The following is a 72089-nucleotide window of genomic DNA, read 5'->3' as shown; positions in this document are numbered from 1 at the left end:
TTATCAACAGATTGGATGCAAGTAAACATTCCAGTGGGTCCCATGATCGTGTGACCCTATCATCAGGTTGGGAGAAAAATAAATGCTGTAGTGGGCCCCATGTCTGTATGACCTTATCAACAAGTTGGATGCAAATAAATATTACAGTGGGCCCTAGGCCCATGTGACCCTATGACCAGTTTGGATAAAAAAAAAAATAAACATCATGTTGGCCCCAGTTTGGATGGACAGTATGTTGGGCCCTAGGTTGGGTGGAAAGTAAACATTTTGGTGGGTCTTGCTTAAGACCCATTTATGTATGTGTTATGTCCACAATTGTGGACCTCCATCACGGAATATGTGACTTATCTATTCCTTCCATCCCTATGGGACCCACCATGATGCATGTGTTTCATCCAACCGTCCAACCATTTTTGGAAAATGATTTTTAGGTTTGGGACGAAAATAAGACAGATTTATTTATCAAGTAGACCATAGTGCACGGTGAGGATTGAATGACTATCTTTAAAATCTTTGAGATCTTATGATTAGATTGAATGAGAAATAAACGTCATGGCGGGCCTTGGAAATTTTAGTAGTGGAAATCATTATCACCATTTATTTTGAGTGTGGCTCATTTGATATACACGTGGTCATGTGGTGTGGCCCACTTACCATATTTATGGCCCATTGTTAAGGCTCACCTTGTTATATATGAGGTCCCTGTGATGCGGCTCATTAGATGTATTTGGGGCTCATGGGTCGAGGCCCAATATGATGTGTATAAGGACCTTTTCAATGTGTGATTCCGCCATGATAAATGCATTGTATACCCGCACCGTCTACCCGTCTTGATGGCGTAGGGCCCTCTTGCTGCATGTGCTGGGCCTGCCTACACTGTACAAGTCCACCATGCTGTGTGTACTTCACCCACACCGTCCACTTGTGCGGCCCGCCTAGATGTTTGTATTTTGTATCCACCCCGTCCATAATGTTGGGATAGTGCTGGACAATGTTTGGTTGGCGCCGATTTACATGGATATGTTTGTACCAGTGCTAATCATCATACGTGGGCCATGGGTGTAGTGATACACATATTATACCTACAACTATTGAAATGATTTTTGGTGCGGCCCATATAAAGAGGCCCACCTTGATGTATTAGTGCGGCCCATTGTGACGTATTTCTGGCCGTATGTCGTGGCCTATTGTGATATGTTTCCGACCCATTTATTGAGGCCGACTTGAATTGCATGAGGCCCATTGGTGCGGCCCAATGATGCGACCCACCATGATGTGTATATTAGGCTCAATGGTAAGGCCCAATGTATCGACCCACCGTGATGTGTAGGCCCACGTGCTGTATGTGTAAGGCCCACCTGTGATGACTATTTGAGGCCCACTTGTTGAATATTTGGGCCCACCTTATGTTTGACTCTATGTGGACCACTCCCTGGGAGCAATGTTGGTTAAATGTCCACATTGTTGGCAGTGATGGTTAGATGTCCACATTGTTACCCTTCCTTAGGCCTTATCAGGCCCATTCTCATCATTCTCTTAGTGGGTTAACCCAAATAAGTGGGCCCCATTTACCATGGACGGATGGCTCCATGCTACCAGATTTGATACAACCATGGCCGAGGGCTGATCTTTATATTATGATTGATCAGATGTTCATCTATGGACCCAGTCTTGTCTATATGACTGGTCGTCGGTGTTGATTATCGATGCTGATTGTCGGTGCTAATTATCGATGTAGATTATCGGTGTTGATTTGTCGAGGTCGATTGTATTGGCCGGTTCCGATTGTCGAGGCCGATTCTGAGTATCGAATTCGATTGCCAAGGCCGATTGTCGAGACCTACATGATGTATATGTGACCCGTAGTTGAGGGCCATTGTGATATGTATTAAGCCTATGATGCATGGTCCATTTGATGTATTCAAGACCCATGTGTAGGGCCCACATGTCCTGTGTTTGAGGCCTATGGGTAAGGCCCATTGTGATGTATTCATGGCCCATGGCAAGGCCCATTGTGATATGTATTAGACCCATGAGCAGGGTTCACCTGTTGTGTATATGTGGCCCTTGAGTAAGACCCATTGTGTTGTATATTAGGCCCTTGTGTGAGGCCGTGGGCCCATTATATGTTTGACTCTATGTAGGTCATTCCTTGGGGGCAATGTTGGTTAAATGTCCACATGGTCGAGGTCGATTATCGATGCTGGTTGTGGATACCGGTTATGAGTATGTGTCAGCATAGCATCATGATACATGCCCATGCGCATCATCTATATGCTTGTTATGAGAGGTGGTTGATCATTACATATGTCATTGAGCATGTTGTTATGAGACTCCCTGATAGGTGGAGGTTATCTCACATGAGCACACGGTATGTGCAGGACTGATGCATGACTGGATTGTATGATTCATGCATCTTGCATTATAATTACTGTATGCCCTAGCGACATCAGGGCCGTAGCCTCCACAGGCATATCGTGGATGGCCAAATAGGATACCAGAAATGTTTGGTTTTAGCATATGGGCGCCATAGATGTCCCTGGGTGAAAATCCCTAAACCTCCGTGGCCAGGAGACGCCCCAACGTCGAGACCGAGTGGATACATGAGCGCCTGAGTGCCGAATACCAGGAGGCCGCGTCTCCTACTGTGTCGTGGTCGGTTGGGAGGGGGTGTGGCCTTACTCGCCCGAGGGTAGGGAGCAATACTAGGCTGAGTTTGACCAGCTCGTGAATGGGTCCGCTATCGACGTGCCGGATAGGTATTGGCAGACTATTGGCAAGGCGGATAGTGAGGTTTCTTATGCTCACTTGGACTGTGCGGCTGGGAGAGCGGCAGTGCCATTTGGAGTATACTAAACCCCGGTGATGATCCTAAAGATGAACTGTACTGATATGTGGATTTAGTGAGTAGGAGTTGCATACTCATTCATGCATTCATTCATTCACTATCCACTCGGGTTGGTGGTGCGCAACTATTTGTTACGAGTGCTTTCGCAATGGACAGGATTTCGGTTGGGGTGCGCGACTAACTTGAGATCAGGAATTTACCACATTGAGTTTAACTATCCAAATTTAGGTATGGGACTGGTTTGGATAGAAGTCCCTTGTGATGGACCCCATAGCCTGCGATACTATGTACCATCATCCCGACTTCACACTTCAGTATGGTCATTCCATTCGCACCGCATATTGCAGAGCATTCGCGGCATATGACATTTTGGGCTATTGTGTCTCTGCATTTATATGGTTTAGGTTCGACTGATGCTATTTGTGTTACTCATTAGGAATGTATATTGTATTGTATCCTCTGCATCTGATATTTAGCTATCTATGATACCTCATTTGTATAGTAGTTCTATATTGCATATTCTGACATTGATTGACTAATGGACTTGTCCGTATTTTCGCTTACTCTGTTATCGTATGATCTTATCAATATTCCTGCTTACTCTGATAATTCATGATCTTATCAACATTTCTGCTTATTCCGATATTGTATGATTTATGGATTACCGGTATTTCTGGTCTTATATGATGATGTCATTATGTTAAATACTTGGCACTTACCTTGTACGCACTTACACAACCCTCTAAGCTTTCTATAAGCTTATGCACGATAGATGCGTGCAGGCGATGTTAGGTTGCAACAATGTTGAGCTTGGAGCGTGCGGCGGTCTTCCGGAGCTTGGTTTTTAATTATGTATTTCCTTTCAGCATTGTACCCAAATGATTATATTAGTGGATATGTGATGATGATGTTGCCTTTGTGAATTGGGTAATCTTGTGGTTATGCTTATTACGGGTTAAATGTATATACAAAAAATTAAAAAAAAAAACCCTCCTTGTAGGACCCCAGGATCGGAATCTGGTGTATGAACGCTAGGAGCCGAGAATGGGGTACTACGGAGGCTGTCAGCACCGGATTCGGCAATCGGGATTCCTGTGAATCCGATTTCAGGGTTTGGGGCGTGACACCTAATTCAATAGGTTGGATACAAGTTAATATCGAAACTAGGCCGGTATTTATTTCTGACCGCCTAGTTTCATCATATAAGTGCAACCCACCATGAGTGGATTGGCCTGATTTATGGAATCCTCACCTTCTGGACCAACCAAGGATCGGATTGGATCTCGTGGTCATATCTCAAGTTGACTGGTGTCCCACGACTCATCTCTTCAACCAATACTCCTGCGAAATGGTAGCGATTTTTGAAGTGAAAAAAGAAAGGAATTTTGCGCCGTATAGACCCAACGTACAACCCACGTTTTTTCATTGGACGAAAACAAACCTTAAGCACCAAAATAGACCATGTGTCGTATGAACGAATCCAGAAAGACAAAAATACCCCTATTTTCAGCTACTTTACCCTAACAGGTAGGGGTATTTTTGTCAAAAACCAATGTCCGTACCATAAAAATCGCATTTGGTCATATAAGTTTTCAGGCGGAGAAGGAAAAAAAGCGTTGTACGGACTCATCTACCGTGCTAATTTTTAAAAAAAGAAAGTACCCAACATAGTGGGCAGATGATCCGGTAGAGCCATAAGAAGCAGAATTGGGACCAACCACATTCCGCAGCATGGATGGCTTATTGTTTTGAAAGTTACACCACTTGTATTACCCTATCATGTTCACTTCATTCTATAAATATTTCTGTTAAATATTTTCATTTTCCACCGTTGCTTTGGTGGCCAACCTTCAGATGAAAGGGATGGTCTAGATATTATGATTTTTCAATAATATACCATCCATGATAGGTCCAATTACACGAATGGACTTGATTGGTATATAACCTTGTGATATGTTCTATGGGGAGTTGTTCGACCATTTTTGGGTTTTGCCAGCTTTAGGGGCCGCTCACGGTCATTTTATATGATTGAAGAGCAGCACCGATGTTTCTTGGGGGTGGAAATCTACCGATTTGCACGATTACAGGGGTTAACATGCCATTATCGGGAGCGGATTCGATGCAACCCCGACCTCACCTAAGAAGGTGCGGCCATTACCGTAGAGCCTACCTTGATGTATGTATTCTATATGCACGCCATCCATCCGTTTTTCCAGATAATTCTAGGATATAATCCTAAAAAATGAGAGATCTAAATCTCAGGCGGCCCATATTATAGAAAAGATCCTAGGGCCCACCATAATATTTATTTTCCATCCGACCTATTGATAAGGTTACATAAACTTGAATTAAGGCAAATAACAAATATCAGCTTCATCTAAAGCTATTGTGGCCTAAAAAAAGTTGTTAATGGTCTGACGCAGGGAAGGACATGAGGTTGAGCACTGTTTTCCTCAAGAGGATAACTATTCTGAATCCACGGAACTTCTCTGGACTCCTCACAGAGACTTCTTGAATCCACGAGGAAAGAAAGTAGAAAATAGAAATAAATTTTAATAAATTTGAAATTGATTAATGAATGAATAAAAACAAGTTCACAAGCCTTTAAATAGGGTACCAAACAATGAGAAAAAAATCAGAATCAAACTGCATCTAAAACTCCTAGAATTCGCGACTTACTATAAATTGTAAACTTACTATTTATAGACGATCGTGATGTCTAGCAAGGTTTTCGGCCAAAATTAGTAAGTGTCCTATTTGGTTTTACTAAGATGTTCTCCTAATTTTTCTAAGCTCTTTTCACGTTGGACGCAACTCCTAAAGCCCAACGGATGAAGAGTTATAATCAAACTAAAACTTACTATTTATAGTAAAAACCAAATTAAAATAGGGAAACGAACATCAATCTGGCAGTATTTTGCAAATCCGGCTTGAGTAACTTGGCATAGCGGGGTTAGTTGGCTAAAGTAGCTCGTTCTACCCCAAAATCATATATTTTACGTCAGAAACTCATTGCGGATTGCGAGATACGCTTGATTTAAGGTCCGATGGTCTAGATCACTTCTGTCGTCGACTAGGCCTTTTCTGATCCGTCTTGGCCATCTAACTGTCTACGACCCGCTCTACATCATGGTCACTCACCAGTGTTTCTTATGGGATAGTCCACCGTCCACCTAAGATTCAGGTCTGTATCATTTTTAAGTTCATGCCCTAAAGCAATCTAATAAAACAGATGGACAGCATGGATGTAGAATACATAAATAAAGGTGGACCCCACTATAAGGGCTACACAGTCTTCAGTGAGTCAGGGGCTGCACCTAATCTGCTCCCGCCATCACCATGCACGATAAAAGAGTTAGTGGGCTATTATTACTGGAAACAATAGATTTAACATGTGTTCCAATGATCCAAGATGGTTATAGCACAGGAAGTCATCAGGGTTTGGGGACGCGGATTACGTACTACCCTAACCCGTCCCTAGCTCCGAACGGGCAGTTCTGTGGGTGGGCCCACTGTGATGTATCTGTACATCCAAGCCGTCAATCCCTTTTCTCATATTATTTTAAGGCATCAAAACAAAATTGAAGCAGATCCAATGGTCAAATGGACCACACCATAGATGACTCTTGCATTTAATGCAACTGTCATTTAATGCTTCGTGCATTTTAATGCAACCAAACTTATTATTTGGTGTGGTCCGCTTGAGCGTTGGATCTACCTCATTTTTGTGCTCATACCTTAAAATAATCTGAGAAAAGGGATAGATGGCTTGGATGTACAGATACATCACGGTGGGCCCGCCCACAGAACTGCCCGTTCGGAGTTAGGGACGGGCTGGGGTAGTACGCAATCCGCGTCAGCCCGTCCCTAGCTCCGAACGGGCAGTTCTATGGGCGAGCCCACCGTGATGTATCTGTACATCTAAGCTGTCTATCCCTTTTCTCAGATTATTTTAAGGCATCAAAACAAAATTGAAGTAGATCCAATGGTCAAATGGACCACACCATAGATGACTCTTGCATTTAATGTAACTGACATTTAATGCTTTGTGCATTTTAATGCAACCAAGCTTGTTATTTGGTGTGGTCCACTTGAGCATTGGATCTGCCTCATTTTTGTGCTCATGCCTTAAAATAATCTGAGAAAAGGGATTGACGGCTTGGATGTATAGATACATCACGGTGGGCCCGCCCACAGAACTGCTCGTTCGGAGCTAGGGATGGGCTGGGGTAGTACGCAATCCACATCCCTCCAGGACGGTGTGGATATAAAACACATACATCACGGTGGGCCCCACAACGCTCAACACCACCTATCTTGGTCACACCACATGGAAAAGTGGAGATCAAGAAACCTCCCTAGGCTCACTCTGATATGTTTTAAGGCCATCTGACCGTTCATAAGTTGGTCCAAGAAGGTTTCAATGGTAGAAGTCACCAACAAAACTTCCCCAACTTCTCCCCATGGTGTGGTCCACTTGAGTTTTAAATCAATATTATTTTTGGAGTGACAAGCTAACATAACATAGGGCAAACAATGGATGGTTTGGATGTCATACAACACAAAATAATGGACCCCACATAGCGTTTTGTTGCAGGCCAAGCTCGCTCTCTCTCTCTCTCTCTCTCTCTCTCTCTCTCTCAAGAATAACTCCATATGCCTTTTAAGCTCTCCAAAATCCCCTCTCTCTCTCTCTCTCTCTCTCTCTCCAAGAATAACTCCATATGCCTTTTAAGCTCTCCAAAATCCCCTCTCTCTCTCTCTCTCTCTCTCAAGAATAACTCCATGTGGGGTACTAATTTTAAATCATGAGATAAAAAATTAGCAGGATATGAAACTCAAGGGGTCACACAATTGGAAACGGTGAAAACGAGTTGCATATTGTTCAAACATTTATAAGACTTCCGCTGATGTTTATATGCAATTCAAAACGTTCATAAAGTGGCTCAACCATTTGTAGGGTCATTACCACTAGGATGACTGAAAGAAAAATAAAAAAACCTGATCAAGATCTTTTATAGCTGCTAGGGTTGCACATTTAACTGGTAGAACCGTAGAACCGGACCGGAACCGACCAAACGGTCCGGTTTAGTCCGGTTCTAGAGTGCACCGGTTCCGGTTCCGGTTCCAAAAATCAAAGAACCGATAATATCGGTTCGGTTCTCGGTTTGGGGGTATGTAGAACCGAACCGATCCGTAGAACCAAACCGTGGATCCGATCCGCAGAACCGAACCGTGGAACCGAACCTTGAACCGAACCGATGTATTTTTGCATATCTTATAATTATTTTCTCTAGAATAATTATTTTCGTAAATATATTTTTGAACACCTTATACAAAATCTGAACCATTCATCAAATGGACCACAACATGGATGGACATGGGCTTGCAATTGGGTTGGATTATAAAAAGCCAAGAACCGTGGAACCGATCCGGAACCGAACCGGTTTTAACGGTTCGGTTCCGGTTCCAAATTTCCTAGAACCGTTAGGAACGGTTCGGTTCCGGTTTCACCCCAAAATCGGATCAAACCGAACCGTGTGCACCCCTAATAGCTGCACGAATGTTTTAATGGTGAGGGTACAATCTCCACTACTTTCGTTGTGTGGCCCACTTGAGTTTTGAATTTACCTCATTTTGGAGTCCCACGTAAAATAAGCAAGCAAAACATATGGCCTGGGTGGATTTCTCGCAAACACCGTGGTGGGCCCCGCTTAGCTTCAGAACACTGGATACAAAAGCCCTTCTATGGTTTAGCCTGAAATGAGGTATATTTTTTTACTTTTAAAAAATATTGGTGAAAAACCTTGTGATCCTTAGAACAGAAAATATTAATGTAATTCTTAAAAAATACTGTCATAAAACCGTATATCATCGTACCCATGTGACACACGTGGCATGGAATTTGGAAACATAAAATGCTGTGCCTTCTCAAAGGGGTGCGGATTGCGTACTACCCCCGCCTGTCCCTAGCTCCGAACGGTCAGTTCCGTGGGTTACATCCAAGCCGTCAATCCCTTTTCTTATATTATTTTAATGCATGAGCAAAAAATATGAGGCAGACCATACTAAATAATAAGCTTGGTTGCATTAAAATGCACGAAGCATTAAATGTCAGTTGCATTAAATGCTAGAGTCATCTATGGTGTGGCCCATTTGACCATTGGATCTGCTTCAATTTTGTTTTGATGCCTCAAAATAATCTGAGAAAAGGGATAGACGGCTTGGATGTACAGATACATAACGGTAGGCCTGCCCACAGAACTGCCCGTTCGGAGCTAGGGACGGGCGAGGGTAGTACGCAATCCGCGTCCTTCTCAAAGTATCATTTTCTTAAGAACAGAAAAAGAACCCATCTAAAATTACCTCAGTTGATGAATCCAATCCGACAGCATTGATCAGCCTCTTTGCAATCCACTCAACTGCAATTTGTTTAATCTTTCTACATCTTTGACAAATCCACTATTTAAGTAGGGAACTTTGCTCTCCTTCTTTGAGAGAGAGAAAGAGGGAGGGAATGGCGAGGTACTCCATGAGATGGAGCTTCTGTGTTTTTCTTTGGCTTCTCTCACTTTCTGGTGCAAGGGAAACATCTAGTTTTAAATATAAAGCAGTAAATCTTGGAGGTTGGCTTGTTACAGAAGGGTGGATAAAACCCTCTCTCTTTGATGGCATCCCCAACAAAGATCTTTTGGTATAGTGATTTCTCTACTTCAACATCGCATTTTCTTTTCTTTCTTGATTTGGAGTCATGGGTCATTTTTGGTATAAGTTATGATTTTTTATTTTAATATTCTCATTATAATCTATGGTGTTGATTTTGATAAGGAACCCAAATTGAAACCATCGTTGCATGTCTTGGCTCCTTTCGTGGTTATGGTTTCGGGTCTTTATTTTTAATGTATAAGTATGATCCTATGTAATTAATGGTTTCCATGTTGTTAGGATGGAACCCAAATTCAACTATGTAATTAATGGTTTCCATTTGTTAGGATGGAACCCGAATTCAACTAATGTCAGTAACACAAAGGAAGTACCTTTGGGCTGAGAATGGCGGTGGAACGGTCATTGTCGCAAACAGAACGAATCCTTCAAGGTGGGAAAGATTTAGTGTAAGTTCTTTCCGTTACCATTTGATTTTTTTTTTTTTTTAATTTTCCCTCTTACGTGAAGAAATTCAATCATTTACTTCTTGGTTTTAATCTTTCTTTTCGTTTTGTATGCAGTTGTGGAGGATAACTGATTCAAGTTTTAGTATGAGGGTATTCAATAGACAGTTCATAGGATTAGATAAACAAGGAGAAGGTATTAACCTAGTGGCGGTTACGAACATATCCGGTCCATCCGAAACGTTTGAGATAGTGAGGAATGACGATGATAAAAATCGAGTTAGAATCAAAGCCCCAAATGGCCAATTCATACAGGTATGTTTCATAATTTGATTTGTTTCTTCAAGTAATCGATCAATGCTTTCAAAAAGTATATATCATAATTCATTCTGAGAGACAACTGGTTTTTAACTTTAAATTCCAATTAACTTTTAAAAGGGCTGTACACGAGTCAAGTTAGCTCGGTCAGCTCGCTCGATTCGACTTGAAAAAGCTCGACTTGCCTCGGCTCGAAATTGGATTCGTACCTAGTCAAGCTGGGTTTTGGAGGTCGAAAAAATTTTGAGCCGAGTTCGAGCTTGCCCGAGCTTGAACCGACTCGGATCAGTGACTCAGTTATTTTGATATGGATGTCACTCGCCAAGTGTTTGATGAAATGACTCAACGAAGGCTGGTGCAAGGAAGGTATGTATATGAAAGAAATACCCTCTTTTTTTTCTTGATTTTGACCTTGCCTACAAGGTGTTTGATGAAATACCTGTTGTGGTTTTACATACAGTGAGAATTTAAATGTGTAGTACATGTGTTTGTGAAAATGCTGCATAGGCGAACTCGGCTCGAACTGGCCTGAGCTGCTGACCGAACCGAGCCGAGCCAAGTTCGAGCTGGGGTTAGCTAGTGGCCGAGCCGAGTCGAGCTTGGCACAAGCTCGATTCAACTCGTGTACACCTCTATTGGTGACATTGGTCTAACTGGCATCACATTCAACTGACTATCTCCAACATTAAACAAAACTTGTTTGAAGAGGTTCTCAATAATTCTCCTCCCTATTTGATATGAGTTTAATGTTTTGTGGCGACTCGGGATTGCTAGCATGCATGCTCCATTGGGCCACATTTTGAGACCGTGGAAAGATTAAAATCATACTTGTTCTTGGTTTTACTTTACACAACTGTCGACCTGATGGCCAAGCTTTAGTGATGGTCTTGACCTTTGCTTTTTGGAGTTGAAATATTTCTTTTCAATGCTGTAAATTCATCTCCCCATGGTGATAGTAGCAATGATACATTCAGTGCAAGTTTAATATTGGTGGCTTGTATGGCTAGGATTAAATAACATAAATTGTGTTCCAATCAGTGGATCAACTCATAGTGTGGGCCAATGAGGTGACACATGTAAGCTATCTTGGGTTGCTATAGGCTAAAGTGACTCATGGCACCAAACATGATATATGATGAAGTCAAGAGAACTTTCATGGATGATCGGCCATAACTTTGTGAATGGTTATCCATTCTGCATATATAATATCTTGTTGGAAAGCTTTATATGACCCATATATCCTAACAAATGTCAAAGGTCATTCAACCCTGAATGGTTTTTCAAAATATGATCGTTTTAAAAGTTTATTTGAATTTAAAGTTAAAATTTACTAGTTTTAGTAAATTATGCTTCTTCTTCTTCTTCTTCTTTTTTTGGTTGCTATTTTATAAGTGTTTTAAGGCTTGGAGAGTTCTAGAGTAGCTCAATATACTTGTCAGTGTTATGAGTAAGAGTTTGAATCGGTTTAGTAATCGAAGTAAATTTATTATTTTAAAAAAATTACTGTTTCAGAAAAGTTACAAATTTAGGATTTAGAGCTAATAAAGATCACATGAAAGAACTTTGTAAATATATTTCCATTAATAATTTTACATTTACTTCTCGTTTTTAGAGACTTTTCTTGACAATGATTTCTTCTCTTTTATTCATGCACCCACTACATTAAAATTTAACCTTAGAAAATTAATAAAAACTATTGGAGCTTATGCTATTGAAATAAAAGAGGAGATTAACGGTAGGTAACATCGATTATTATGTTGCAATTAGGTGAGGACAGAGCACTTGGTCACTGCTGATTTCTCAGCCAATTCAAGTTGGGGAGACGATGATCCATCAGTTTTCGTGATGGGGATTACCAGGACGCTGCGAGGAGAATTTCAAATAACAAACGGTTACGGACGTGAAAAGGCCACACAAATTCTCCAAGTAAGGCATGCCACTTAGTTGAGATTTAGTAAAAATGGCATGGGTAGACTCAGGTTGGGCTGGGTCTGCGACCGTGGAATCAATATTTTAAATAGGACTGCGCGGTTGACAAAGTTCGCCCAGGCCGGCCTGTTGGCAGGCCTAGCTAGAGTGACCTCATGGTTCTCACTTTCTCCTAAGTCTGCCAATCTGGTGTGCCAACTCATTTAATGGGGCTTGCGCCTTATCTCCACTTTCACATGATCCTAACCATTTGACGGGTGGATTGCAGATGAAAATTTTCAGCAATTTGTCCTCATTTAATAGTAGGGTTGTCAATGGGCCAGGCCTGGGCCAAGAGTAGTTATAATTTTGAATAGACCCAGCTCAATCAGTTCAAAATCAGGGCTGAAGAAGACCCTGATTCCTGACTTGTTAACCAGGGCTAAATTGAACGGTTGTAATCAAGTGATGGGTGAGGCTTTTGGGGTTTCTCAAATCCAGAAGGCGGCAGACTCGATTGAAATTGGATCGCCAAAAGGTGGGCCTCAAAAGAACAGTTTTTTTGGCCATGAAGATTCACCTGAACACACCTAAAAGTCAAATTTACCCCCGTGATTTTCAGTAATATAATATGATAGAGAGTGGTAAATTAGCTATTAAGATGCCCCACCAATCTAATTTTATATTATTCACCTTTGATCAAACATCCGTTAATTAATAAAATGGACCACAGGAACATTGGAAGACTTTCATCGTTGATGAAGATTTCAAGTTTGTGTCTGAGAATGGTTTGACTGCAGTTAGAATTCCAGTTGGATGGTGGATAGCCAGCGATCCAACGCCCCCATGGCCATTCATCGGTGGGTCTTTGCAAGCTCTGGACAATGCCTTTTCCTGGGCACGGTAAGTTGGATTGAATCATCTAGTGTTAAACAAAGAGTCGGATGATAAACATTACCTGAATGCGCATTATCAACATACAGGATGCAAGTGGGCCACCCCTTCTGGAGGGCTTACCCAAACATCCACAACTATAACTAGGAGTGTGCCCCACCTATCACCTAGGTCTGATTTTGAGGGGTGAATAGCATATATATTGAACTTATGGTGTATGTGCTACATAATTTATCAATTTTCATCTTATAATACTAATAATAATTTTAAGAGTAAAGTATCTAAAATTTATTATTTAAGATGAAGATTACGTTAATAAGTATTATAAAGCTCCTCACTATTATTAATGGATCAATGAAAAATGAGAAAACAATAAGAAAAAGAACATTACATCAGAATTACCTACCTTTTTAACTAAAGTGACTATGTCAATGGGCGAATATAGTCAACGAGATTTCATTATAATGAGGATTTCAACTAGAAGGTTTGACTGCTTTGTATGTGGAATTCTGAGACCTTAATTCAACCATTTTAGGAAAGGTAAACTCCCAATTAAAAAAAGATCACACAAACAATGAAACTACTGTTTTTACATGACAAAAATGCCCCTATTTTATGGGTCGGGGTCGGTTGGGAACATCATCCTTACTATGCTGACATATATTAAAAAGTGGAGCCCTTCATCATAGGCCAACTAGAATAGGAATACAGAGTAGATTTTGAGACATACATAACAATTGATTTTTTTTATTTTTTATTTTTTTTCCTTTAATTATTTTGGGTTGATGTGCAGAAAATACGATGTGAAGGTTATAATTGATCTCCATGCAGCACCGGGTTCACAAAACGGATGGGAACACAGCGCATCAAGAGATGGATTTCCGGATTGGGGGCGGACCGAAGAAAACATACAACAAGCTGTGGATGTTATTGAATTCCTTACAGCCAGGTCTTTACTCTCAATTGCTTTTGAATCAACTATACGTCATGATACAGTTTATAAACTAAGGCTGCAGCTTGGGTTGGGTCAACCCAAGCTGATCATTGACCCAACCCAAACTTTAGGTTGGGTTGGATTGGGCTTGGGTCAAATTCCTCAACCCAACTGAAGTTGGATTAGGCTTGGCTTAAAGCCTTGGGCAATCCAAATCATCCAAAATGGACCTTATATTTAGAACATCTATACATATGTGCAATGACTAATATATATAGTATGAATTTAAAATCATGATATATATGGAAAATAGAGGTGCCAGAACTGTCAATGCTATGGTCCAAACAGTATGAATGAATGGAAAATAGGGTTCAGTAATTATTATAATTAATTTAGGAAACCATGATGAGTGGTCCAATATAGTCTCTATAAACATTAGTGAGTTTTTCTAATCAATATCTTCAATATTATTTTTTTCTTCTTCTCTTGTTGTTGTTGTTAACTTGTTCCAACCTGACCCAACCCGAATCATGTTAGGGTTGAGCATTCAATAGGTGGGGTTGGGTTGAGCCTTAGGCTGACTCATCTTGTGGTTGGGTTGGCTTGGGTTGACCCTCAACCCAACCTACTCAAATTGCACCCAAATATGAACCATCTCCATCCTCCCATCGGTGTACATAGTCATCAATTTAAACTTTCTAACTGGTGGGACCCACAGAAAAGCGAAAATAAATGTTCATTGACAAGAAAGCTGGGGGCCATCTGACTGTTACAAATTAATGGTCCACCTGTGTTTCAATCATTTGATATGGAGGCAATTACAGGGGCATTTTCGTAATTCATTGGTCCCACTCCATTTACATACGTGCAGGTATGCCAAGAATCCGAGTCTTGTTGGCGTCCAGCTGATCAATGAGCCTCTGTCACCTGGAGTTTCCCTTGAGGCCCTTAACAAGTACTACAAAGCCGGCTATGACGCTGTTAGGAAACATTCGTCGACGGCTTACGTGATCATGGCTAGCCGGCTGGGACCAGCTGACTCGAAGGAGTTCTTGCCTCTTGCCAGCGGCCACACCAACACGGTCATTGACGTGCATTTCTACAACCTATTTTCAGATGTCTACGACAACATGACAGTGCAAGAAAACATTGATTTCGTCCAAACAAACAGGTCTAGGCAGTTGAATGCCGTGACCACATCCAACGGCCCTCTCACTTTTGTTGGTAAGCACTCATGCATCTTTTGGAATATTGTAATATGAGGCCGAGTTTCGTGTTTGTGATGAACAGGGAACTTCCCTATCCTACATTGCATTTGTATTTTGTACCTGTGGGGCCGGTGGTTGGTTAATTTATTCAAACCATTTATCTAATTACCTTTGTCATGTATGGACCATGTTCTCCATCCATGATGGAAGCATTCAGATCAATGGCTGGTATAAACCAAACATGGGCCCCACATGTACAAATTCGATCCATGAACAGCAGGTAGGCCTCCCTGCTAGTCACAGACAGAAACTCGGCCTCAGTGATTACACAGGAGAAATGAAATGATAAGAGTTCGTACATAACATGATAGAGCCACCTTTCATCGTCCATGTAGTAAAGTGAGAATCAGGACCATGCATCAAGTGATACAGATGGCCCTATCATGTCATCCCATGCTTTTAGAATTATCATTTGATCAATGGTTTTTGATTATGTATTGTATATATCTAACAGTGGGGATGAAATTGGCAGGGGAATGGGTTGCTGAATGGCGAGTTCGGGGTGCAACAAGGGAGGATTATCAGAGATTTGCAAAGGCCCAATTAGAGGTGTACGGGCGGGCCACGTTCGGGTGGGCCTATTGGACACTTAAGAATGTGAATAACCACTGGAGTTTGGAGTGGATGATTAAAAATAACTACATAAAGTTCTAGATTTATGCAACTATCAATACATTTTGTACAATGTCTGTGTGAAAGAGATGTTCACGTGTTAACGTTTTCTGCAACACAGTTTACTTCAGAATCTGTTGGAAGGTGTGTATTTTGTCAATGTTCATCAGACACTCAATGTTTCAAAAACCAGGCCCACATGATCACCTGGTGCAATCGCAGAAATTGAAATGAAATAAGAACTTAAGATAAAATAACCAAGGGTGCAAAAATCCAAGTGTCTGGCCCTTCACATGTTTAGATCAGACTAAATTTTGAGACATGGCATGTAAGGTGTGGATCGCGTAATTTGTGGATCCGTTTCCGCACCTGTGACACGTGAATGTGCTTATACAAAAAGACATATACGGTATATGCATGATCAAAGCATGCATTTGGTTACAGCCCAAACTAATCAACACTTCTCCTCGAATTAATATAGATGAAAGGGCATCTATTTACCAACCAAGTATGAGCCTGCCTTCATGAAGATATTTGCTAGTTGAGAATGGGAGGAAAGGTGAGGGAATGAAATGATGTGGTAATGTAGATATTTCCAGATTAAATGTTGATTAGTTTAGCTTCTTGCGCTCATGCAAACACTAAGGGGGCATTTGGATAGTAAGTTGCTTAAGATAACCTACTTATTCCACATGTAGCTCATCTTAGTTTTTACTTATTAAGCTGAAGTGATTAAGTAACTTATAGTAAAAAAGTTACTTATTATCTTAAACCAAACTTACTTATCTCAAATAAGTTACTTATCTACTGCTGTAAGTAGAAAAATCAACTTAATTGGTGGTATCCAAACAGGCCCTAAATAACACTAGCATTGTCAACATACAATGTGATGGGAGAATCGCTGGTAACACCACAATTGGATAAAAAGGCATTGCCACCACATAAGTTAATGAATGCAGAATACATGACTCAATACTCAGCATGAGCAGAAGATTTTAGAAACTCACCTCACCTTGTGTCTTATACGTCCATGGAATCATGGAGTCAGAGATTTGGCCTAGTTTGGATTGGCATGGGCGGGGAAAGAAGAGAGGGAAGAAGGAAAAACAGTCCAACAGTCAATAATCTAACGTAAATAGCAAAGAGTTCTCCAAACAACAATCCAGTGAAGATGATGAGTATTCGAAACGATCTTACTGACAATATTCGCCGTATGAGAAATGTCTGTCACCATCATTTTTAAGTAGATGAGACTACCTACAAGTTTGCAACACATTATAGGATACAAAATTAGTAAGCACTTCATAATTTGTATGATATTGGACATTCAACTCAATGTTGAATTAGTATTTAAAATTTCTTTACTTAACGTTTGCTATGAAAATTTTTTTAATCTTACATCGGAAGTTTAAGTAGAGTTGAAATTTGGTTTATATAGAATCCTTCCTTTATACTTATTTCTTAAGATTACACTATATAAATGGTGGTATGGTCAACTGCAGAGTACTGAACACACAAGCGGACCTTAGGCTGTAGGACTACTTGGGCACTTTTGTGGTATACTTTATGTGCACGTCGTAGCGGGGCCAAGCTGGACCATTGGGACTCCTTCATAATCCAAAGCTAGATTAGATTAAGCAAGGCTTAATTGAATCCCAAAGAGTAGCGTGGCGTGCTATTCACCTTTAAGCCACGCATTATGTAAATGTAAGGACACTTATATTTTATTTTCTATACTCAAAAGGGGGTGTCCATAGTTTTTAACAACAATTGGTTTTGTGAAAGAAAGCAAGGAGGTGATGAGTTACAACCATAATTATCTACATTGTAGGTGAGTTTCCAAACGTAAAAAGTGGATTTCACGTTCTGGTTATTCAGGCCATGCCTTTGTTACTTCCCAACATGGATGGATTGTGCGGTGAAAGTCTCATCTACTGTTCAGACTTAGCCATGAACTTAGAAAAGTCCTGATACGTCACATAGACCATTCCATTTTGGGATATTTTGGGGGGATGTTACTTGCACCTCAGATGCAACCAATCAATGGTTTGGATTACCAAACCATTGGCCTCACTGGTTAGAGTTGAACACCCATCTGGATGTATCACATAATTCCTCCTTTCCCTCAATCCATGTTGCTTAGGCGCATCTTTTTATTCATTTATTACTTTTTGTTTTTTTTTCTACAGCAACATTTCCCATTCAAATAGGAAAAAAGGCCAATTACTCTACTGCTGGGATCTTCAAATCAAGGAATTTTTAAGGGGGGGCTCGGATTCTAAGTTGCTTTATTGTGATAGCTCTTCTACACATGATGACGTACAGTTAAGTCCCCGCTTTCTCAGATTTCTTTTGTCTATTATTATTATTATTTTTTAATTTTGATTTAAATGTATAGTTGATTTAGATATAAAAGTAAGTTTAATTTAAAGTCACCACTAGCTAAAAATAGTAAAATCGGTTAAAGGTCGAAAAATCGGAAGATTTCTCAACTCGAGTGACTCCCACAGTTTGTTTACAACTATAGATTTTAGGTAGGGACCTCGGTTATGAAAAATGAAGGAGTTGTGCACTATTTTTCACCCGTACAATGCACGGTCTCTACTTTACAGGAGTGTACAGTTTTTAGGAAGATTTAGAGGAATTCCAATGTCATTATGTTTAGTTGTGCTTCATAGAGTTTAATGTTTCATGCAGGTTAAAAGAAAAAATAAATAACACTTAGCCCTATTGTACAGGGTGTAAGATTCCGAGTAGGCAATAAAAAAATAAATGAAACTTGGCCTCACTTTGCAGGATTTAAAATTTGAGGAAGGTAAGTAGAATTAAAAATAAATAGTTAGGAAATTGCAAAATATAAAAATGAGAGTGTATTTATTATTGGTGTTCTGGTATATGAATACTAGAATATGATTTGATTCGAGATGTAAGAATGAAAATGAGAAATTAAACATAATTTTTAGTCAAAAGGAAGGACTAAATGTCTTAAATTCCAACCATACTCATTAACTTCATTATCTTATTTAGCTTTCAAAGCTTAATTGACAAAGTAGTTTGGTAGAGATAAGTCTTTAGAAATGACAAATGGTTGAATAAATTCAAGTATTTATAATTTAAAAATGAAAAAAAAAAAAAAAATGGTGCTTCAAAGAGCTGGCTAGACAAATATCCTGTAACACTTTAACGATCTTCATACACCTTTGCTCTCTCTAAACTCTCAAACAATTTTACTCTTTATCTATATTGCTCTCTATGATTTTTTTTCCTCTCTCCCTTTGTTGTTTGCAACAAGCTGCCTTAAATAGGCAAATAGGCAGTGACAAATTGGCCTAAATTAAAATTGGGGCAGGCTACACCATGTGAACATACACAAACCCTTCTCGATTGTTATGTCATCCAAGCCATTCATCAGAGACATTGAAGGGACACCAAAATCAGGCCATTTCAAAACTTAGCTGGGCCAAAGCATCCAAATATAAAGATTGTAGACATTATTTAACATTGTTCCCTATGAGGTTGGCCCCCTAACTCTTTGATATTCCTGCTTTTTGGGATCCGTAGTGAACATTATGAGGTTAACACGATGGACAGATAAGATCAGATGCAAAAAGAATGTGGGGCACACAATAGCCTGGTAACAAATGCTGATGCCATCCCCTTGATGGGACCTTAGCTTCGTCACCAAAGCTTTTAAAGTCATACGTGACATGCCGATCATGGTTCCAAATGATCTTTTCAATCGTACCATGTGGATTTGAGAGAGAGAGAGAGAGAGAGAGGAAAAAAAGAGGATTTGGTTGGGGCTCGGCCTACGTTTAAAGCCCAAGAATTAATTGTGGTGGACCGACTTATTGGATGGTCAGCCTGATTAGTCATGCATGATCCTGACCAGGATCGGCATGGACAAAGGTCGTGAGCCAGCAGTATGGACTCAGACATTGCTCCGCCGGCAGGCCATATTCAGTGTTAACATCTGCTCAGCTTTGTTATTTAAGGGACCGGTCAATACGTGGTGGCCCCATGGGTTGGGCTTCTGAATGGACACATTATGGACACAAGGTGAGGCTTCTACTTGAACAGCCCATGAGCTGGGTACCCATTTTCAGGACTCTACCAGATCAAGTAGCTACCACCCAATACCATCAAATTATTTGGGCCAGCAAGATTGTCCTGCTGGGCCTTTACTCAACTCTACACCGCTGAGTTGAATTTACTAAATGATATATAATGTAAAAAATAAAAGAATTGCTTGTGTATTTTTATTAAGTATAACTTCGAATTTTTACAAGAGAAATAATCTAAGAAAATATTTTAAAAATAAAATTCAAATATATTGTAAATAAATTAAAACTTAATCAAATTAATCTTGATAGAAAAGGAAAACATATGGAAACTATATCTTTAATACAAAAGGAAACTCAAAACAAAACCCCTGATTGATCTTGAGTTGAGATTCAAGACTGCACGACTCAGCCAAGCGGCTTGTAATCGAAAAACTCAAAAGGAATTCATCTTAATTGTGCATGGATCTAACCGTAAATCTGCTTTCGTTTGGACTCTTTTTTGGTCTAATTGTGCCAAAAAATAATATGCTTGTGGTCCACCTTACATCACCGGTCAACCTTCACATTACTCAACCTTTACATACATCGGATGTGCCTGCTCCATACATTCCATGTGCCTACTCAACCTTCACATATGACTCTTAATGTAGAACCCTCGTTTTCAGGCTACCTAAATGCATGACCTAATAAGCATATAATCAAGACCATTCATCTACAGGGCTCAAATAACGATTCACCGGAACAAAGCGTACACTTCGGATTGGCACAGGACCAACGAACTTTTAACCGCAGACAATATATTTCACTCCATTTTGCGGGGTCCGCCTGTAGGCTTACATGATCAAAAATAAATTCTTGATTATGGGCAATCCATGATGAGATCGAGAACATAAACCATCAGGATCAATGCTCACGTCATGTGCCCAGCACAGTGATGACCACTTGCTCAAGGTCAGGCTTCTTTTTTTTAGAATTAAAAATAAACTTATACCCAATAATCATAGTTTCTAAAATAAAAAAGAAGTTATGATTAATTAAAATGAGAAGAACTCATTTTGGGAAGCCGATTGGGTACTGAGTAACTCAGTACACTCTCATTGTGACTAGATTTTGTGGAGTTCACCATGGATGTATATCTCTTATCCACCCTGTTCATCCTTTTTTTTTAAAATTTTTTTTATTTCAGCTCATTTTAGAGCGTGAACCCAAATTTAAGAATATCCAAAGCTTAAGTGGACCACACTAAAGTAAATAATAGGGATAATGACATCCACCGTTGAAGCCTTTTTTGAGCCCACAGTGATGTTTATTTGTCATTCAACTTGATCATAAGGTCACAAACATAGACGAAGAAAAAAATATCAGCTTAATCTAAAAATCCTATGGCCCTACCAAGTTTTCAACATTTGGGATTCATTTATAATTGTTTCCTATGAAGGATAAGACATCTACATCACACCAGGCCCCACAAAGTTTACTCAGTGCACAATGTCTTCTATCAGTTTCAGCTGTGTGACCAACAGGCCCCGAATCTTTTTAGAAGAAACAAAGGTTTCCATTCCAAAAAGATCCGATATCTCCTACATTTGAGTCCACCGTGAGGACATATGATTAGCATTGTGAACAAATGAATTCTGAAAAAAGAGGTTATGTTTGAATAGTATTATAAAAAATAAAGGAATTTTATAAAATAGTACCTCATTGATATGGTATTTATATCCACATTAATGAGTAAATTGGCGTCCAAAGTAAATTGATTAATGAGGTAACTGAATGAAAACTTAATTAAAAAAGATACATGATGTAAATATCATATTAATGAGGTACTTTTTGTAAATATTTCAAAAATAATAATTGCTTGGCAGCATTTACTATAAACACACCCAACATCTCCGAACCATGATGGCTTCCTGTCCTATGAACCATCTTGTATCATTGGAACACTTGTTAAATATATTGTTTCTGGTAATAATGGCCCACTAACTCTTTTATCGTGCATGGTGATGGCGGGAGCAGATTAGGTGCAGCCCCGACTCACTCAAGACTGTGCAGCCCTTACTGTGGGGCCCACCTTGATGTATGTATTCTAATTCCATGCTGTATATCTGTTTTGTCAGATCATTTTAACAAATCTTAGGTGGACGGTGGACTATTCCATACGAAACAATGGTGAGTGACCATTAACAATTTTATTTTATTTTTGGCCACGAAAGCTTCACATGAAGCTGATATTTGTTATTTCCCTTAATTCGAATTTATATAACCTCAGGTTGGATGGAAAATAAACATTACGGTTGGCCCTAGGATCTTTTCTATAATATGGGCCGCCTGAGATTTAGATCTCTAATTTTTGGATTATACCCTATAATTATCAGGAAAAACGGATGGACGGTATGGATATATAATACATACATCAAGGCAGGCTCTACCGCAAGGGCCGCACCTTCTTCGGTGAGGCCGGGCCGCATCTAATCCGATCCCGGTAATGGCACGCTAACCCCTGTAATCGTGCAAATAGGTGGATTTCCACTGCGAAGAAACATCGGTGCTCCTCTCCAATCATATGAAATGACCGTGGGCGGCACCAAAATGCGCCCAGACAAGATACGGCGTTAAAGCCGGAAGAACCCAAAGATGGCAGAACAACTCCCTATAGAACATATCACAAGGCTATATACCAATCAAGTCCATTCATGTAATTGGACCTATCATGGATGGCAGATTACTGCAAAATCATGATATTTAGACCATCCCTTTCATCTAAACGTTGGCCATCACAGAAACCGTGGAAAATGAAAAGCTTTAACAGACAGATATTCATAGAATGAAGTGAACATGACGAGGTAATACAAGTGGTGCAACTTTCAAAACATAAGACAATAAGCCATCCATGCTGCGGACCAGTGTATAGTTGGTCCCGATTGATCCATACCCTGCCACGTATTTTGTAGAGGAGGAATAGCTCTACCGTATTCCGCTTCTTATAGCTCTACCGGATCATCTGCCCATTGGGTTTCCAGCCCAGCCTGCTTCTGTGTCGGTGTAATATTCAAACACCTTTTGCATGAATCTAGTGGGTAATTTCATTTTTCACTTAAAAAATTGCTACCGTTCGCGCGTGTATAGGTTGAAGAGATGAGTCGTGGGACACCAGCCAACTTGAGATATGACCACGAGATCCGATCCGATACTTAGTTGGTCCAGAAGGTGAGGATTCTATAAATCAGGCAAATCCACTCACGGTGGCTTTCACTTATATGATTAAACTAGGAGGTTAGAAATAAATACCGACGGCCTAGTTTGGATATTAACTTGTATCCAACCTATTGAATGAGCCAGTCCGGGTTTCTGAACATGGGAATCTCACTTTCATTCCTACTGATATTGCACGCATGTGGTACGCTGCCATATGCGTGGCAGATAAGTCATCCTAAAACTGCTCTATTATTTCTTCTTAACTGCCCGTAGAATCCGGGAGCGGATTGGATACTGAACGATTCAGTAGCCAAAACGCTATTGAAGTGATGTGGCAAAACTAGAGGTGGGCATCGGACCGAGACGGATCGGATTCAGCCCAACCCGACTAGATTCGAAATTTGTAGAGCTTGATCCAAACTCGTTTCGATCCGGGACCGAGTCTGAATCATCTAACTCGAATAGATTCGAACTTCTGTTGACCTGAATCAATCCGGGTCTGACCCGGTCAGGAAAACCGAGTTGGATCGGACTGGGGAAGGCTTGAATCGTTCGTTTTTTCCAACGGCGTGAAAATCATTATTATCTGTATTTCGAATGGTGCGATTTACTTATTATTCAATTCACTTAAAATTTAGTATCAACTCCTTAAATGACCTGAAAAAATTGATGAACGGTTTAGATAAACCAAAAACATTCACAATGGGCCCACATAATTTATTCAGTTGAATAAAAACTACTGCCATGTAGTTTCTTGAAGAAGCTTTACACAGTGATATAGCTTCTTGGGGAAGCTTTATGATTGCTATTTGTAGCTAGCCCCAGCTACCATATGAAATTGGATATGAAAATGGATCGTGTAGTATGCTTTTATCGTGCCGAGTAAACTCAGTTGGGCCCACCGTGGATGCATGTGGTTTATCCACGCCGTCCATTCGTTTTTCTAGATCATTTTATGAGTTCAACCCAAAATTGATGCAGACACAAAGTTTAAGTGGGCCATGCCACTGGAAAAAGTGGAACTATTGATTTCAACTGTTGAAATTTTTTTAAGGCCCCCGGTATGTTTATTTGTCATTCAACCTGTTCATAAGATAGAAGGACATGGATGAATGGAAAACACAAATATCAGCTTGATCTAAAACCTCTGTTGTCCCCAAGAATTTTTCAACGGTAGATGTTCAATTCACACGGTTTCCGGTGGTGTGGTCCATTTGAGGTCTGGATATAATCCATTTTTGAGATAGAGACCTAAAATTATGTGTTAAAAGAAATGGACGGAGTGGATACAATGCACGAATGACACAGTGGCCCACAGAGTTTACTCAGTACGCTTACCTTACTCAGTACGCAATCCGCTTCCCTAACCTATACGCTATAGCTGCTCCTGGTACGTGTTGTGCGAAGACAGCACTGACGCTCCTCGATCACCGAGCTATGAGAACGGTTCAAAGGAGATCAAAGTTACATCTTACGTGGGCCCCACAGTGATGTATTTATTATATCTACACCGTTCATCTATTTTTAGAGATGGTTTTAAAGCATTATCCAAAAAAATGAATCATATCCAAAGACCATCTGAACCACACCATAAATAGTAATAGAGATAATGATTTTCATCGTTAAAAAATTTGTAAGGCCCACTGTAACGTTTATTTTACATCCAACCTGTTTATAAGGTCACAAGTAACTGAATGAATAGGAAAAATAAATTTTATAGGGTCATAAGTACTAAATGAAGAGGAAAAACAAATTTCATATTGATCCAAAATTTAGGTGACCCTAAAAAGGGTTTCAATGGCAGATGTTAAATCACCTACTAATTTTTGAAGTGTGGTCTAATTGATGGTTAGATCTGTCTTATTTTTTGTCTCAAGCCTTAAAATGAGCTGACCAAATGGATGGACGGTTTGGATATAATACATACCTCGTGATCAGACCCGTTACACCGGCCGTTCCAACCAATCTGCTTCCGTCAACTTCGGGTGTGACCGTCAGTAAACAGATACGCTTGCATGCACCTGCTACGAGTACGACTCTCTCTCTCTTTCTTTCGAATTAGGCTATACACCATTTCTCTGTGTCTGTTTCTCTCCAACAGAGAAATACCATTAAGCTATAAAACCTAACAGCAAAAAAAAAAAAAGGATTTGATCTATCAAAAAACATATAATTAGCCTTCTTCTTACTTTTTTCTTCAACAGAGACAGAGAGGCAAATATAGAGAGAGATAGACAGATATGGAGATAGAGTTGGGCGGGACTTTTTGGCGCCGAACGAAAAGGCTAGGTGATGAAATTTTTGTTTAGAGATATATTTACATCCAGGTCGGGCCGGGTCGGACCATTTCGGTTCGAGTTTTCGGATCGGTTCTGTCCGGATACACCTCTATCCGAACCCGACCCGAAAATGATTGGATCTGTATTGGCAAACACGATCAGGGCCGATCTAGGCCGTCGGTTCTGTTCGGAACGGTACCGAGTCGGATTGGATCGGGTCGGATCCACCAGATCGGGTCCAACATGCCCACCTCTAGGCAAAACGCCATTGATTAGATACCAACGGCATGTTCCCTTGGTAGAAATGCTACTCCGTTAGATCCGTTAACGGATCTTTCTCCCTTTCCACCGTGCACCACTCGGCCATGAAATCGGATGGTCATTCTGAGAAAATTCAGTTGGACCCACTGTGAATTTATGTGATTTATCCACACCTTCCATCCATTTTTCCATCTAATTTTAGGCGTTGAGCCCAAAATTGAAGCTTGTAAAAATCTCAAGTGGACCATACCACAGGAAACAGTGCAAATAATGATTTCCACCGTTGAAACCTTTTCAGCCCTACAGTGATGTTTATTTTTCATCCAAACTGTTCAAAGGATCAAAAAACATGGATGAAGGTAAAAAAAAATAAATATAATCTTGATCCAAAACTTCTGTGGCCCCCAAGAATTTTTCAATGGTATAAATTTAATTCACTGTTTCCTTTGGTGTGGTCCATTTTAGCTTTTTATATGCTTAGGTTTTGAGCTAAGGCCCTAAAATTATCTTTTAAAATGGGTTGACAGACTGGATAAAATATATAAATTACGGTGGACCCCATAGAGTTTACTTACCCAATCCGCTTCCCTTGGCCACGTACCGTTAAACTCCGCATTGCATTTTGTTCTGGACGCCGATTTCTTCCTGCGCTGGGAAGCCAGGCCCACTATGATGTTTGTCAGAAATCCTCCCTTTCCAACCGTTTTTTTAGTTCATTTAAGGAAATGATGCCAAAAATGAACCTTATCCAAAGCTCAAGTGGGCTGTACTAAAGGAAAATGTGGTTAGGGAAATTCCTACCGTTAAAATCTACTTGGGTTCGACAGTGATGTTTACAATCCATCTATACCGTTAATAACTTCACTCCTACGAAGAACTGAAAAAAAAAAATATTAGCATGACTGAAAACTTCTGTATCCCACGGATATTTCAACTGTGAACATTCAATTATCACTTTTTTGGCCCACTTGGGCTCTAGAAACTGTACATTTTTGGCTTCAAGTCTGACTTGAACTCAAAAAACAGATGGACAGGTAGGATTTCTCACAAACATTATGGTAGGCCCCACCTTGTTCCCAGCGCAAGAACCTCTAGGAATGTCTTTTGGCAGGAAATCTATGTCCGTGCATGGCTGAGTGCGTTCACGGCCGAAACGGAAAAACATCCGCTGATGGATCTCCGTTGGAAGAGTATTTATCGGAAGAAAACAGCCGCTTGGCATTCAGCAAGGAAGTTTTGCCACATCACTTCAGTAGCGTTTTGGCTACTGAAGCGTTCAGTATCCAATCCGCTCCCCGTAGAATCCCACTCGTGTAGGATTTCACCGACACGTAATCGTATTCGGTAGGACGCGGATTTAGCGGATCCGCTTCGGTGGTTTTTGATGTGGCCAGACTTAATTGGGCTGTAAGCTGTTATTAGGCCGAATAACTTCCAAATAAGCTTGAGAGGAATCTCCAACAAGCGTGTCCCAATCTGGAATCTCTCGGTCACAGCTCCCAGAGATTAAGCGGTTTGCCCGGCGTGCCGCACACCACCGACCTCGTGGTGTGTTGTGTCGACGTCACCAAGTTCTTTCAACCCTACCATGCTGTGCGTATTATATCCAAAACGTTCGTCCATGTGGCAAGATCTAGCTTGAAAATGAGATATATCAAAAGCTTAAGCAGACCCCACCTCAGAAAGTAGTGGGTATTGAAGGTCTATCATCCAAAACTTTTTGGAGGTTACAGTAGTTTTGGATCAATGTGATATATATATTTTTTTCTCATTCATTAGATTTATTTTTTCTCTCTATCCCAGTCTTTTTGACCATATGAACTATGGCAAATAAACATCATGATGCGCCTTATGAAGGTTTTAAAGGTGCAAATCATTGTCCTAATATTTGGATTCATGTCCTAAAATAATCTAAGAAAATGGATGGATGGATGGTGTGGATATGACACATCTATCATAGTAGAACCCAATGATCTTGGTGACGTCTAACACACAGCGAAAGTCGGTGGTGTGTGATACACCATGCAATCCGCTTCCGGATGGAACATGTCCAGGGATTTGTATACATGTCTCCTCGTCCCTTCATTTGATGGGCACCAAGTGGACGGTTAAGATCATAACATTGGTGAGGTTTCCAGCGTATTATTGGTTCATGATAAGTAGAGTCTCGGGAGTTTCAACACTGATGTAGAGCGGGTCGCGGACAGTTTCATGGCCAAGATGGATCAGAAAAGGCCGTGTGCGTACGTATGTTTAAAAAAAAAAAAAGAGAAAAAAAAAAGAAGAGAGACCACTACAAACTTTCCGACTTAACGTTCGTTCACACTTATTTAAGAAAGTGACAGCTTTTGGCACATGTGGTCTGGTAAGTAAAAGTATATGGAAATCTACCTAACTTTTATTTTATTTTATTTTTAAATACCAGTCTTATTTAGAAATATTTAGGAATACACATCCTTCATTAAAAAAATCAGATAAAAAAAAGGCTTATTTGACTTTGACTAACATTCTCGACGAAAAGGTGCCCTTATGATCGGTAAGACCATTATACCTTTGCTTCTTCTCAATATTCGGAGTTGAACTGTAATTTTTTGTCCTTGCTCCCGTCAGTGTGTTTTGTAAGGCCATTTGCAGGAAGGAATATTTAATAGTGTTCATCATCAGAATTGATTTTATTGTTATCCTCACATCAGGCTCAAATATTACCTCTATTTATTTTTATTTTTATTCTTTTTTGCACATCATATAAGTTACAATAGTGATTGAATCCTCACCATTAAAAAATTCACAAGGGCCACTAAAAAATTTATTTGCCATCCGAATATCATCCTGATCAATACCTTTGTAGCCCATGAGAAGTTTTTAGTGGTCAATTTCCACTATTTTCTAATTTACAGTCCACCTAAGATTTAGATTATTTATTTATTTATCTTAAAATGTGTTTTCAAAATAGATGGACCACGTGGATAGAAGTCAAATATATAAAGGTGGGCCATGGTCCGGGATCCCATCCACTTTCACGGATGCGGGATACAACGATGCTGCGCCTGCTGCTGCCAGCCAGCCTGTATTACAGGCTTACTGATACAGTGAGGGGCTTTAAACGAGGTAACTACCCCATGGTAGATGGGCCCCATCATGATATTTTTAAGAAATCCACTCTGTCCATCAGTTTTGGAAGGTTATTTTAAGGCATGAGACAAAAAAATAGGGACTTGATACTCAAGTGGACCACACAATGAGAAATAGTGATAAGGGTTGATTACCATTCTAACCTTTCCGGGCTCCACCTAATGTTTATATGCATCCCTTACCGTGGGCCAACCGTGATGTGTGTAACTTACAACCACACTGTTCATCCATTTTGATAGCTAGTTTTAGGGTAAGATTTAAAAGAAAAAAAATTAATAAAAAATGAAGCAAATCTAATTACCAGGTGGAACATACCATGGTAAAGAGTGATGATTGAACTTTCAGCCGTTAAAAACTTACTAAGGAGTATTTTAATGTTTTCATGGTGTTTATTTGCCATCTAATCTGTTGATAAGGTCACATAAGCCTAGATGAAGGGAAATAACAAATATAAGTTTCATCAAAAACTTTTGTGCCCATTAATGGTCGATCACCACTGTTTTTATGGAACGGTGCACATGATTACCACTATTTTTTTTTTCTGGTATAGTCCACCTAATAATTAGAAGTGCGATAATGCCATGAAATGATATGGGAAAATGGATGAATGTTGTGGATATGGAACAGATGCATCAAGGTGGGCCTTACCTTTAAGGGTCGCACCGACTTGGGTGAGTCGAGGTCTCACCAAATCCGTTTCCTCCTTCGCTAGTCGCTACTAACCAGCCTCGGCTGACTGATGTGACGTGAGGGAATTTTTAATTTTCAATGATGTGATTACTTCACAACACATGGGGCTGCCCTGATGCTTATGAGAAATCCACTTGAACCGTTTGTTTTGGCACTAATTTTAAAACATGAGATAAAAAATTGGTAGGATATGAAACTAGTGGGATCACGCAATTGGAAACGGGGGGAAAGGGTTGCATATGGTTCAAACATTTATAGTCTCCAGATGATGTTTATATGCGATTCAAACCATTCATGAAGTGGCCCAACCGTTCATGAGGTCATTGCCGCTGGGATGACTGAAAGATTAAAAAAAAACCTGATTCAGATCTCTCGTGGCTGCACGAATGTTTTATGGTGGGTGTACAATCTCCACTATTTTCGGCTGTGTGGCCCACTTGAGATTTGGATTTGCCTCATTTTTTAAGTCCTGCATGAGATGAGCACGCAAAACATATGGACTGTGTGATTTCTCACAAACACCGCGGTGGGCCCTCCTTAGCTTCGGAACACTAGATACAAAAGCCTTTCTCTGGCTTAGTTGGAAATGATGGATATTTTTTACTTTAATAAAATACTGATGTAAAACCGTATGTGATCCTTAGAACAGAAAATATTATTGTAATTCTTAAAAAAATACTGTTATAAAACCGTATATCATCGTCCCCATGTGACACGCACATGTGGCATGGAATTGGGAGACATAAAATGCTGGGCCTCCTCAAAGTATCATTTTCTTTATAGAAGAGAAAAGGAGCCCCTATAAAATTACATCAGTTGATGAATCCAATCCCACGGCATTGATCAGCCTCTTTGCAATCCACTCAACCGCAATTTGGTCAGTCTTTCTACATCTTTGACAATCCACTATTTAAGTAGGGGACTTTGCTTTCTTTCTTTGAGAGAGAGAAAGAGGGAGGGAATGGCTAGGTACTGGTACTCCATGAGATGGATGCTATGCTTCTGTGTTTTTCATTGTCTTCTCTCACTTTCTGGTGCAAGGGAAACACCTAGTTTTAAATATAAAGCAGTAAATCTTGGAGGTTGGCTTGTTACAGAAGGGTGGATAAAACCATCTCTCTTTGATGGCATCCCCAACAAAGATCTTTTGGTATAGTGATTTCTCTACTCCAACATCGCATTTTCTTTTCTTTATTGATTTGGAGTCATGGGTGATTTTTGGTATGAGTTATGATTTTTTATTTTAATATTCTCATTATAATCTATGGTGTTGATTTTGATAAGGAACCCAAATTGAAACCATCGTTGCATGTCTTGGCTCCTTTTGTGGTTATGGTTTCGGATCTTTATTTTTAATGTATAGGTATGATCCTATGTAATTAATGGTTTCCATGTTGTTAGGATGGGACCCAAATTCAACTATGTAATTAATGGTTTCCATTTGTTAGGATGGAACCCAAATTCAACTAATGTCAGTAACACAACGGAAGTACCTTTGTGCTGAGAATGACAGTGGAACGGTCAGTGTCGCAAACAGAACGAATCATTCAGGGTGGGAAAGATTTAGTGTAAGTTCTTTCGGTTACCATTTGATTTTTTTTTTTGCCCCCTCTTACTTAAAGAAATTCGATCATTTACTTCTTGGTTTTAATCTTTCTTTTCGTTTTGTATGCAGTTGTGGAGGATAACTGATTCAAGTTTTAGTATGAGGGTATTCAATAGACAGTTCATAGGATTAGATAAACAAGGAGAAGGTATTAACCTAGTGGCGGTTACGAGCACACCCGGTCCATCCGAAACGTTTGAGATTGTGAGGAACGACGATGATAAAAATCGAGTTAGAATCAAAGCCCCAAATGGCCAATTCATACAGGTATGTTTCATAATTTGATTTGTTTCTTCAAGTAATCGATCAATGCTTTCAAAAAGTATATATCATAACTCATTCCGAGAGACAACTGGTTTTTAACTTTAAATTCCAATTAACTTTTAAAAGGGCCGTACACGAGTCGAGTTAGCTCGCTCGATAAAGCTCGACAGCCGAGTTCGAGCTTGCCCGAGCTCGGCTCGACTCGAACCGACTCGGATCGGTGACTCGGTTATTTTGATATGGATGTGCTCGCCGAGTGTTTGATGAAATGACTCAACGAAGTGTCGGCTGGTGCAAGGAAGGTATGTATATGAAAGAAATACCCTTTTTTTTTAATTTGATTTTGACCTTGCCTACAAGGTGTTTGATGAAATACCTACTGTGGTTTTACATACAGTGAGAATTTAAATGTACAGTACATGTGTTTGTGAAAATGCTGCATGGGCGAACTCTGCTCGAACTGGCCCAAGCTGCTGACCAAACCGTGCCGAGCTGACCAGTCAGGCTCGAGGACCGAGCCGAGCCAAGTTCGAGCTGGGGTCAGCTAGTGGCCGAGCCGAGTTGAGCTTGGCACAAGCTCGATTCGACTCGTGTACACCTCTACTGGTGACATTGGTGTAACTGGCATAACGTTCAACTGACTATCTCCAACATTAAACAAAACTTGTTTAAAGAGGTTCTCAATAATTCTCCTCCCTATTAGATATGAGTTTAATGTTTTGTTGCGACTCGGGATTGCTAGCATGCATGCTCCATTGGGCCACATTTTGAGACCGTGGAAAGATTAAAATCATACTTGTTCTTGGTTTTACTTTACACAACTGTCGGCCTGATGGCCAAACTTTAGTGATGGTCTTGACCTTTGCTTTTTGGAGTTGAAATATTTCTTTTCAATGCTGTAAATTCATCTCCCCATGGTGATAGTAGCAATGATACATTCAGTGCAAGTTTAATATTGGTGGCTTGTATGGCTAGGATTAAATAACATAAATTGTGTTCCAATCAGTGGATCAACTCATAGTGTGGGCCAATGAGGTGACACATGTAAGCTATCTTGGGTTGCTATAGGCTAAAGTGACTCATGGCACCAAACATGATATATGATGAAGTCAAGAGAACTTTCATGGATGCTCGGCCATAACTTTGTGAATGGTTATCCATTGTGCATATATAATATCTTGTTGGAAAGCTTTATATGACCCATATATCCTAACAAATGCAAAGGTCATTCAACCTTGAATGGTTTTTCAAAATATGATCGTTTTAAAAGTTTATTTGAATTTAAAGTTAAAATTTACTAGTTTTAGTAAATTAGGCTTCTTCTTCTTCTTCTTCTTCTTTTTTTGGTTGCTATTTTATAAGTGTTTTAAGGCCTGGAGAGTTCTAGAGTAGCTCAATATACTTGTCAGTGTTATGAGTAAGAGTTTGAATCGGTTTAGTAATCGAAGTAAATTTATTATTTTTAAAAAATTACTGTTTCAGAAAAAGTTACAAATTTAGGATTTAGAGCTAATAAAGATCACATGAAAGAACTTTGTAAATATATTTCCATTAATAATTTTACATTTACTTCTCGTTTTTGGAGACTTTTCTCGACAATGATTTCTTCTCTTTTATTCATGCACCCACTACATTAAAATTTAACCTTAGAAAATTAATAAAAACTATTGGAGCTTATGCTATTGAAATAAAAGAGGAGATTAACGGTAGGTAACATCGATTATTATGTTGCAATTAGGTGAGGACAGAGCACTTGGTCAGCGCTGATTTCTCGGCCAATTCAAGTTGGGGAGACGATGATCCATCAGTTTTCGTGATGGGGATTACCAGGACGCTGCAAGGAGAATTTCAAATAACAAACGGTTACGGACGTGAAAAGGCCACACAAATTCTCCAAGTAAGGCATGCCACTTAGTTGAGATTTAGTAAAAATGGCATGGGTAGACTCAGGTTGGGCTGGGTCTGCGACCGTAGAATCAATATTTTAAATAGGACTGCGAGGTTGACCAAGTTCGCCCAGGCCGGCCTGTTGGCAGGCCTAGCTAGATTGACCTCATGGTTCTCACTTTCTCCGAAGTCTGCCAATCTGGTGTGCCAACTCATTTAATGGGGCTTGCACCATATCTCCGCTTTCACATGATCCTAACCATTTGACGGATTGATTGCAGATGAAAATTTTCAGCAATTTGTCCTCATTTAATAGTAGGGCTGTCAATGGGCCAGGCCTGGGCCAAGAGAAGTTATAATTTTGAATAGACCCAGCTCAATCAGTTCAAAATCAGGGCTGAAGAAGACCCTGATTCCTGACTTGTTAACCAGGGCTAAATTGAACCGTTGTAATCAAGTGATGGATGAGGCTTTTGGGGTTTCTCAAATCCAGAAGGCAGCAGACTCGATTGAAATTGGATCGCCAAAAGGTGTGCCTCAAAAGAACAGTTTTTTTGGCCATGAAGATTCACCTGAACACACCTAAAAGTCAAATTTACCCCCGTGATTTTCAGTAATATAATGTGATAGAGAGTGGTAAATTAGCTATTAAGATGCCCCACCAATCTAATTTTATATTATTCACCTTTGATCAAACATCCGTTAATTAATAAAATGGACCACAGGAACATTGGAAGACTTTCATCGTTGAAGGAGATTTCAAGTTTGTGTCTGAGAACGGTTTGACTGCAGTTAGAATTCCAGTTGGATGGTGGATAGCCAGCGATCCAACGCCCCCGTGGCCATTCATCGGTGGGTCTTTGCAAGCTCTGGACAATGCCTTTTCCTGGGCACGGTAAGTTGGATCGAATCATCTAGTGTTAAACAAAGAGTCGGATGATAAACATTACCTGAATGCGCATTATCAACATACAGGATGCAAGTGGGCCACCCCCCTGGGGGGCCCACCTAATTACATCCACAACTATAGCTAGGAGTATGCCCCACCTATCACCTAGCTAGGTCTGATTGTGAGGTGAATAGCATATATATTGAACTTATGGTGTATGTGCTACACATTTTATCCATCATCATATAATACTAAAATTAATTTTGAGAGCAAAGTATCTAAAATTTATTATTCAAGCTGAAGATTACGTTAATAAGTATTATAAAACCCCTCAATATTATCAATGGGTCAGGGAAAAATGAGAAAACAATAAGAAAAAGAACATCACATCAGAATTGCATAGTTTTTTTTTTCACTAAAGTGACCACGTCAGTGGCCCAAGATCATCGAGGAGATTTCAATTATAATGAAGATTTCAACTACAAGGTTTGACCACTTTGTATGTGGAATTACAAGACCCTGATTCAAATATAGGCTTAGAAAGGAAGACTCCTTACATGACAAAAATTCCCCTATTTTATGCATCTGGTCTTTTGGGACTGTCATCAAGCCTGCATATTGACATACATCACAAAGGCAAGCCCCTTTGGCTTTCATCATAGGGCCAACTGGAAAAATAGGAATATGGCGTTGAATTTGAGACACACATAGCAATAGTAAACGGTGTTTTTTTTTTTTTTTTTTCTTTAATTATTTCTGGGTTGATGTGCAGAAAATACAATGTGAAGATTATAATCGATCTCCATGCAGCGCCAGGATCGCAGAACGGATTGGAACACAGCGGAGCTAGGGATGCATTTCTGGATTGGGGCCAGACCGACGAAAACATACAACAGACTGTCGATGTTATTGAATTCCTTACAGCCAGGTCTTGTATTCTCAATTGCTTTTGAATTAACTACAATTCTTAGTGATGAAAGAACGGTTCTACCATACATGAAAACACAGTTTATAAACGAAGGCTGTAACTTGATTTGGGTCAACCCAAGCTTGATATGACCCAACCCAAACTTTAGGTTGGGTTGGATTGGGCTTGGTGAAAATCCTCAACCCAACTGAGGTTGGATTTGGCTTGGGTTGAAGCCTTTGCAATCCAAATCATCCTATCCTTGCCCTTATATATGCAAGTACCACTGAGCCATTGAAATACAATGTTTCTACTACTGAGCCATGAGTAGGCACCCACCAACCTGATCTAATGACAAGGCAGTCCCACCGAAGTTTCAATCATTTGATATGGAGGCAATCACGGGGCATTTTAATAATTCATCGATCCCACTCCATTTATACATGTGCAGGTATGCAAAGAACCCAAGCCTTGTTGGGGTCGAGCTGATCAACGAGCCTCTATCACCAGGAGTTTCCCTTGAGACCATTAACAAGTATTACAAAGCCGGCTATGATGCTGTGCGGAAACATTCATCGACGGCTTATGTGATCATGGCTAACAGGGTGGGACAAGCCGACTCGAAGGAGCTCTTGCCTCTTGCCAGTGGCCGCGCTGGCACTGTCATCGACTTGCATTTCTATAACCTATTTTTAGATGTCTTTGACAACATGACAGTGCAAGATAACATTGATTTCGTCCAAACAAACAGGTCTACGGAGCTGAATATGGTGACCACATCCAACGGACCTCTCACTTTTGTTGGTAAGCACTGATGTTTTGGATTGTTAATCCCATTGCAGCTCGACACATGTCGACCATGTGTGTGGAACTCCTAGTCTTGCTTCAGGTGGGTCCCACCATTTAGATGACCTGGTCTGAACAATCATGCAGGTCAAATCAGGTGGGCCACCCACTGACATATGCCATTATAATATGAGGCCGTGTTTCCTGTTTGTGATGAACAGGGAACTTCCTTATACTGCACTGCATTTGTACCTGTGGGGCCTATGGTTAGGTTATTCAAACAATTCATCTGATGACCTTCATCATGGATGGACCATGTTCTTCATCCATGAGGGAAGCCTCAGATCAATGGCTGGTATAAACCAACCGTGAGCCCCACATATACAAATTCCATGAACAGCAGTGGAGCCTCCCTGCTAGTCACAGACAGTAACCCGGCCTCTGCAGTAATTTTACAGGAGAAATGAAATTATAAGAGTTCGTACATAGCATGATAGATCCACTCTTTCATTGTCCATGTAGTAAAGTGAGAATCATGACCATACAGATGGCCCTATCGTGTCATCCCATAATTTTAGAACTATAATTTGATCAATGGATTTGATTATGTTTTGTATATATCTAACGGTGGGGATGAAATTGGCAGGGGAATGGGTTGCTGAATGGCAAGTTCGGGGAGCAACAAAGGAGGATTATCAGAGCTTTTCAAAGGCCCAGTTAGAGGTGTATGGGAGGGCCACCTTCGGGTGGGCCTATTGGACACTCAAGAACGTGAATAACCACTGGAGTTTGGAGTGGATGATTAAAAATAACTATATAAAGCCCTAGATTTACACAACCATCAATACAGTTTGTCCAATGTCTGTGTGAAAGAGATGTTCACATGTGAACGTTTTCTGCAACACAGTTTTCTTCAGAATCTGTTGGAAGGTGTGCATTTTGTCAATGTTCATCAGGCACTCAAATGTTTCAAAAATCAGGCCCACGTGATCACCAGGTGCAATTGTGTATGTTGAAATTAAATAAGAATTTAAGATAATCAACTGTGCAAAAATCTACGTGAGTATGTGGCCCTTCATATGATTATATCAGCCTGAATTTTGAGACATGGCATGTAAGGTGCGGATCGCCTAATGTCCAGCTCTGTCATCTCACGTGTGCTTTGCTCATCTCACGTGTGCTTTGCTCAGGGCTACGGACAAAATGAAAGGCAGTCTCACAAAGGGCTTCTCTAATGTGGAGAGTCCTACTAATAACAATTGGATTTTGCACTGTTTCTGACAGTCCTACTGATAACACCACAATCAGATAAATGGCATTGCAACCACGCAAATTCAACGAATGTAAAAGACTGACTCAATACTCATCATGCGCGAAAGATTTTAGGGATCCATCTTGCTTCTTACACTTCCATGAATCAAGGAGTTATTTGGAGACGTGAATAAGCCATCCATGGCAATCCCATTATATAGAAGTTCTGGATCACAGATGAGCGTATCGGATTTGGTGGATCTAGGACCACTGAGGGCGGCGGATGTGTGACTGTGGGGCTCATCATCATGTTTGTGTTTTATATCTACACCGACCATACATTTTGGCCAATCATTTTAGGGATTGTTGGTTTGACCAATTACCACAGTAAATGAAATTGGCAATGATTAGGAATTGGCCTATTTAGTTAATTAATGTTCTATAAAATGCAAATTAATGAAATAATAATATTATTTTCAAATATTTATTTAAACAAGAATTATAACTGGTAAATTGAGAGTCAAATACACTAATAAGAAAATAGGTAGAATAAATTATAATAATTATATTTATGGATTATAAAACTAACAATTTTACTATAATTTGTAATTTTTAATCAAATACACAATATAAATCATTGTTGCCATATCCAAATCTGACGGAGCACACCACAAGAAGCGGTGGTGATTTACTACTTCTTGAGCCACAAAAGTTTTGGATCAATATTTGATTTTTTTACTTTACAAGGGTATGCATGACATTGTCAACAGCTTGGACCGCAAATAAACAATACAGCGGGCCCTTTGCAAATTTTAAGGGTAGGTCTTCAATCACCTGGTCCACCTGATATTTGGACCCGATGAACTCAAAAATGAGCTGGCAAGACGGATATAAAACTCATACATCACGGTTTGGCCAACGGTCACGGATCCACGTACTTCGCTGGTTCACCGGATCCACCGAATCCGCTTCTGCAAATTGGCATGTCTTTGGGCGGGGCCCTGATTTGGTGTCAACCGTGATATATTTTCTTTACATCCACGCTGTCCATCCGTTTTGAAAACTCATTTGATTGCAAGAAACCAAAAATGATGCAGATCCAACCCTCAGGTGGACCACAATACAGTAAACCGTGGTGATTGAATATCCACCGTTAATAGCTTCTTGGAGCCACAGGAATGTTTATTTTCCATCAAACCTATTGATAAAGTCACACATACATGGATGGAGGAACCACACAAATATCAGCTCGATCCAAAAATTTTGTGGCCGACAAGAAGTTTGTAATGGTCAATCACCATTTTTTCATGTGGTGTGTCCCACATGAGATTTGAATTCATACGTGCAGGTATGCCAAGAACCCAAGCCTTGTTGGCGTCCAGCTGATCAATGAGCCTCTATCACCTGGAGTTTCCCTTGAGACCCTTAACAAGTACTACAAAGCCGGTTATGACGCTGTCCGGAAACATTCGTCGATGGCTTATGTGATCATGGCTAACCGGCTAGGACCTGCCGACTCGAAGGAGTTCTTGCCTCTTGCCAGCGGCCGCACTGGCACCGTCATCGACGTGCATTTCTACAACCTATTTTCAGATATCTTCGACAACATGACAGTGCAAGAAAACATTGATTTCGTCCAAACAAACAGGTCTTCGCAGCAGAATGTTGTGACCACATCCAACGGACCTCTCACTTTTGTTGGTAAGCACTCATGTTGCACCTCTAGACATTGGCTATGTGTGTCGAACTCCTAATCTTGCTTCAGGTGGTCCCCACTGTTTAGGTGACTGGGTCCAAACAATCGTGCGGATCAAATGAGGTGGGCCATCACTGACATATGCCATTATAATATGAGGCAGAGTTTCCTGTTTGTAATGAACAGGGAACGTCCCTATCGTGCACCACATTTGTACATGTGGGGCCTACGGTTGGTTTATTCAAATCATTTATCTGATGGCCTCCATGAATGGACCATGGTCTTGATCCATGATGGAAGCCTTCAAATCAATGGTTTGGATAAACCAACCATGCCCCACATGTACAAATTCCATGAACAGCAGGGAAGATCCCACGGCTAGTCACAGACAGCAACTCGGCCTCAATAATTACCTGAGTCCGTTCATAACATGATAGAACCACCCTTTTATTGTCCACGTGGATTTGGATAATGAATCAAGTGATACAGAGTCATTCCCATGCTTTTAGAATTATCTTTTGATCAATGGTTTTGATTTTGTCTTTTATATTTCTAACGGTGGGGATGAAATTGGCAGGGGAATGGGTTACTGAATGGCAAGTTAGGGGAGCTAAAGAGGAGGATTATCAGAGATTTGCAAAGGCCCAATTAGAGGTGTATGGGCAGGCTACGTTCGGGTGGGCCTATTGGACACTAAAGAACGTGAATAACCACTGGAGTTTGGAGTGGATGATTAAAAACAACTATATGACCCTCTAGATTTACGCTACTATATATCAAGACATTTTGTCCAGTGTATTTGTGAGAGAGATTTTCACGTGCTAACGTTTTGTGATACACATTTTACCTTAGAAAGTGTTGGAAGGTTTGGATTTTGTCATGTTCATCAGGAACTCAATGTTTCAAAAACCAGGCCCACATGATCATCAGGTGCAATTGCAGATGTTGAAAAGAGATAAGAATTTAAGACAAAATAACCAACTGTGCAAATTCTATGTAAGCGTGTGACCCTTCATTTGATTAGATCAGCCTGAATTTTGAGAGATGGGCGGCTCCATTTCCGCATTTATGTCTTGCCCCTCGACTGGGATAAAATGAATTCCAGTTTCACAGGAAATTACATTTGATTGTGTGGCCTACAAATAGATTGATACACTTATAAAGAGATATAACAACGGTTTATATTCAACTTTAAAGATTGGTCATTTATAACAATTCAATTAGGATATTTTGGGGAACATGGTAGGTACACTATTGGATGCAACAGACTAATGGTATGGATTACCAAACAATGGGCCCCACCCCCACTTGTCAGAATTGAAAATCCTTGCGGGTTGTATCATACAATTCCTCCCCTCCTTCAATCCAAGTAGCTTTAGTGCACATGGAACGTCAGGTAGTTTTTGCAACTTGGATTCTCATTCACTTTCTCTGAAATCATAAATAGATGCACATGGGATATGTGATTGCAGCAGTTAGAAAATGGTTTAGACTCTTCAACCACACACATGGCATGATTGTTGCACTACCAGACCATCCAAATTGCTGGGCCAACAGTAGATAAAGCATAGTGGATTTTAAGAGTTATGCTCTATAAACAGTGAGATTCACAATTTGCATGCTGTGAATAAGTGTACATGAGTGCCACTTTTGAGGAGGATCAGTCACCGTCATTTTAAAAATGGTGCTAAACTAACATAGAGTCTACTATGGGTTAGACGCTGGCCTATTTACGCTGGGAGTTCACCCTTGCAATGACCATGCGCAAGTGTAATTCATTTCAAGTAGACTCAACATCTCCACCAAACGCTAGTTAATAGCCATTATTACAAAGTCATGTGTATTAATTACCTTAATAAATGAATAAACAAACATGCCCTTTGTTAAATTTCATACACCTCTACGAGGAAACCGGATCCTCTGCTTGCCACAAGCAGGAAAATCCTGCTTGGTGCAATCTAATTGGACCACATTCAGAACCACTACTTAAATCCATGTTAAGAGGTATCTTAGATAATTCATGGTCTTGATGTTTGTTAGGATGGAACCGAAGTTCAATTAATGTCCTTTACACAAAGGAAGTATCTATCACCAGAGAATGGAGGCGGAACGAAAGTTGTTGCAAACCGGCCCAGCCCGTTGGGTTGGGAGAAATGTGCTTCATGCCACACTGATGTTTCATGAAGAACTTTAGAAGAGAGAATACAAAAGAATAAACAAAAGAAGCTCTTTTTATGCATGCAGTTGTGGAGAATTTCAAAGACAACTTTCAATTTGAGGGTGTTTAATAGCCAGTTCATGGGACTGAATAAACGCAGCGAAGGGATCAACATAGTAGCTATTTTGAGCAAAGCTCATGCATGGAACACTTCTGAGATTGTGAGAAAATCCAATGATTTGAATCGAGTTCATATCGGAGCGCCAAACGGGTCCTTTTTACAGATATTTACTTGTCATTGCATGTTCCAATATACTTGGGTGCTTGTGACACTAGTCTAATTTTGAGAAATATGCATGTTCCTTATCCTAACTCCTTTCAATCATCCCAATAATATGAAATCTCTAGTTATTTCATTTCCTTCATGACATTTTTTCTTTTATTATATCCTCATTATTATAGACCACCCTTAGATGAAGATTTTCCACCAGGTTTGCTTCATAACATAAGGTATCGTACTTGTAATGGTAACAGTAATGGATACTTAGGCATCCTTATTCCGGATTCCTGACACGATTGTTATGGTCATTGCATTCATGCTCTATAATAAAATTTTCTTTTTCCATCACTTTTTTTTTTCCTTCAATATTCTCTCTTTTAAGCATATATCAATGGTACTAGTCTATTCAACCTTGTTTGAATCAAAGTTTGTTATTCTAGTTCATATATCATATTTCTCACTTAGTTAGCTAGGGTGTACTGTGAATTCAGTACATCAAATTATAACTCACTTTAAACTAGTGACTAGATAATTGAACTCAAGTCTATAATTTTCAGTTATCAAAATTCTGACTACTATCAACCTAGAATAAATATTAACTTTGCCTTTGGAATTCGCATAATATCATGTTCACATTCTTGTATATAATTATTTTGAAAATGTTGTAAAAATTTCCTATAAACCTTTAAAAAAAAAAAAACTGAAACCTAAAAAAAAAAAAAAAAGACTCACATGGATGACTATCCACACCCCCAACCTAAAATCTATATTGTCCCCTAGATAAATTAATGCAGAGAACAATAAAAATAAAAGAAAGGGTGGATAGTGCCTACCATGATGAACTCACCTGCTAGGTGACGCTTAAAAAAATTGAATATGATACAAATTCTACATAAATTTTCCGTCAGATTAGGAGTATCAATCTGAGTATTCTGGCTCATGAAGAGGGACGAACTCCTTTCCCAAATGAAAGTTTTCCACATAAGGCTTCAATCTCTGACCATTAACCTTGTACACATTGCCATTACATGGATTCTCAATTTCAACAGCCTCATGAGTATAAACATTCTTCACAATGAAGGGGCATGTCCATCTTGATCTTAACTTTCCCAGAAAGAACTAGAGACGAGAATTGTACAATAGGACCTTTTGCTAAGGTTCAAAATTTTTCCTCAGAATGTTTTTGTCATGAAAAGCTTTGGTCCTCTCTTTATAGATTTTAGAATTTTTATAGGAGTCTCTTCTCAGCTCCTCTAATTCATTCAACTCTAATTTCATTTGTCAACTTGCTTGGTCTATATCAAAGTTTAATTTTTTTATTATCCAGTATGCTCTATGTTCCAATTCCACAAGCAAGTGGCAAGCATTCCCATACACTAATCTGTACGTGGACATTCCAATCGGGGTCTTATAAGCAGTCCTATAAGCCCATAAAGCATCGGATAATCTGAGGGACCAATCCTTCCTATCTGGCCTTATAGTTTTCTCTAAAATATGTTTGATTTCTCAATTAAAAATCTTAACTTGCCCACTCGTTTGTGGGTGGTATGAGGTGCTCACTTTATGCTTGATGCCATATTTCTTCATGAAAGCCTCAAATGTCCTATTGCAAAAGTGAGACCCGCCATCACTAATAATAGCCTTTGGAGTTCCAAATCTAGAAAAAATATTTTCCTCGAGGAATCGTATGACCACTTTGTTGTCATTGGTTCTACTTGGAACTGCCTCAATCCACTTTGAAACATAGTCCACACCAATCAATATATAAAAAATTCAAAAGAAGATGGAAATGGGCCCATAAAATCAATACTCTAATAATAAAAAATCTCCAACGGTAAAATTGGAGATAAAGGCATCATGTTGCGCTGGGATACTTTTCCTAACCTTTAACATCTATCATAAGCAACACAGAAAGCATAAGTGTCTTTAAACATGGTAGGGTAGTAAAAACCACACTGCAGGATTTTTGCAGTGGTTTTCTTAGCAGAAAAATGACCACCACATGCTTCCATGTGGCAAAAAGAAATAACACTCTGAACTTCATCCTCTAGGACACAACGTCTAAAAATCTAATCAGTTTCATATTTATATAAATACGAGACATCTCAGAAGAAATTCCTAACATCGGTTTCAAAACGCTTCCTATCATGTGATTTCCAATGATATGACATTTTTTCCATTACAAGATAGTTCATTATATCCGCATACCAAGGCAATCTGGAGATCGCAAATAATTGTTCATCAAGAAAAATGTCCTAGATATGTATCTCCTCAGTGGAATCATCTAACACCAATCTGGAGAGGTGATCGGCCACTACGTTTTCTACTCATTTCTTATCTTTTATATCTAAGTTAAATTCTTGGAGTAGGAGAATCTATCTCAAAAGTCTCGGCTTTACATCCTTCTTAGATAGCAAATATTTCAAAGTCGAGTGGTCCGTGAAAATGACTACTTTGGATCCCAACAGTAGGACCTAAACTTATCCAAAGCAAAAACTACTGTAATTAACTCTTTTTTAGTTGTTGAGTAGTTCACTTGAATCGAGTTTAGAGTTCTACTCGTATAGTGAATAACGTAAGGTCGTTTATCTTTCTTTTGGCCCAAAATAGCCCCTATGGCATAATCACTTGCATCGCACATTAGTTCAAAAGAAAGTGTCCAATCTAGTGGATGCATGATAGGTGCAGTTGTAAAGGATGATTTAATTTTATTAAAGGCACCTGCACACTCATCTGTTCACTTAAATGAGACATTCTTTTGAAGAAGATTAGTCAAGGGTCTAGTAATGACACTAAAGTCCTTGATAAATCTTCTATAAAAACCAGCGTACCCTAGAAGTAATTTAATATCTCTAACAGTTCGGGGGATAAGTAGATTAGATATAATGTCTAGTTTTGAGCGATCTATCTTGATTCCATTTTTGGAGATAATATGACCCAAAATAATTCCTTTTTGAACCATGAAATGACATTTCTCTCAATTTAAGACAATGTATTTCTCTTCACACCTAAATAAGACAAGAGATAAATTGTTGAAGCATTCCTCAAAACTACTCCCAAATACAGAGAAGTCGCCCATGAAAATCTCAAGAAACTTCCCAACCATATTTGAAAAAATACTTAACATACATAGTTGGAAAGTTGCTGGAGCGTTACACAATCGAAATGGCATCCGTTTGAAAGCAAATGTGCCAAATGGATAAGTGAATGTGGTCTTCCAAGGCCATCTCTATTTGGTTATATCCAGAATATTCATCAAGAAAACTATAGGAGTGACCTGCTACCATCTCTAAAACTTAATCAATGAATGGTAGAGGGAAATGGTCCTTCTTTGTGACCTGGTTCAATTTTCTATAGTCAATGCAAACACACCAACCAGTGGTGACACGTGTTGGTATGAGTTCATTATTAGAATTTTGCACGATAGTTATTCCAGATTTCTTTGGGACTACTTGAGTTGGACTCACATAAATACTATCGGATATTGGATTAATGATTCCCACATCCAATAATTTGATCACCTCATTTTTTACAACTTCCATCATATTTAGATTGAGACACCTTTGAAGTTGTTTAATTGGTTTGGCATCTTCATCGAGGTGGATCCGATGAGTGCATATAGAAGGGCTTATACCCTTGATGTCGAAAATGGTCCAGCCCAAGGCTCCTTTGTGGTCCCTTAGAACATTCAACAATTTAATCTCTTGATCCTTGTCTAAAAATGAAGAGATCACCACAGGATAAGTTTTGTTTTCACCTAAGTATACATACTTAAACTCATTTGGTAGTGGTTTTAAATCAAGCTTTGGAATATTGGTTAGTGATGACAGAAGTTGCGAGTCCTTGATAGATATGATTTGAGTGCGCGGTCTCCATTGGTATATACCAATGTCTTAGGTGGTAGTATTCTCATCACAAATTTCAGTAAACACTTTTTCTAAATCAGAATTTTTTAAGTCTCTAAAGACTTGAATCAATTTCTTAGTCAGATTAGGTTCCAATTCATTTTCTTCTATCAAGCAGTCCATGAAATTCGGCTCATGGATTTCATTATTATCAATGGGCCGCTTACATAGATTGAAAATATTTAGCTCTAGAGTCATGTTACCAAAAGACAAGTTCATCATTCAATTCCTGCAATTTATGATTGCATTTGAAGTTGCTAGGAATGGGCGGCCTAAAATGATGGGAACTTGAATGCTAGCATTTACACATGGTTCAGTGTCTAATACAATAAAATCCACGGGGAAGTAGAATTTCTCCACTTGGACTAGCATGTCCTCTAAAATTTCCCTTGATACCTTAATGGAGCGGTCAGCGAGTTGGAGTGTGATCGTAGTTGGTTTAAGCTCGCCTAACCCCATTTGTTTGTAAATCGAATAAGGTACTAAGTTGACACTTGCACTCAAATCTAGCAAAGCATGCTCAATTTGAAAATTTCCAATAATACAAGGAATAGTGGGACTTCCTAGGTCTTTGTTTTTGGGTACGACCCTTTGTTGAATGATAGCGCTTGCTTTCTCAATAAGGAAGGCCTTTTTGTGCACATTTAATTTCCTCTTTATAGTACACAAGTCCTTGAGATATTTAGCATATGATGGAATTTGTCTAATGACATCAAGTAGGGGAATATTGACAATAACCTTTTGGAGCACATCCAACATCTCTTGATATTTCATGAGGATAATTGGATTCCGAAGTCTAGATGAGAACGGAACTGAAGGCTCATATAACTTAGTTTCTTTATCCTTTTGTTGATGCGGTACTTGAACCATAGCCGGTTTATCATTCTTTTAAGACAATGGCTCATCCTCCGGTATTTCTACCGGTTGCATTATCTTGTTATCGACCTCTTTTCCACTTCTTAAAGTAATGATGACCTTAGTTTGTTCATGATGTAGCTCACTTGGATTTGAGTCTCTAATGAAATGTGTGTTTCTACAGTTTGACACAGGTTGAGAAGGAAGGGTGTCTTTTTCCCTAGCATTTAGTTGAGTCTCAATCCTAGCCACGACCGTCTTTAATTCCTGATTTAATTGGATTAGAAACTGATTCATTTGAGCTTGAGAGTTTATGAATATGGTCAATGCATCCTCCACAGATGATCGCTTTGGCGGGGACACATATGGTGCATTGTTAGATGCTCCAAAGAAGTTGTTTTGTGGAGGCATTTGAGGTGCATTGGGCGCATTAATTTGTGGTCCATTCCTCCAACTAAGATTAGGATGGTTATGCCAATTTGGATTATACGTGTTTTCCATTGGTTGTATAACTGACCTTTGGTAGTTATTTATAGCATTTGCTTGCTCATGCTCATGCGTGATATTTTATACAACTGAAATTATTGGACAATCCTTTGTATCATAGCTTATACCACCATAAATGCTACAAAAATTACCTAAGGAAGTGTTTGCTTTAACTATTGGAAATTGATACAAACATAAACTAAATTCATGATACAACCTAAACACACTCAATAAAGTTCATCCATCTTCTTGATGAGGAATTATCATTTGTATACGTCCCAGAGAAATTCAATGTATAAACATCTCTACCGCCCAATTGCTGCACATGCCCATCAATCAGGAACATCTACTTGATGGTCCGGCTTTTCAATGAGCAATTTGGAAGTTATGCCGATATGATGTTCCTGAATATCCTGATCTTTGAAAGTCATCAACAATTATTATCAGTGATCTATAAAGGAAGTCCATTAATTCAGATGATTAAGGTCATTTAATCAGCAACATCTTAACTGATTCAATGAACAGCTGGGATCAATTGACAAAGTGATTTGATTGGATGGTAAAGATGGTTCCAGCACATAAATTAGTAAAAAGACTAAACCACTTTCCATTTTATATGCCATGTATTGAAATTACGAAGACCGTTCAACACTTTTCAGTAAATGGTCTTAGATAGAAGATTATAATAAATGTTGAGAAATTTCTATTTTCCATCCATTTGCAGAAAATATGGTATCAAGGTTAGTGTCGATCTCCATGCAGCTCCAGGCTCACAGAATGGAAATGAACATAGTGGAACGAGAGATGGATCTCAGGAATGGGGAAAAACAGACGAGAACATACAACAGACTGTTGCGGTAATAGACTTCCTAGCAGCCAGGTTCAAGAAGATCTATTTTTTTTGGATTTTGCATACACGACAATATTCTAAGTAGTTCATGAACTCATACTTTTTGCGCGCACATGCAGGTATGCCATGAATCCAAGCCTCATTGCTGTCGAGTTGATCAACGAGCCTCTTGCACCAGGTGTTTCCTTTGAGAGCCTTACTAAGTTCTATAGAGCCGGTTATGATGCTGTTCGAAAGTATTCTTCGATTGCTTATGTGATCATGTCCAATCAGCTGGGCCCAGCTGATTCAAGGGAGCTCCTCCCCCTCGCCGGTGGACTCAAGGGCACTGTCATTGACATACATTACTATAATCTGTTTTCAGATGAATTCAAGAGCATGACGGTACAACAAAACATTGATTTTGTTTACAACAACCGGGCTAACCCGTTGAACATTGTCACCACATCCAATGGTCCGCTCACTTTCGTCGGTAAGCACTTCTACGAGTATTTATTACAAGATTATGATTCGATGCGAAACGTCAAACAACAGAAGTTCACTACATGTGAATCTTATCACTGTCCAATCATTTGAAGTGGGCCCATTTGATTTCTTAGGAGGCTGAGAAATCAAGTGGGGTCACTTGTCACCACCTTCCCATCCTTATGGTGATAAGATTTACCCCTAAAAAGAATAGCTAATAAAATCCTGTTGTTGTCCGTTGGGTGGGCAAAACAATGCAGGGGAATGGGTCGCTGAATGGGATGTCAATGGAGCAACAGAAGATGATCATCGCAAATTTGCAAAGGCGCAGTTGGAAGTTTATGGGCGGGCCACATTCAGGTGGGCATATTGGGCATACAAGCACGTATATAACCATTGGAGTCTGAGGTGGATGATTGAAAATAACATAATAGCACTGTAGATTTCACTATGGCATGATCTCCTATTAAAATAATGCTCTCTTCAGAGTTCCCCCCTTTCGCTTAACTTTATATTAGAAATGCTTTGCTAGCTATGCATGTCTCTTCCAAGCATTTCAATTCATAAGATATATGATATGATATGATACGATGAAGATGTGTGTTTATGCTTGTTTACAGAGGCTTCATAGAATTAGAAGATCCATGCTTTCAATTGTTTGTTAGATTATGCAATGGGAATAGGCTTGTCTTCATTAAGGGTGCATTTGGATTGAGGGAAAACTAAAGAAAGCAAATAGTTCTTAGTTTGGTGTGACATTTTCTTGTTTGAAAACATAATAAAGAGAAATCAATTTCCTTTTATCAGTAATAAGTAAGATCCTTTTATTTTATCTTTTCAGAAAGTTAATTATTGAAAGAAAAAATACGTTTTCCTCTAATATTACTTTTTAAATGAAAAAATTCGAAGGAAAAAGAAGTTCTGCTTTAAAATCACAACCCAAATACAAGAAAATGGAAAGAAAGCATTTTCCATGACAGCTTCTATAGCAAGACAAACATGCCTAAAGGATTTTCTTTCCCAGAGGTAATAGTTTTTATATAGCAAGATCAACATAAAGCGGGACTTAACCATAAACAGCCTTGTATTATTTGACCAAGGTGCCTAGATGGACTTCAGGTGCGTAAGGTTGGCTTAGCAACTATCTTGCAACAATGGAAAAACATAAGGTTGGTTGACAATGTAGATCAAGGAATTCAAGTTCAGATGGGCTTCCTTACTAAGTCCCACTTGTTTGAATCATCAAGACCAGTTGCTACCTCTGGCTCTGGTGAATTGTTAGGACTCAGTTCTAGACTCAACAGTGTTTCTTCCATTCCCCTCGGCTGAAACCATTTTGACCACTGCAGCAGAAAGAACCTAGATTCACTTAGGGCAGCTGTCCAAACCAAGAAATTGAGTTGATTTCATGCCTTGCATAGATAGGTCTTTCATCTTGTCCAAAATCAAAGATGGGTCAGACTCTTGGTATGGCTCGTTTGACTTCTGGCAGAGCTTAAGCAGTAGCGATTTTGATCTGGAAATAGGCCTTATATGACAACTGCAGAAATTGAGCCTACTTGTTTTACTAATTACTATGATAATGTAAATGAAATGTACAGTGATTACAAATTACTATTCCTGTCTATTGACATCTGTATTTGACCACTAATTCCCGTATTTGATTTATTAATGGGAGTGTAACGATGACATTTTTACATTATAAAGGATGTTTGTTTGGATTCGAGATTTTCTCAGTAATGCCATAAAAAAATGCAATGATTATAAATTTCTTTACATGTCTCCTAAATACATCTATATTTGGCCGACAATCCCATATTTAATAAAATGACAATGATGACACCTTTCCCTTACATTACCGGCATAATTGGTGCAACAAACAGGCTCGGCTCTGCTAAATGAAAATTTTGTAACATACAAATTTACCATTACGTGCCTCCATTTAGATGAATGATCACCAGGCGCCAATGTTATATAAAAATGGATACATTTGCCAGGAGAAATTAGTTGTCAATGTTATATTTTTCTAATATTATTTTGAGATGGGGCTTGGTGATGATCCACCTTCAAGTTTCAACAGAAGTCAATTCAGCGAGTCACCCGACCTAGTTTCCTGTCCTATTTAAAATGAAAAGAGGATGTTACATCAAAATACAAGAAATTCATAACATTGGGTGTACTTGAAGACTATTTGTCCATTTAATGTATCAGTCACTGATTATGGCAATCACAGAGGTGTGTGTTATTAGTGGACCGCATTTAAACATTTATTAGCCCATTAAATTGAGCGACCCACCCATTGAGTTACACTGAGTAACCACTTCTGAGTGAATTTCTTACCGATTAGTCTTGAGATCTCCTCGAGGCGAGTTGACTCAGCTGAGTTCTTAGTCGATTCAGTGTGTGTGTGTGTGCGCGCGCGCACGCACTCGATGGGGCTGGCATCCATGCATGGTCCACCACTTGAAACTAATCAGGCAGGGTACACCAATTTATCAGGCGGTTCCCACATACAATGAGGGATGACAGAGTCAAAACCATTCTCCTAAAGAAATCAGAAGTCTTTTCCTGTGAGGAGGTTGTTGCCCACACCAAAAAATGCAAAGCAGCAAGATAGAGAGTTTATGGACTAAGATGATGGGGATCGGATCACCTGCGCCCGAAGGAACCAGGGGGCATACATTGATTTGATCAGTCAAATAGTGAATAGGCCAGAATAAAAATAAAAATAAAAATACAGGGTTTAGACAATCCTAACCCGTCAATCCGTTGCATTTGGAATAGAAACTAAATGACAAGCGTCAATGGCTCACATTCAGCAGAAAAAAGGTCCATTCACTACATGGTTTGGAGCATACCCCAATTTGGATAATCAAGCACATGCCGCACATTTATGGTACCCAATCTGCAGCACGAAAATGCCTTTGTGCCTGCAGAGGCAGTAGTTCCTGTATATTGAGTATCTACTGCGTGGAGACGTACTTATGATGGTTAGAAATTAGTTGAGATCGACCAACCACTCCAATAAAAGGAACTTCATTTAGACAAGGATCAGGGTCCACTGAAAGATGTTGACCCATCAGATAGCGTGTGGGTTGCTTTGTACATCTAGCATTGAAGTCTTTTCTTGAGAGGAAAGCTGTGAATAGGATGGCAACTGAGTTGAGTTGAACTTGCCTAGCCCCACTCCTAGCAACCAACCATTCCACATATTCAGGCCCAGGTGGGGCCCAACGAGTGAAGCATCGTCAGTGTTTAGAAAAGTTAGGCCAGGGTGGTAGCTGAAAATATGAACGGTGAGATTTGTTTAAGGTGGGCTATGAAAGTCATCCAGTGTCCGCCTCCGCCATTACAGAATAAGAGCAAGGTATCATGGGCACGGGCTGTTTTGATTTGAAATTTAATATAATGGCATGAGATTTGCGAGTACAACTCTAGACATGGCTGGAACAGTTGATCTAGTGGGCCACCATGTTGAAAGGATCGATGCATTGACTGGACAATCTCAGACATCCAATCATCATGAATTCCAGAGATTCGTATCTAGCTGCTGCTCATTTATTTGCTCAACTTTCCCCAGATGAATGTAGCTTGATCGAGAACCAATTCATTATCTGGTTTCCTCAAATATAATATATGAAGATTCGAATAGATTTGTACTGATTCTACAGATACATCAAACTGATATGCTCATCAGACAGGCCACAATTATACAAGTACATGGACAACTACTGCTAAAGAAATATCTGGTCGCATTCCCAGGACAGAGTGTTCAACATGTCTAAAATTCTCAGGTGCTTTGGCCGTGCGACGGAAGTCATATCCTCTTGTGACTTCACACTCATCCATTCCAAGCTCTTGCACATTTGTACTATACCAAGATTGGTCAACAAATGGACCAAAAAGAAAAGGGAAAGTAGGGAGAACACGATGGAGAAGCAGGTTTACATATAGTCATAGCACAGAGAAACCAACAACACAGTTTAAGGCCTTAGCAACACTAATTCTTATAAGCCCTAAAACCAAAAAGCAGTTTCAACTTCATAAGATCATATGACAAAGTCCAAGAAGACTAGTTCTCTTTCCTTCTTTTTTTTTCTTCCTTTTTTGTTTGAATGATGAGCAATGAATCCGTATAACAAAAGATCCAAACAAACAAGCAGCCCCATATGTGATAACATTCAAACATGTTACCAAAAAAAAAGGATCGAGATCCACCCAACATTTCATCTCACAACGACTCATGACATTCACAATTAAAATCTATATACCAAATAAAGAAACCATATAAAAATAAGCATGTAGACATAAATGTAACAAAATATCTAAATATACAAGCACATTACTCCACTAAGAAATATCCTAAGCAAAAGTGAAAAGGTTACATATACTATACATATCTGACATGTAATCTAAACGCATTTCAAACACTGTGCTGCCACTGATGCTGCGTCCCTCACCACCTGCGGATTCAGCGGGGCCAAAAGGCAGTGCCCCAGAATTCTCAGCACTGCCTGGAATAGCTCCCATGGGAGTGGAATTCTCGAACCTCTCAAAGAAGCCCCAGTTTCCACGCAATGCCCATTGGCTCTCTTGGGGCTGCATTTTCCAATCCTCAGCCTGCCCATCTCGTCCCCAACACTCTCAATTTCATCCCCGTCTCCTAAAATCCTAATCTCTGTAAAGGAATTGCTATTTCCATCACTCCCATCCAAGCTAGCACTATCAAGTTCGTCCCGGCAAGAGCAATCCTGCCTGGCCCACGAAGTGGCAAACTCGCAGAAGTCAATCTTCGATCGGCTTGGCATGAGGGAGATCTTCTTATAGTAGCAGTCGAGCGCGACGGAGACAATGCAAGCACGCTTGGTTGTTTTGACGGCACTCTGGGGTTCAAGTGGGGCAGAGAGGACGCCAACGGACGGCTGGGACAGGACGGGAGGGGGCTTGTTGCGGGGTGAGTGGTAGAGCGAGGGGTAAGAGAGGTTAGGGACGGAAATGAGGGCGGGCTTCCCGGCACGAGCCTTGGTCTCGGAGGCGTAAAGTGACAGGAGGACGGCCTCGAAGCCGGCGAGGGACGGAGCGGCCGGGCCATTGGAGACGACGCGGGAGAGGTAGATTCCGGAGAGTAGGGGGATGAAGGAGAGGACAACGAGGCAGAGATCGGGATCGGAGGATAGAGCCAGTGGCAGAGAGGGTCGTCGCCGGAGCCGGAGTAGGGGGCAGACAGGGCGGCGGAGATGGATAGGGAGGCGTCAGGGGATTCGAGGAGGGAGCGAGCCGGGCGATCGGAGTCAGAGAGGGCGGAGAGGATGTAGGATGAGGATGGAGGGAGGATGGATGAGAGCGTCTGTATTCGGGACCGGGCTTTGGAGATGGATTCCCACCAAGATTGCATGGAATTGTTGCCGTTGTTGCTGTTGGGGTCTTCATTGTGGTTGTGGTTGGAGGAAGAGGAGGAAGATGAGGAAGATGGGGCGGAGATGGTGGTGGGGCGGGAGAGTTGGATTTCCATCGTGGCCGTTTATTCTTTCATCGATGTGTGGGGTATTCTTGATCTCTCTCGATCAAGAATGAGATGGACTCGTTTGGAATTTTGGAGAGGAAACGGAGATTTTCACGGACACGGATTTCCTGCGAAAGCCTTTCTTAGGATGTTTGTCTCGTAAATACTTTTTGTAAGGTGATCTTAGAACATGGAGCTAAAAATGAGCCAGATCCAATATTCAAGTGGGGTTGCATGAGTTTTAAATCAAGCTAATATTTATTTATTTTAGTTTAACTAAATAGGAACGATGTTATTAACGGTGAGAATGTCATGTAAATATTACGGTGGACCCATCTTTTCCTTTAGTTTGGCGGACTTAGCCTTCCATTGTGATATATATATATATATATATATATATATATATATATATATATAAAATCTCAGTTCTTAAAATAAGCTCACAAGAATGTTGTGAATTTCTCACAAATATCTCGGTTACAGTGGGTTATGTATATGTTTCCAATGCAGAAAACTTATTGGGAAAGCCTGTTGCAGGAAATCCATGTTTAATTTTTATGGTCTCCACTTCTCTGCCTCTGTTACTATAGTTAGGAACTTACATTGCAAGGACACGGTGCAGTGATCCGTACTGTGGAGCGAGGGGGTCCACACTCCACAGCGGCGCGGTTACGGTTCTCTGTGGGGCTCACGATGATGTATGTTTCTATCTGTGCTGTCTATCCCTTTGGGATCATTATTTTAAGGCACGGTAAAAAAGTGAGGCAAAACCAAATCTCAAGTAGACCACACGACGGGAAAACCATGGTGATTGAGTTAATCATCATCATTAAAAACTTTATGAGGCTCCCTATAATGATTATTTGCTCGTTCAACCTGTTTATTAGGTCACAAAGACATGAATGAAGAGAAAACATGAATATCAACTTAGTCCAAACTCTTTGTGGCTCTTAAAAAGTTGTTAACAGTAGGTGTTCAATCATATCCCTATTTCCTCTACTTCATTTTAGGCGATTGCCTTAAGGGCGTGTTTGGCAGGGTGGATTGGAAGGGATTGAATGGTATTAGGGTGGATGGCATGGATTTCAAGGTAATGATGGTTGTGTTAGTGGATTGGTGCAAGATCCATAGGATTGCTATATTGAGTCTGTTTGGCACGCCCAGCCAATTAAACCTTCCCATCCCTTCCAATCCCTCGAACCAAACATGTCCTAGGCAAATTTGAACGGATTAGGGTGGATTGGATGGGATTTAAAGGTAATGATGGTGTTGTCAGTGGATTGTCTTAAGATCCATGGGATTGCTATATCACAGGATCAGATCATCGAGTCTGTTTGGCACGTCCAGCCAATCTCACAATTTAACTTCCAATACCATCCAATCCCTTCTAATCCGCCCAGCCAAACAGGCCCTAAGTGAGTTGGGCCAAATAGATAAATGGCATGCATAAAACACATAAATCATAGTAGAGCCCACAACTCCGCTCCGTAGCAACTCAGTGAGAGCATGGATTGTGAATAGACAATGAGAGGGCATTTGGATCTTAAGTTACTTAATATTAGCAATTTATGCTTCTAGTAGCTTTTATTTTTTTATTTTTAATTTCAACTTATTAAATTAAAATGATTAAGTAACTTTAAATAAAAATTTACTTATAATTGATCATAAATCAAATTTACTTATGGAAAATAAATAACTTATCTACTGTTGTAAGTAGGAAAAGTAAGTTATTTGGTGGTATCCAAATGGGCCGTAAGCTGCATGGCACTTGTGATGCACATTGAGATGAAACAAGAGACTTGAGAGGAGGGAGAGTGATAAAAATGCTCGGGGTACTAGAAGACATTGCCAATCCAGTGCTTTTGTACTGAGGCATGGTAAATGATTTAGCATATATAAAAATACGCGCCATCTATCAGGTAAATCACACCTTGTTTAGCCTTATTCAAAAAATAAAAATAAAAAAATAAGCTGGTTCAACTCTCTATTTGGGCCACTCTACTGAAAATCTACAAGTTTATATTGTATGACGCACGTAAGCTTTAAACTACTATGATTTTTGGGTAATTCTCTAACATTTGTAGAGGTGGGCATCAAGTCAAGTCGGACTGGATTAAAGTCCAACTCGACTTGATTCGGTTTTTACGAGTACTTGACCCAATCTCGATCTGATTCGGGATTGAGTCCAACAGGGCTGACTTGATCCGAATCGATTCCTTGCTGGCCTGACCTGAACTGAGTCCAATTCGGTCAAGGAAACCGAGTCAGATTGAGTCTATCCGGTCAATTCGGACTGGGTTGAATCAAGCCGAGTCAAAGACTTTGGTACTAGGAAGGAAATAGGAGGGAAACTGGGATAGAAAGAGGGAGAGAAAGGAGGAGAGAAAGAAGGAGATGAGAGAAATTGGGAGAGAAACGAGGAGAGAAAGGAGGGAAGGAGAGGAATTCGGCTTAGGCTGCGGGTAGGATTAAGATTTGGGTGGAAAAAGGATAAAGGTTAAAAAAAAAAGAAGTAAAATCTGATTTTATACTACTCAAATCTAGTCCAGATTGGACCAGATTGGATTCTAGATCGAATCGAATCGAGTTGCTACAAAACCTGAACTCGATTCGGTTTGACGTCGGATCCAATTGGGTCTACTCAATTTGACCCGACCCTGACTTTCGGTTCGGGTCAGATCGGATCTGACCGGTTCGGTCAAGTCAAATCCGACCGGGTCAGATCTTGCCCACCTCTAAGCATATGTATGCATATCAAATGAATGGATTGATGATAGATATGCAACCGTAGGCCTTAGTAAAAGTAGGCATTTCTTCCCACCTAATGTTTCTTATAGTGTGGCCTACTTAAGTTTTAAATGATCATAATTTTTAACTTCAGTAATAAAAATTTGGCAGCTTAGACCTGATTAACAGGGTGGATCGATCTCATGAAAGATCCACTCACATTTCACATGACCTTTTCTGTGAAGGTAACCTGTGGATATCTAAGCTATGGGAATTTGAGCTTTGGAAGAGATAAAGTAATTGAGCATTAATGATTCTATGCTTTAGCTTTTCAAACACATTACTTGCGTTTGTGGTTGAAATTTTAACTGAGCGCGCACATTTTTTAATTATTAAGATTTCCTTTTGCTAAAAGTATCTTCAAAAAATCAAGGTAGGAAGAGGATAAAAACGGATTGGGATTGGACAGTGAACCTTTCAGTACCGAGCTTGGTGACGAAAAGTCATATGAGCCCTACCATACATGTATTTTATCTAATGCTATACATTCCTGTTGCAGACTTATTTTTAGGCATGAGATGGAAAAATGAGATTGATCCAAAGCTCAAGTAAACCACACCACAGGAAGCAGTGGGTACAGTGCTGCGACCTTCCAAGGGCTTACTATAGTGTTTATATATTTGACATCCAAATTGTCCATAAAGTTATATAATCCTATATAAAAAGGAAAACATAAAAATCAGCTAGATCTAAAACTTCTATGGCCCACAAGAAGGTTTTCAATGACAGGCATCTAATCCCCACTATTTTTTATGGTGTGGTCCACTTGAGCATTGGATTTGACTCATTTGTTGAATGATGCCTTAAAATGAACTGGCAAAATGTATGGACAGTATAAATAAAACACATACATCATGGTGGAGCCATCAACCAGTACTGAGCTGGACACCGGAGGGTCACTGCAGAATCCAAGTAAGGAGAAAACAGTCCCCTTTGATCAAATTATAATATAGATGAATAGTGCTCAGAGTGAAACTTGAAGAAGGGGATTATTGAGATGTTAGACATTGTGCTGGATTTCTGGGTTATGGTTTAGCGATGATGTGTCCCATCAGATCAACAGTCTGGATCAGCGTGCCATGGGCCTAACTCAGGGAAAAGAGATAGAAGCTAAGTAAACTGTACAGTTCGTAACTTGACTAATAACTATAATGGAAGTAACTGCGCACCGAGTAACTCAGTATGCTTCTAATTCATGCTGAGTAAATCTCTGCTGAGAACACCGTGAATGTATGTGTCTTATACACATCGCATTCATTTTTTTCAGTTCATTTAAATGGTTGAGCTCAAAATTGAAGCATACTCAAAGCTAAGTGGTGGGTTCTGCTATAGGAAACAGTGGAAATAACGATGTTCACTGGCAAAACATTCTTAAGGCACGGTAACGTTTATTTGTCATCTAACTTATTTACACCGACTTTGGATGGAGGGAAAACACAAACATCAGCTTATATATCCAAAACCTTCGGGGCCCTATTAAGATTTCAATGGCAGGTGTTTCATTCCCACTTTATCCTGCAGTGTGGTCCACTTGAATTTTGATTATGCTTCGATTTTAATCTCATACCCTAAAATAAAGTGGTAAAATAGATAGACAGTGTGGATTGGATAAGACGCATAACGCAGGGTGGGCCCAAAGAGTTTACTTAGTATTGAGTTTCCCAGTATGCAATTGGGCGTGTCAATGGGCCGGGCTCGGGCCTGACAAAGTTATAGCTTTGAATATGCCCGGCCCGTTGACATTCCTAAACTCCATGTTTTTTTACCGTTTTTGAAACCAAGAGGATCGATGTATTCTGACTGTAGGTGTGACCGTCTATGCTCAATTACTCCTGCATACATCCACTCAACCTCGCGTATATATTTAAACCAATCCCAACCATCTAAATAGTGCATCAAACGTTGAATGGAGCAAGGTCCAAAAATTACATTAATTGGATGGTGCTTATCACTGGTTGATGGATATTGGTTTGTTGATTTTGGGCCCATTGATTGCTTTCAATTCAGCTGTCCATTTGATGACCATCAATCAGCATTTTAAGGTCATTCATTCAGCAGAAATTTGGATGCTTTTGGCCTCAGCTCGACTTGGCTCGGTCAACAAATATACCTGGCTCGTGTTCGACTCGACTCGATCAACAGTTTAGACCAATTTGAGTGGAGTTCGAGCCGAGTTCGAGCTCAAGCTTTTAACCCGAGTTCGAGTTCGAGTTCGTGCTTACTGACGGGCAGGGCAGGGTGATGGTCGAACTAGTGAGTTGCGGTATGGGTAGGGACCACCGGATAGCAGGGGCAATGTGAGCAAGAGATCAGGGGCAAGCGAGCAGGCTAGGCGAGCAGCAGAGAGCCAGAGACGGCCGGGCAGAGTAGATACCACTGGACTAGCGAGGGATGGGCAGCAACTACGGGCGAGCACCGGTGACTGGACTGGTTGGCTAAGAGAGAGAGAGGGAGGGAGAGCTCGGGCGGCTAGGTTGAAACATGGACGAGGGGTAAACATTAGGATTTGAAATTTTTCTTGTTATACCACTTGACCGAGTCAAGCTGAGTTCGAGTTATATATCGAATCGAGTTGAGTCGAGCTCGAACTCGGCTTAAAAAAATTTCGAGCTCAAAAAATAATTTCGACTTAGGTCAAATTTAGTTTCGAACTGAGTCGAATCGAGCTTTTTTGAGTCAATTCGAGCTTTTTCTAGCCAAGTCGAGCAAGTTGACCGAGCTAGCTCGGTTCATGTACAACTCTACTCACGGGGGTGGATGTGTTCCCTACCTGATGCATACATGTATTTCATTCATTAACAAGATTACAATCTGCTATTTATTTCTTTTGATATCTTTGATTATCATGTGAAATATTAATCTCAGCAGCTTAGACCAGTTCCAGTGGAGTTTGAGCTCAAGCTTTTAAGTTGGGTTCGAGTTCAAGTTCGTGCTTATCGGTGGGTACGGTAGGATGATGGTCGGGCTAGCGAGTTGCGGCAGGGACAGGGAGACAGGGCAGGGTAGGGACCATCGGACAACAGGGACATTGCGAGCAAGCGAACAGGGGTAGGCGAGCAGGTTGGTCAACCAGCAGAGAGCCAAAGACGTCTGGGCAGAGCAAATACCACTGGACCAACGAGGGACAGGCAGTGGATACGGGCGAGCACCGGTGACCGGACTGGTTGGCTGAGGGAGGGAGGGAGGGAGAGATCGGGCGGCTAGGTTGAAACATGAAAGAGGGGTAAACCTTAGGGTTTAATTATTTTTTTTTTCTTTTTATACCACTTGACCGAGTTGAGTCGAGTTCGAGTTATATATCGAACCAAGTTGAGTCGAGCTCGGGCCATGCGACTTGAAAAATTTTCGAGCTTAAAAAAATAATTTCGACTCAGCTCGAACTTAGTTTCAAGCTGAGTTGAATCGAGCTATTTCAAGTCGAATTGAGCTTTTTCGAGCCGAGTTGAGAGACTTGATCGAGCTAGCTTAGTTCGTGTACAACTCTACTCCTGGGGGTGGATGTGTTCCCTACATAATGCATACATGCATTTCTTTCATTAACAAGATTAAAATATGTTATTTATTTCTTTTGCTATCTTTGATTTTCATGTGAAATAATCTTGGTGGAAATTCTCATTAGGTCTAGCTAGCCTACCTTTTATTGATGAAAAACCGTACAAATATAAATATGACTGTACAAGTGGTATAAGAGTATGAAGATAGCCGAGCCTGTGAACGAACCACAGGACACATAACCTTATCTCATTGAAGAAGAACTTTTTCTTTTTTAATTGAAAAACTTAATGCTTTAGAATTTTTTTCATTTATTTATTTTGATTCATTTAGGATAGTATGGTTGTTATAATTTTCTTTTTATTCGATTTGTTGTGTACATGAATTTATTGATCAGTATTTCATTTGAATGTTGAATATTTCATTTGAATAATACCCCAAATGATTTATGGATTATTTGCATGAAACGGAACTTAGTTCGATGAAGTCTTATACATAAGGGATGCTTATGATTATGTCAACTTTTCTGATTTTAGTATACTTAGTATACAAGTCATGATGCAGAACTTTGAACGCAGAGATGGAGTTTTTTGGTGTGAAGCCGAACCACTGGGTTCTTGTTTGTTGTTGGTGATCAATAAAGGCTAATAGACACTCAATTTATTGCAGCAGAAGCAGCTGCATTTGGGAAGAAATGATGTGGGCATTATGGGTGGCCCTAATCAAGGTTTAGTGACATTTTAGCTGTGAACAAAAATGGTGGGAAATGTATGCAAGTATCTTTAAAAGGGAAGCGTTAAACACATGGGTGTCCGGAGGGCCAGGTGTGGCATGTGTCATATTTAAAAGGGAAGTGTCAAACACAGGATGGGAACCAAACCATCCATTGTTCATGCGGATCGCCTTGTGTAAAATTCATCCCCACCCATTTATTGGGTAGACCATCCAAGTAATTTAGAAGTTATCCGATAGGTGGACCGTCAACTTATTGTCTAGCCAGTTGGAATAAGTATTTTTCTTTTATAATTTACCTTGGTTATTAACTGATCTGACTTTCTGGTAACAAAGCTTGTAAGGAAATACACACACATCACAATTCACACAGGCTCATCCAGTATTTATTATTCGTAAAATTAGATAGGCATAACAACTTACATATCTTACCTTGGGCAGGGCATCCCTGTGTTCCTTAAAACACTTACATATACACACCTACACGAAAGACCCTAGGAAAAGCAGAGTAATATCAACGATGGATTGTGGACTCATCCGAATCAGCTTGGAACTCGAACAAGTTCAAATCCTGTTTGTGGCCATGGGTCATGATTGAAAATAAAGGGCAACTGCGCCTGACCGTTTGCCAAGTCGCAATTAGACCTAGACGCGAACAAGTCAGTCCGAGTCACTGAGTCTTGGAACCTTTAAATCAAACACCTTATTACTAACATAAGCCTAATATTATAATAATGACAATAATCAAAGGGAAGTGGGAGTCAGATGGTGGGCTCCATTCCCACTACGGTCGCAAGTACTCTTATCTAAGCTGTCCAATCGGTCTTGATAAGATCGATGTGGATCCCACCAATGGCGACTTCCCCAACTTTCGGGACCAAGCTCACCACCACCTTCTCCGAACCTTCAGCATCAATATCTTCCAACAGGTTCGATATTCCCAACTTAAGGCTGAATTTCTTTGTCTGCGCATCTTCGCTGCTACGAATGTGAAAGTGGGGCAGTTTCAGAAAGCTCCCTGCGGATTCTCCTAGGTCAGGTCCCACAAAATCCCCTCCGTAAGGCGCTGCCACATACACCTCAAACGCGACGGGTCCATTGTGGGGGATCTCTATGCCGTCGATGAAGAGGACCTCCACCTCATCGTCTTTCTCGCTCTTGGTTCGGGACTTCTTGGGCCTCTGCACCAGGGCCCGGATGGTCGAATCCAGGGGTCTCGGGTCGGGTCCGAACTCGGATACCTGAACCAACGCGATTCTGGATCTAGGTTTGGCACCAGACGGGGGCTTCACCACCTTTTTTTTAATGTTGCGATCGGCCCATGGAAGTTCCACGTCTTCGTACGTGTACCGGAGTTTCTGCGGATTGAGACTGTCTTCCACCTGTTGTGTTTATTCGTTAGTCAATGCATGAATGACACATACAACTAGTTGGATGGTAGCGCATACACGTAAATATACCAAGTGAGTAGAACGTGGGTCACGATGAATATCTTATGTAAATGTCAGTGACTGGTTCACTCACCTAGTGGGCCACAAAATAATGTGCAACTGGCAATCTGATCGAAATTACATCTGTGAACCATCGATAAATGGGATGGTTTTATTTTAACCCTGCATCATTTTTATGATGGAGCAAACCTATTGGATGAATTGAATGTCATACACGTCGTCCACATTGATTGTGTTTTTAGACCTTCTCATTGGATAACGAGGGAGGTTCTTAGCCCTTGGCCTGACAGTGGCTGATCAGGAAGTGAATCTGATCCGTCCATATAGTGGTGTCCTATTCAAAGATTGGTGGGGATCCTAGCTAGCCGTCAGATTTTCCTGTTGCATCCCATTTTCATCCTGACCGTCTATTTTAAGGCCACTGTGGACATAGATACTAGCTATTGCCTGGCCATTCAAGGTAAGTACACGCAAATAGACAGTCATGGTTAGTGCCCATTAAATGGACAGCCTCGATCAACCGCACCACCTGCCACTTTGCAGTCATTAGGCAACAAACTACCCTAATCCAGGGTTAAGGCACAAATAGGAGGGTCAAGGGTAAAAGCCATGAAACTACGACTCCAAACTAGTGACAGCATGTTATATGCATGATCCCCCAGCAGGTTTCACCGGATGAGCCGCAGGGTCTACAACCTGTTCATAAGGTCATGAAAGAGACCTGGATGAAGGGAAAACCCAAGCATCAGCTTTATCCAAACCTCTGTCCCCAAGAAGTTTTCAACGGTACGTGTTTAATCCCCGCTGTGTGGTCCATTTTAACTTTGGTTCTGCCTCATTTTTGAGCTTGTAATCCTAAATTTAGATAATTCAACTTGCCTAAATATGGTGGGATGCATGTGACACACTGTCCACCTATCATATCATGGAGATACACCTGCATTATCCACCCACATCGATAGGGAAGCTCAAACGCTAATTTTCCCATTTGATATCATTTGTTGCGGAGAGTATCGGCCAGTGCTCTAGAGTTGTTGGGGAAGCATGAGAATATTTTTTTTATCTAAGATTTGCCTCATTTTCAGGCAAACGGAGCAAGATCTTCCCATGGGCTACCCCACATCTTAATGGGACCCACCCGTGGCCATTATCCATCTCACAGACCCCACCATGTGGGCCACCCAAACCCAGTGTGAAGACCTTCCTGTGAACTACCCTGCATCTCACAGGTCTTACAGTGGGCCCCACCCCATGATCATTTTACATCTCACTGATCCCATCTCGTGGGCCACCCCACCCTAGTCATGAGCAGATGTAACATTCACCAAAAAAAAAAAAAAAAAAAAAAAAATTGGCCCACACCGAACTTAGTTGTTCGTCTAGTGGAGTGTCGATTTGCACGAGTCTAATGTAGAATTTTGCCGAGTTTACTTCAAGTTCTGTCGACTTGAGCCCAACCGAGTCAATCAAGTCTTCAAGTCTTCTACGAGTCGTGATCCAATTTGGGTATTTAGAATAGGTGGCGGTTTTGTATTTGTATCTGTTTATTCTTCTTTTTGTTTTTGTTTATTTCTTTTTTACCCGGTTTTCAAACATAGAATGCGCGGGAGAGAGGAAGGATTTGGGCATTCGTACCTTGACTCTCACCAACTGTCTGTTGTCGTCGTAGAAGAGGAAGGATGCGTTGAGCCAGTCTTTATCGTTCAAGTCGACCTTGTTTCCTCGCATCTGCCTGTAGATGTGCCACATCCGGTCCACGTTCGAATGGTGGCTGTAGAAAAGCGGGTCGTAACCCGCCGAGTAGAAGTTGCCCATGTCCCGGAAAGGTGCCTCGGGTGTCCCCACAAACTGGTGCATTGCGTTATGTATTGATTCTAACCGCCCCATTGTCTTTCCTGCCGAGGGCTCCTCGCCGGCCTTGACCGGATCTCCCAAGAACAGCTCTGGCAGCGGCAGAGACTCCTTAAATGTCTTGTTCATCTCATACAGGTTCTTCATCTTCAGCTCCTCGTCGGTATACGGGTTCCCTGAGCTTTTGAGGCTGTATTGGTAGTCCAGCACTGTCGGTGGTAGGTTATCCGGGTCACGCCTCTTGTTGTAGAGCGACGACGTCTTGTCATTGACAAAAATGCTCGGCATCGTCATTCCGTCCGGCGAGTCCCAGTTCCAGAACGGGAGGGCGAATGTCTCGTCACCAATCAGCTTCCCGAGGATCCTCTCATGGAAGTGAAGGTAGAAGCGGTGCCACGGTAGGAATATCCAGCTGAAGTGGACTTGTACTGGGACATTGAACCCCACCTGATCGTACGCACCATTGCAGTACTGGCAGTGCACCTTGGCCTGCTGCTCGAAGCTCCAAGGATCGGATGGGTCGAGTGCTTTCATGCGGCTATAGGCTTCCTTGTACTTGGCCAGGTCATCAGCATCCAACAAGTGTGCGGGTTTCCGAGTGCGCAGCGGCATGGAAGGGGGCGGGAACTTGAAATCGACGATCTTGCTGGGATCCGTGTAAGGCGGGCAGCACTGGACATTCTCCGCGCCTTGTCCAGCGTGGGCGGTGTGGCACTTGGATATGTCAGGTGGTTGCACTGGAGAAGCGACGGCCGTATTCTCATGGCCGAGGGTGGCAGCACCATACAGACCTCCCAATGTGCTAATGAGAACATTTCTTCTGTCCAACCTCAGAATGGATTCTTTATCACCGCCATTATCATATGCACTAGCATTGCCAGAGGCTAATGGAGAAAAGTGAGTGGATGCCGGAGTAGCTTTTCGAGGGTAACGGGAATGGTCGTGGTGGAAGGGAGAGGCAATGGTGGCAAGAAATGAGAGAGATGACGACATGGTTGGGGTCTTAGCACTTGTGTTGCTTTGTTGAGAGGGAAGGTGACCGAGTCCTCTCTTATATAGAGAGAAACGTCGAGAGGAGGTTTCTTACTTGGCATTTGTGCATGCATGACCGCTCCTACACATGAACGAGTGTGTCCATACGCATATACACCTATGAGAGAGAGAGAGAGAGAGAGAGAGAGAGAGAGAGAGAGAGAGAGAGGTGTGGACATGCGCGGGTGCAATATCAACTATGTGAGAGGTGTGTGTGAACATGTGCGGGTGCAATATCAACTATGTGAGAGGTGTGTGTGAACATGTGCGCGGGTGCAATATCAACTATGTGAGAGATGTGTGTGTGAACATGTGCGGGTGCAATATCAACCATGTGATACGTTACAAGGATTTCAGAATCATGCACATGCACTCGGTCATGATACACGTGTCACATATGTTACAAAATCCAAGCTGTCCAAGTAGTGGGGTGTGATCTAGATGGAGCATAGCTATTAAAATAGATTAATTACATGTTATCCAACGGTTGGATCGACAGTTTTTATGACCCAATTTGTATACTAATGTTTGTATTTTCAACTGGATGATTGCTATTTTATGATCATCTTTGATCACCTGCTACTCAGACATTGAGATATGGCATACATGTGTAAGATCCAAGTCGATTGATGGGCTGCCTTTATCATACAGCTGCATTTTCATGGAAATTAAGTAGATTTAATCTCTTATGGACCAGCATTATTACTGGCACATAAGCACCTCTTACTCAAACCTATCTGCTTATGCATAAGCATGTGTCTTTCATTCACATGCATGTGCACGTGCACAAGGACATACATGCATGTGCATGTGCAGGCATAGGTGTGAGAGAAATGTGCGTCATGTGACTCATGTCAGTGGAGAGTGGAAGAGCTGTGCGTTATGTCACGGAGAGAAGGGGGTGTGCGAAATGGAGACGGATTGGCTACTCCCCCTGACACCAGCCCCGTTGCTGATGGTCGTGCTCTGTGGGCCCCACCATGATGTATGTGTTTCATCCATTCCGGTCATCCATTTTTACAGATCATTTTATGACTTGATATAAAAATTGATAGGAATATAAGTCTTAGGTAAACCACACCACAGGAAAACAATAATGAGTGGGTATCCACCATTAAAATCCACCTACGGCCCCCTGTACTGTTTATTTGACATCCAATCTTTTGATTAGGTCATAAAGAACAAGATGAAGGGAAACGATAAATATCAGATTGATCCAAAATTTTTATGGCCCCAAAACGTTTTTAATGGTCAACGTGTATTAAATACTATTTCCTGTAATGTGGTCCACTTTAGATTTTATATACCTCATATTTTCTTTCGTATTGTAAAATAATCTATAAAAATAGATGGACAGTATGGATGAAACACATACATCATTGTGGGGCCGACAGAGCACCGACCACCAGCCATTGGCTAGTCGCAGGGGGAATAGCCCATCCGTTCGGAGACGGATTGGCTACTCCCCTGCCACTAGCTCCGTGGCTGGTGGTCGGTGCTTTGTGGGCCCCACTATGGTGTATGTGTTTCATCCATTCCATTAATCCATTTTTACATATCATTTTAGGGCTTGATACAAAAAATGATAGGGATATAAATCTTAGGTGGGCCACACCACAGAGAAAAATAATAAATGGATATTCACCATTAAAATCCTCCTAAGGCCCACTATACGGTTTATTTGAAATCCAATCTATTGATTTGGTCATAAAGACCCAGATGAAGGGAAACAATAAATACCAGCTTGATCTAAAACTTTTATAGCTCCCAAAATGTTTTTAATCGTCAAAATTCATTCAACACTGTTTCCTTGTTTCCTGTAATGTGGTCTACTTGAGATTGAGATATACTTCATTTTTTTTCTCATATAATAAAATGATATATAAAAATAGATGGACATCATGGATGACACACATACATCATGGTGGGCCCCACAGAGCACCGACCACCAGCCAATGGCTGGTGTCAGGGGGAGTAGCCAATCTATTCCCATCCGTTTCCGTGCGTAATGTGAGTGGAGTGGAAGCGGATTTATATAGCTGTTGTAGGTACGTGTCGTGCGAAGACGAGCATTGACGCTCCTTGAGCTCCAAGTTGTACGAACGGTTCAAAGGAGATCAAAGGTACATGAGCTCCGTAGTGATGTATTTATTATATCTACACCGTTCATCTATTTTTAGAGATCATTTTGGAACATTATCCAAAAAATGAATCATATCCAAAGATCATCTGGACCACACTAAAAATAGCAACGGAGATAATGATTTTCACCATTAAACAATTTGCAGGGCACACAATAACGTCTATTTTCCATTCGATCCGTTCATAAGGTCACAAAGACCTGAATTAAGAGGAAAAATAAATTTCATATTGATCCAAAACTTCTGTGACTTCAAAAAGGGTTTCAATGGTATACGTTCAATACCCCAGTGCTTTTTGCAGTGTAGTCCACTTGATTGTTAGATCTATCTTATTTTTCATCTCAAGCCTTAAGACAAGCTCGCTAAGTTGATGGACGATTTGGATATTACACATACCTCATAATTAGACCGGTAGAACTTGCTGACATCGATACAGCAACTATACAGCTGGTGTGAGGTACATCAGCCAATCTACTTCCGAGTGGAGAGAGATAAAATAGATATCTTAAAGCGGATGTCGAATGGGCGGCAAGACAAGCGGATTGCGTGGTGTGCCGCACACCACTGACAATAATTGTTTGTTGATGTCACCAAGTTTTGTGGGACCCTTCATGATGTATGTGTTATACCTACACTCTCCGTCCATTTTTTGATCATTTTAGAGCATAGGTCCAAAAATGAAGCTGATCCATAGATCAAGTGGACCATACCACAAAAGAAGCGGGGACAATGTGGCCCATCGTTGAAACCTTCAGGCGGCCACTATGATGTTTATTTGCCATCCAATCTGTTCAGGCATGGAGGAAGGTAAAACACAAAACATCAACTTCATCCAGAACTTTTATGCTCCCTCCAGAAGTTTTAAAGGGCAGGCATTTAATCCCGCTGCTTTTTATGGCGTGGTCTACTGGTCGAGCTTTAACCAGTCTTGTTTCATGCCCTAAAATGATCTCAAAAAATAAATAGATGTAGAACTTGGTAACGTTAACACACCACCTAAGTCAATGGAATGTACCATTATGCTTCCATCGATCTGGACAGGGGAGCAGACCCTCACCAGGACCTAGCTAAAGACTGGTAGAGTGGTAGTCCGTTCAGGCTGTGGGACCCATAGCGATATATATGGTTTATTTGAGTCATTCATATATTTTGAAAGATCATTTTAAGATATAAGCCTTAAAAGGAGGTAGATGGAAGGTTCAAGTGGTCGTTACCATGACCCTTACCATTGAAAACTTCCTAAGGCCTACTAAGATAGTTATTAATTACCATCTAACCTATTCATGGGGTCACATGGATCTACATGGAGGGAAAAAAATAAATATTAACTTGATATAAAGCTTCCATGACTCCTGGAAGGTTATTACTTATGGGAAAAAAATAAATATTAACTTGATATAAAGCTTCCATGACTCCTAACAAGTTTTTACTTATAGGAATTCAATCATCACTATTTCCTGTGCCTTTCATTTATTTTCGTTTTTGGCTGATGCTCAACAGTGATTCTTCAAAATAAATGGACGGCTTGTATAAAATTCATATATCATTGTAGAGCCTTTGCAAGGATCATATGTCTTTAGCTAGGCCTTAGTCCGTAGCATCCAATCCTGGTCATGTGGATTAAGTACGGGTCAGGCCTCACCCAAAATGGTGTAACCCTTAACATGGGGCCAACCTTGATGTATTTATTCTTATGTCTATGTTGTACATCTGTTTCGTCTAATTATTTTAAAGCATGAGCTAAAATATGAACAAGATTTATGTCTCAATGAACCCTTCTATCAGAAACTGTAGTCACCGTTAAAATTTTCTTAGGACCCACTATAGTCTTTGCGTAGTGTTTATTTGCCATTTTCCCTGTTGATAAGTTCACATAAATCAGGATGAAGAAAAAAAATAAAAATCAACTTAATCCAAAATAATTGTAGCCCATTAATGGACAATCACCATTGTTACCTATAGTATTTTCCATCTGATAATTGAATTTGCTTCGTTTTTAGGCCCATGCCCTAAAATGACTTGAAAAAGCAGATGGAAGGCTGGGATACGGAATAATTGTAGCCCATTAATGGACAATCCTCACCGTTTCTTCTCGTGTGGCCCATTTGAGTGTTGGATTCAGATCAGTTTTATCTATATATCCAAAATTAAGCTTTTAAAGCTAATGGACGGATTGGATTTCTCACAAACATCACAGTGGCCCCACCTAGTTCCCAGCGCAGGAACTTCGGCATTCCGAAGGAAATCCGCGTCCAATTGCTTTACATGCTTTTTCTCCGCCACTATTTTCTGGTCCATCACCGTATTATATCCCCACATGCGTTCGCTGAAAGTCAACAAAACAAAGATTTCATTGCACTATATCCCCACATGCTCATTCTAAGAGACGATCGTCTGTGTTGAAGGCACAGGGTTTCCCGTGCCGTAGCTTATCACTGGTCCAAGTAAGCGCCGATGGCGGCATCAACTAACGTAAGTAGCGAAAATATGAAGAAAATAAAATACGACTCTCCATTAGCTTTTGATGTATTGATTTTTTTGTGGACCCTTCTATGACGTATGTGTTAGATCCACACTGTCCATCGATTTTTCCATATCAGTCCAGGGCATTAGTTAAAATATGAGGTAAATCCAAAGCTTAAGTGGAACACTGCAGGAAGTAGCGGGATTGAAGGACAATCGTTGAAAGATTCCATAGCCCACAAGAGGTTATTTGTCGTCCAACCTGTTCATCAGGTTACATAGACCTCGATGGAGGGAAAAAGACAAATATCAGCTTGATCTAAGCCTTCTTTGACTATAAGAAAATTTCAACAATAGCCATTTAATTCCTACTGTTTCCAGTGGTGTGGTCCACTTGAGCTTTGAATCAGTCTTGATTTTTGTCTTTTTCCTTAAAATTGTTTCAAAAATTCAATTGATGGTGTTGACCTAACAAATACTTCACGATGGGGCTCACATAAGTTCTACCCCATCAAAACATTCTTTATGTGGGCATCAAACTTCCCGAGAAGCTAGGTAGGGCTCACCATAATGTTTGGGAGAGCCCACCATGATGTTTTAGAGAAATTCACCCCGTCCAATAGTTTTTCTAAATCATGCTAAGATAAGGCCAAAAAATGAGGCAGATCCAAAATTCGAGTGGGTTGTAGGATAAGAAATATTGAGGATTAAATGTCTGCCATTAAGACATTCATGGGGTTTTGGATCAAGCTAGTATTTTCAGTTTATTCCAGTAAGAATGAACTTATGGATGATATGGATGATATATTAACATTATGATGAACCCAAAGAGGTTTCTACTGTAGGCAATTCCTTAGCCAATTCTTGTCACATGGCCACTTAAGTTTTGGATTTGCTTCATTTTTGGGTCATGTTCTAACATGATTTACCTAATAACTAGGTGGATTTATAGTAAACATCATCATGCCCTGCCTAACTCTATACTGAATGCTTTTGTGAGCAGTCCTTGTCTAAGATTCCAGTGGATGAAAGCATGGACGTGTTTTAGTGTAGTGAAATTTTTATGAGCCCCATCATAATGTATGTATTAGATCCACACTGTATAATCAATTTTTGAAATCATTTTAGGACATGAAATAAAAAATGAGAAAGATCAAAAGCTCAAAGTGAACCACATCATAGGAAACAATGGGAATCGGATGTTTACTTTGAAAACTTCTTGAGGTCATTGAAGATTTGGATCAAGTTGATATTTGTGATTTCCATTCGTCCAGGTTTGTGTGACCTGAACAGGTTGAATAACAAATAAACATCTTGGTGAGCCCTAGGAAAGTTTTAATAGTATTCATTCGATCTCCATTGTTGCCTACCGTATGTTCACCAGAGCTTTGGATCCGCTTGTTTTTATGATAATGCCCTTAGGTTAATTTGAAAAAATTAATGGATAATGTGGATTTAATACATGTATTATGATTGTGTCTACAAAATATATCCGTGAGTCAAAAACTTCATTAATGTGTTGTGAAGTTACAATCCCACTAGGGAATGAGAAAACCGGTGTATGAAAAAGCAAATACATATATTTCTTTATTAATAATATATATGTACTTTCATTTTTATTTTCTTTATAGTTTCTCAATTGAAATCAGCACCTAAACCAATGACTAAAGTCCCATCGCATATCATATTATGATATACCATGTCTGTATTCGAGCAAACGCACTATGTAAGGTTATTTAAGTACAATAGCCCTAATAATAAGTCCGTCTGACTTTATGAACCAGTTGGATGTCAAATAAATAACATGCTGGGCCCGAGTAACGTTTCCACTGTGGGCATCATTGTCCCTACTGTTTTATGTGGTGTGGTCCACTTGAGCTTTGGATCTGCCTCATTTTTGGGCTCATGCCCTAAAATGATGTGGCAAAAGGGTTGGATGGTAGAGATATAACACATAAATCAAGGTGGGGCTCACAGAACTTCGCCACGTCAGCACAATATGACGTCCTTGCTGTGCTATATAATACGCAATCCGAGTCCCTCATGTGTGGATGCAACTTCCAAAAGGCGGTAATGCATGTGGTCCATATCCGAGTTCCTCAGCCTGTGGATGCTGCTTCCAAAAGATAAAAGGTGGTCCACTTAGAAAGTTAGCTATGATGCTAGAAATAAGTGGCCGAGTTAGGATGCTCTTGCAGATTTTTCAAAACCATGCATTTATTCAGTGAGTGCGGATCGTTTGTGGAGGTTTTCCTGTGCGGTAGCTTCTCATGGTCCAAGTCAATGACATCAGGTGACGTGAATCGAGAAACTATTAAGAAAATAGAAAAAGAGAAATTATATCTACTTCTTTTTTACGGTGGATCTTCTTTGGACCCTGATGTAGAGCGGGTCGCAGACAATTACATGGACAAGATGGATCAGAAAAGGCCCGGTCGACGACAGAAGTAATCCAGACTATCGAACCTTAAATTGGGCGTATCTTGCAATCCGGAATGAGTTATCTGACGTAAAATATATGATTTTGGGGTAGAACGAGCTACTGAAGCCAACCAACCCCGCTATGCCGGGTTGCGCAGCCCGGAATTGCGAAAAACCCCTGGATCGATGGTCGTTTCCCCGTTTTAATTTCGTTTTTACTATAAATAGTAAGTTTTAGTTTGATTATAATTCTTCATCCGTCGGGCTTTAGGAGTTGCGCCCAACGTGAAAAGAGCTTAGAATAATTAGGAGAACGGTTTGGTGAAGCCAAATAGGACACTTACTATTTTTGGCCGAAAACCTTGCGCACTAGTAGACATCACGACCGTCTATAAATAGTAAGTTTACTATTTATAGTA

The 72089-nt window shown here is 40.3% G+C and overlaps 4 protein-coding genes and 1 pseudogene across 6 annotated transcripts; 3 read left to right on the top strand and 2 right to left on the bottom strand.

The window, feature by feature from the left end:
• Positions 1-9365: 9365 nt before the first annotated feature.
• On the top strand, positions 9366-16034 carry LOC131241996 (probable glucan 1,3-beta-glucosidase A). The gene is made up of 8 exons (XM_058240350.1): positions 9366-9542; positions 9841-9960; positions 10075-10272; positions 12043-12201; positions 12917-13086; positions 13871-14026; positions 14883-15235; positions 15752-16034. Exons 1-8 carry the CDS (start codon positions 9366-9368, stop codon positions 15931-15933), a joined length of 1515 nt encoding a protein of 504 aa, XP_058096333.1. The 3' UTR covers positions 15934-16034.
• Positions 16035-30303: 14269 nt separating this feature from the next.
• LOC131242230 (glucan 1,3-beta-glucosidase-like) lies at positions 30304-39673 on the top strand. Of its 3 annotated transcripts, XM_058240745.1 has the most exons (9): positions 30529-30662; positions 30797-30875; positions 30961-31080; positions 31188-31385; positions 33121-33279; positions 33995-34164; positions 34931-35086; positions 35517-35869; positions 36498-36827. In XM_058240745.1, exons 3-9 carry the CDS (start codon positions 30982-30984, stop codon positions 36677-36679), a joined length of 1317 nt encoding a protein of 438 aa, XP_058096728.1. In that variant the 5' UTR covers positions 30529-30662; positions 30797-30875; positions 30961-30981; the 3' UTR covers positions 36680-36827. The 3 variants fall into 3 exon arrangements, with proteins under 3 accessions (XP_058096727.1, XP_058096726.1, XP_058096728.1); XM_058240744.1 differs by lacking the exons at positions 30797-30875; positions 35517-35869; positions 36498-36827 and adding exons at positions 38451-38803; positions 39376-39673 and having other exon boundaries at positions 30304-30662; XM_058240743.1 differs by lacking the exon at positions 30797-30875 and having other exon boundaries at positions 30310-30662.
• Positions 39674-47171: 7498 nt separating this feature from the next.
• Positions 47172-48239, top strand: LOC131241994 (glucan 1,3-beta-glucosidase-like). Its single transcript, XM_058240349.1, has 3 exons — positions 47172-47362; positions 47452-47804; positions 48058-48239. The coding sequence occupies exons 1-3, from the start codon at positions 47172-47174 to the stop codon at positions 48237-48239; spliced, it is 726 nt and encodes a 241-aa protein (XP_058096332.1).
• Positions 48240-52209: 3970 nt separating this feature from the next.
• On the bottom strand, positions 52210-53424 carry LOC131241993 (uncharacterized; annotated as a pseudogene).
• Positions 53425-60686: 7262 nt separating this feature from the next.
• Positions 60687-64606, bottom strand: LOC131241992 (polyphenol oxidase, chloroplastic-like). The gene is made up of 2 exons (XM_058240348.1): positions 63398-64606; positions 60687-61693 (listed from the first exon to the last, which is right to left on the bottom strand). Exons 1-2 carry the CDS (start codon positions 64604-64606, stop codon positions 61118-61120), a joined length of 1785 nt encoding a protein of 594 aa, XP_058096331.1. The 3' UTR covers positions 60687-61117.
• Positions 64607-72089: the final 7483 nt, after the last annotated feature.

Source organism: Magnolia sinica, chromosome 4, assembly GCF_029962835.1.
Source record: "Magnolia sinica isolate HGM2019 chromosome 4, MsV1, whole genome shotgun sequence".
Lineage (NCBI taxonomy): Eukaryota > Viridiplantae > Streptophyta > Magnoliopsida > Magnoliales > Magnoliaceae > Magnolia > Magnolia sinica.
This window is presented reverse-complemented; position numbering and strand designations above follow the sequence as displayed.

What these genes read in the sequence shown, in the direction of transcription:
- LOC131241996 (XM_058240350.1), top strand. Translation starts at nt 9,366, where the DNA reads ATGGCGAGGTACTCCATGAGATGGAGCTTCTGTGTTTTTCTTTGGCTT. An exon ending in CAAATGGCCAATTCATACAG is followed by an intron (nt 10,273 to 12,042) that starts GTATGTTTCATA and finishes TGTTGCAATTAG; the next exon opens with GTGAGGACAGAGCACTTGGT. An exon ending in ATTGAATTCCTTACAGCCAG is followed by an intron (nt 14,027 to 14,882) that starts GTCTTTACTCTC and finishes ACATACGTGCAG; the next exon opens with GTATGCCAAGAATCCGAGTC.
- LOC131242230 (XM_058240744.1), top strand. Translation starts at nt 30,474, where the DNA reads ATGGCTAGGTACTGGTACTCCATGAGATGGATGCTATGCTTCTGTGTT. An exon ending in TCCCCAACAAAGATCTTTTG is followed by an intron (nt 30,663 to 30,960) that starts GTATAGTGATTT and finishes TCCATTTGTTAG; the next exon opens with GATGGAACCCAAATTCAACT. An exon ending in CGGACCTCTCACTTTTGTTG is followed by an intron (nt 38,804 to 39,375) that starts GTAAGCACTCAT and finishes TGAAATTGGCAG; the next exon opens with GGGAATGGGTTACTGAATGG.
- LOC131241994 (XM_058240349.1), top strand. Translation starts at nt 47,172, where the DNA reads ATGTTGAGAAATTTCTATTTTCCATCCATTTGCAGAAAATATGGTATC. An exon ending in ATAGACTTCCTAGCAGCCAG is followed by an intron (nt 47,363 to 47,451) that starts GTTCAAGAAGAT and finishes GCGCACATGCAG; the next exon opens with GTATGCCATGAATCCAAGCC. An exon ending in TGGTCCGCTCACTTTCGTCG is followed by an intron (nt 47,805 to 48,057) that starts GTAAGCACTTCT and finishes AAAACAATGCAG; the next exon opens with GGGAATGGGTCGCTGAATGG.
- LOC131241992 (XM_058240348.1), bottom strand. Translation starts at nt 64,606, where the DNA reads ATGTCGTCATCTCTCTCATTTCTTGCCACCATTGCCTCTCCCTTCCAC. An exon ending in GACAGTTGGTGAGAGTCAAG is followed by an intron (nt 61,694 to 63,397) that starts GTACGAATGCCC and finishes TAAACACAACAG; the next exon opens with GTGGAAGACAGTCTCAATCC.